General features: G+C 45.3%; 3 protein-coding genes across 7 annotated transcripts; 1 reads left to right on the top strand and 2 right to left on the bottom strand.

Annotated features, from left to right (window-relative positions):
- The first annotated feature begins 6,209 nt into the window (after positions 1-6,209).
- On the top strand, positions 6,210-10,441 carry Spag4 (sperm associated antigen 4). Of its 2 annotated transcripts, none has more exons than XM_021156770.2 (12): positions 6,210-6,655; positions 7,124-7,228; positions 7,555-7,621; positions 7,791-7,852; positions 8,059-8,102; positions 8,262-8,287; positions 8,404-8,512; positions 8,711-8,786; positions 8,898-9,013; positions 9,318-9,485; positions 10,083-10,172; positions 10,260-10,441. In XM_021156770.2, exons 1-12 carry the CDS (start codon positions 6,346-6,348, stop codon positions 10,416-10,418), a joined length of 1,332 nt encoding a protein of 443 aa, XP_021012429.1. In that variant the 5' UTR covers positions 6,210-6,345; the 3' UTR covers positions 10,419-10,441. The 2 variants fall into 2 exon arrangements, with proteins under 2 accessions (XP_021012429.1, XP_021012430.1); XM_021156771.3 differs by having other exon boundaries at positions 6,451-6,636.
- A 1,998-nt stretch (positions 10,442-12,439) lies between these two features.
- On the bottom strand, positions 12,440-53,568 carry Cpne1 (copine 1). 4 transcript variants are annotated; one of them, XM_021183183.3, is made up of 17 exons: positions 53,449-53,562; positions 45,011-45,060; positions 20,522-20,647; positions 20,247-20,426; positions 20,084-20,158; positions 19,937-20,008; positions 19,759-19,839; positions 19,516-19,605; positions 19,330-19,416; positions 19,112-19,198; positions 18,960-19,019; positions 18,741-18,874; positions 18,583-18,637; positions 17,232-17,283; positions 14,987-15,120; positions 14,614-14,850; positions 12,440-14,473 (listed from the first exon to the last, which is right to left on the bottom strand). In XM_021183183.3, exons 3-17 carry the CDS (start codon positions 20,645-20,647, stop codon positions 14,333-14,335), a joined length of 1,611 nt encoding a protein of 536 aa, XP_021038842.1. In that variant the 5' UTR covers positions 45,011-45,060; positions 53,449-53,562; the 3' UTR covers positions 12,440-14,332. The 4 variants fall into 4 exon arrangements, with proteins under 4 accessions (XP_021038842.1, XP_021038823.1, XP_021038832.1 ...); XM_021183164.3 differs by having other exon boundaries at positions 45,011-45,092; positions 53,449-53,480; XM_021183173.3 differs by lacking the exon at positions 45,011-45,060 and having other exon boundaries at positions 53,449-53,568.
- Positions 25,784-39,649, bottom strand: Rbm12 (RNA binding motif protein 12). Its single transcript, XM_085832958.1, has one exon. It carries the CDS (start codon positions 39,647-39,649, stop codon positions 36,626-36,628), a length of 3,024 nt encoding a protein of 1,007 aa, XP_085689084.1. The 3' UTR covers positions 25,784-36,625.
- Positions 53,569-54,208: the final 640 nt, after the last annotated feature.

Genomic DNA, 54,208 nt, shown 5'->3' with positions numbered 1-54,208 from the left:
ACTTGTCTTTTGTGTTTCTTAGCCAGAAGCCAGACATCTTTAACTCAGTGTAAGAGGACTCTAGTGTAGCTGTAAATAGGCTTTGGGGAGTCTGCAAACCTTTGAATTAAACTACAACTTTACTATGTGTGCATTTTTCTGTATATAATTGAACTATTTAATTGTTAAAGATTTTTTTTTTACTATTGTTTTATTGATGTGTATGTATGTACATAGGTTCAGATCCCCTGGAGCCGGAATTATAGGCAGGTGTGAACTTTCCAGATGTGAATACTGAGAGCCAAGCTCTGGTCCTCTGGAAGAGCAGCCCTCCTCACCCCTAAGACATTTCTCCAGCCCCCCTAGATTAGCTTTTAATTTTTGAATTACATTTCTTCATGTGTTTGTTTCGGAGGGTATGTGCACATGTCACAGCGCGTATATGGAGGTCAGAAGACAACTTTGTAGGAGTGAGTCCTCTTTGCCCATGAGGTGGGTCCTGGGAATCAAAGTCAGGTCAGCCGACTTGGCAACAAGGTTTTCTTTTTTGTTTCTCAAGACAAGTGTCCTGAAACTAGCTCTGTAGACCAGGTTGGCCTTGAACTCACAAGAGATCTGCCTGCTTCTAACAAAGTTTTACATCTGACAAGAAAGATAGGTTGCTTTTTAAGGTTTTTTTTTGTTGTTGATAATTTCATAGGTGGCATTTATAGGTGAAATTTATATCATTTCTAACACCTTCCCCCTCCAATTCCTCCCATGTTCTCTTTCTCTCTCTCAAATTCATTACCTCTTCTGTAATCATTATTTCAACACACACACACACCAAGCCCATTTAGTGTTGTTATTATGTATACATGCTTAGAGTCAACCCCTATTGGCACATTTGTCTCTGGTGAAAACTGATTCTCCCTCCCTCGGCAGCCAGCCATTGTTTGCCGGGAGCTCTTCATCTAGCGGTGGAGCCTTATGAAGTCCCCCATCCTGGTTAGCATGCCTGGCGTTGTTATGCCACCCATGTTTAGTTGACCATATTGGTTTTTTGGTTTTGGGGGGGGGGGTTGGTTTTGTTTTGTTTTTCGAGACAGGGTTTTTCTGTGTAGCCCTGGCTGTCCTGGGGAACTCACTCTGTAGACCAGGCTGGCCTTGAACTCAGAAATTTGCCTGTCTCTGCCTCCCAAGTGCTGGGATTAAAGGCATGAGCCACTACACCTGGCAAGTTGACCATATTGTTGACGTTCCATGGATGAAGCCTCCCCAGCTCCTCCAATCCTCCCGCTCCTTCTTCCCAATACTTCCTAAGGTATTGGAGGTTGCACTGTAGCTATTTGGAGGTCTCTGCGACCACCAGAGCCAGCACAGTGTGGATCTGAGGGAGGCAAGAAAGAAGTCTGGTTCAACACTACTTTAACCAATGTTGGCCCAAACTGTAGGGTCTGACACAGGGAAGTTTATATTAGACATATTTAAGTATAGCGTAATCTTGGAAAAAATATTTCTGTTGATAATTAACCCAACCCCATGCATACACTAAAGCTTAAGGCATGACTACATTGAACCTCTTTGAAAGTACTAGTGACCTCTTTCATAAAGATGGGTCCTGTAGGTTGACTCCATGTGTCATCATAAGGGTCTGAGAGAGATGTAGTATGGTCTTGGTCATAGAGATAGTGCAAAGGACACTGGAAAGTGCATGTTGCCTCTTCCATAAAGATAGGTTCTATTAACTGAGGAACAGTGCTCAATACAGGTCTAGGGAGAGTGACTGAGATAAATACAAGGGTCTGGGGGAGTCAGGCGGGATCAGGCCACACAGAGTGCAGAGGTTACCAGGGTATAAACTACATCCTTTCCCAGCCTTCTGGGTGGAAAACAGGCTGTACATCACCTTCTTTGAAAGAAGACACTGTGTTCAACTTTCTGCAGTGCTTAGCTGTGAGCACGAGGACCTCATGCCCTCTACACAAATGAGCCAAATGGGAGGACAACTGTCACTTAATCTCTGCATTTTAGCCAGTCTGGAGTCTTTGTAGTATAGTCTCTGTGTGCTGCAAAAACAGGCTCTTTTGATGAGAGACAAGAGCTATCCTTCCCTACGGACAAAAGAACGAGTATTTAGAATACAATTAGAAATCATATCGATGGGGCTGGTGAGATGGCTCAGCGGGTAAGAGCACAGACTGCTCTTCCAAAGGTCCTGAGTTCAAATCCCAGCAACCATATGGTGGCTCACAACCATCTGTAACGAGATCTGATGCCCTCTAGACAGCTACAGTGTACACACATATAATAAATAAATAAATCTTTAAAAAAAAGAAAGAAAGAAAAAAATCATATCAATTTAGGAAGATGGTAGTAGCAGATTCTCCTCCAGGGTCTAGGGCCACTTCGGCCACAGAGAGTTGGCCAGGTCTACCATCCCAGGCATGAATTTCCTATTGAGCAGGTCTTCAGTCCAATTAGACAGCTGCTGGTAACTCTTGAGATGATAATGCCACACTGTACCATGGGGATGTCTTGCCAGATTGGTCATTATTGTGGTTCACAGGCTTTAGAGCTGGATAGAAGTATTGATTGCTTTCCCCACTGTTCTTGTATAGTGGTTGTGATGCTATGAGAGCTAGCCCTCAGGGAGGAGGCTTCTTGGAAAGCTACAGTGCGATTCCTCCAAGTTCTGTGTCCTAAGCGTACGGTCTTACCTTCATGTTCAGGGAGGCAACCTAGGACAAAGGCAATAGCTTATGGCAGTGGCCTGAATGAGAAATGTCCCCACTCTCCAGCTTTAAACAATTGATACCCAGTTGGTAACACTGTTTGGGGGAGGCTTAAGAGGTGTGGCCTTGTTGGAAGAAGGGCGTCATTGAAGGCAACCTTTGAGAGTTTGAAGGCTTGAGCCATTGTTTCCAGTTTGCTCCACTTTGTGTTTGCTGTTGAAGGTAAGAGCTTTCCGTTGGCTGCTCCAGCTGCCTTGCTTGCTGCTTGCTGACAATCATGCCTCATTGCCATGAGATGCCTCTTATCTCTCTGGAACCATAAGACCAAATGAACTCATTTTCTGGAAGTATCCTTGACCATGGAGTCTTATCACAGAACAGAAATGTAACGAATGTGTCTATATTGAGTGTATAGCCTGAAGTCCCACAGAAGCAGGAAGGTAGAAAGGAGCAGCTCTAATAGGACATGGGTGCTCTAAAGTAGAAAAGGAGAAAAACAGGAGGGCATTCTAACTGGGGGGGCGAGGGTAACACAGCAGGAGGAAAGAGAGAAATTACACTAATGAAGCTTGAAAACGTCATAGGGAAACATATTTTATAAGCTTACTTAATAACATATATTAATAACACAGCATTATATTAAGACATTATAATAACCATATAATAATAACACATATATTAATAACACTGCATTTGAGAAGCAGAGGCAGGTAGATCTGTCTGAGTTCAAGGCCAACCTGGTCTACATAGCAGGTTCCAGCCCAGTCAGAGCTACACAGAGAAAATCTTGTCTTCAACCCATCCCCCCCTCAAAAAGAAGTGTGCTATACATGTGAATGTTGTGTGTGTGTGTGACATGGGTGATAATGCTCCTCTCAAGAGCCAAAGACTCCCAAAATCTCTAGTGCCAGGCATGGAAAAACCTCCCTTTGTACTGTTGGTTAAGGAGGTCCAAGGTTGCTTTTTTTTTTTTTTACTTTGAGATTTCTTTCTTTTTATGTGCATTGGTGTTCTGCCTGCCTGCCTGTGAGAGGAGCCAGATCCTCAGCAACTGGAGTTACAGACAGCTGTGAGCTGCCATGTGGGTGCTGGGAACCGAACTCAGTCCTCAAGGACAGTGCACTGAACCACTGGGCCATCTCTCCTGCCAGGTTGCTCTCTTTTCAAGTAAGATCCAGGTTAGGTGACAATGACAAGGTACTTAAGTGCTGAGGAGGCTTCACCTTCCTCTGTCAGAGAAACTGCAATCCAGTGGAATTTTCGAACAGGACCCAGGGCAGGGTCAGATGGGCTTCCTGCTTTGCTTGCCTCCCGGGCTCTGTGGAATCTAATGAAACATAATAATGTCAACCCTCTAGAGCCTGGTACAATACAAGAGCCTCCTCTGGACTGGAGCACAGCTTAGCAGAACAGACTGTCTTTATACCTCAGCCTCTAAGAATTGCCACTTCCCCAAGCTGATTAGCATTCTAAGTAAGATGTGATGTGACAAGAAAAACACCGGGTGGGTGCAGGATTTTGGAATTCTGTTTTTGTCATTGTGGTTTTATATAGCTCTAGCTGTCCTGGAACTCTTTATAGAGACTAGACTGGCCTTGAATTCAGAACTCAGAGATCCTCCTACTTTGGCCTCCATAGTGTTAGGATTAAAGAAGTGTGCTACCACCTTGCTGGGTCAGGATTCCCAAATTCAAACCTGTGGTGCAACATGATCTCGGAGAAGTAAGTCCTTTTCCCTCTGGAGCTGACAGACTCCCTGTGTAAATCTTGCAGGTTGCACTACATTGTTGCTGTTCCTAGTACAGACATTAATCTCTCTCTCTCTCTCTCTCTCTCTCTCTCTCTCTCTCTCTCTCTCTCTCTCTCTCTCTCTCTTTCTCTCTCTCTCTCTCTCTTCTCTCTTCTCTTCTCTTCTCTTCTCTTTCTCTCAGCTGGGAGTTGTGGTACATGCCTTTACCCCAGAGCTTGGGAGGTGGAGGAGGCAGGCAGATCTGAGCTCCAGGCTGGCTTTGGCTGCATAGTGAGACTCTGTTTTAAAAGTGAATAGGAGGGGCCATAATAAATGCTTTAGTGTGTTGGATGATGCTCTGTTTCTTCCTAATATTTACTGCTTCCCTAAATACTAGGGCACTTACCAGGCTAGACCTGTCTGGGTACTGCAGGATACAGAAGTGAACAAAACCTAGTGGCCATTGTAGCTGGTCATGATGGACATAATGACATGCCCGTAGTCTCAGGCTTGGGAAACTGTACCAGGAGTATGGTCCTGACTCGGGACCATCCTGGGCTACATATCCAGTACCAGGCTAGCAAAAGAATCAAAGCAAAACCTCTTGCCTAAACTACATAGGAGATTGGGGCAATGTCATAATCAATAAAATGTGCGGAAGCCTGAGGACCCATGTGCAGATACCCAGTACTGTAGGTAAAAAGCTACAGACCAGAGCTCAGTGGACTGTGATCCGGACTCTGAACAGCAGAATCCCGAGGACCCATTGGTTAGCTCTCTAGTCAAACTTGTAAGAGACCATGACTCAGAAGAGAGGGAAGGAGTTGAGATGGCCCAGTGGATAAACCTCACACTTGCTGCCTAAGCATGAGGACCTGGTTGTAAACCCCGAATTCACATAAACAGAGGGTGCTGTGGTACGTGCCTGTCACTGAAGCTCTGTGGGAGCAGGGACAAGTGGAACCATGGAGTCTTCCCGGCCCTAGTTCACTGGTTCTCAAACTGTGGGTCGGGACCTCCTTTGCAAACCTCTATCTCCAAAAGTTTATTCATAACAGTAGCAAAATTACAGGTTTTCTATTAAAGACTTATTTATTTTATGTATATGAGTACACAGTTGCTGTCTTCAGATACACCAGAAGAGGGCATCGGATCTCATTAAAGATGGTTGTAGCCGGGCGTGGTGGCGCACGCCTTTAATCCCAGCACTCGGGAGGCAGAGGCAGGCGGATTTCTGAGTTCGAGGCCAGCCTGGTCTACAAAGTGAGTGCCAGGACAGCCAGGGCTACACAGAGAAACCCTGTCTCGAAAAACCAAAAAAAAAAAAAAAAAAAAAAGATGGTTGTGAGCCACCATGTGGTTGCTGGAAATTGAACTCAGGACCACTGGAAGAGCAGTGAGTGCTCTTAACCGCTGAGCCACCTCTCCAGTCCAACAAAAATATAGTTATGAAATAACAATGAGAATAATTTTATGGTTGGAGGTCACCCAACATGAGGAACTGTATTAAAAGGTCGCAGCATTAGGAAGGTTGAGAACCACTAGGGCCTAGTTGAAAAAACAAAACAAAACAGTGAACCCCAGGTTCAGAGAGAATCTATCTCAAAAGCTAAGGTGGGGAGCAGGAGAAGACAACAGCAGAGATCAACTTCTGGATGGACGGACACACACACACAGACACACTCAAGCCAGGAACAAAAATGTATCAGGAAAGGGGGATGGGCTGCTGGCTCCCAGTGACGTCACGGGCGCTCTGTGACGTGGCTCCTCTGTGACGGTGACAACAGCACAGCAGCGGGAGGGTCGGCCGAGCCGCCCCGGGGCTCACGCAGGGTGCTACCCTGCGGCGCGAGGCAGCTGAGGGAGGGCCGAGGGCTTTGGCTGCGGCGACTTCGGCTTCCCAGAGGGGTAGCCCAGGTCAGGATGCGGCGGAGCCCCCGCTCAGGCTCGGCCGCATCCTCTCACAATCACACACCCAACTTCTACAGCGAGAACAGCAATAGTTCCCACAGCGCGACTTCGGGGGACAGCAATGGGCGCCGGTCCGCTGGGCCGGAGCTCGGGGAGCCCGAGGGCAGAAGGGCCCGGGGCTCGAGCTGTGGTGAGCCCGCCTTAAGCCCAGGAATGCCCGGAGGAGACACATGGGCAGGAAGCTCTCGGCCGAAGCTGGCGCCTCGGAGCCACAATGGGCAGACCGCCTGTGGCGCGGCAACCGTGAGGGGCGGGGCCTCGGGTGCGGGCGGGGTCGAACCCGGGGGCGAGAGGGCGGGGCGGGGCGGGCTCGGGGGCGGGGCCCGGCGCGGACCTGGTTGCAGAAGCCCCGACCTGGCGCACGAGGGGACGTGCTCGACACGTGTCCTTCGTGGGCGAGCTCGGTGCCATGGCTGGTCCTGGGAGGGGGCGGAGGAAATCCTGTGACTGGGCATGGCTGAGGAGGTGCCGCAGGACCGGCGTGAGTGTGACCCTAGTCGGGCTGCACGGGGACTCAGACTGGGGGGCGGTTTCCACTGATTGAGACTCTCCAGCTCCGGCTCTGGGCATGTGCAGGGAGTGTGACCTGGGGGCAAAGGCCTGGACCAAAGGCCTGTTTGAGAGGCTGCCCAGCTGTTTGGCACTAGGGTCAGGAGCCTGCGCCCGGGCCCCGAGGGGAAGAGCGGGCCTGTGGTGCACAAAACCTCAATGGAGCCCTGGGCTCTTGCAGAACCGTCTGGATCTTCTGTAGTCTTGGAGGAACAACTCAACCTTCTCCCGATCCTGGATCTGAGGCAGGAGATGCCTACCCCGCGAGTGTCCAAGAGCTTCCTGAGTATGAGCCAGGCCAGCCCCATCCCCTCTGACCTTGGCACTCAACCCCATTTCTGCTGAGTCTGAGTTCGAGAAACCAGCCCAGATGCCCTTTGACCTCTGATCTCGGATCCCCGCCCCTGTTCCCAGTTCTCCTCCTCGAGACTGAGCCCTAGTGTCCAGCCTCAGCTCATTTCCCCAAACTACCCTTGCCTCCTGAACCCCAGGCCCTTGTCCTCCGCACCACCCCATTCCCCACCCCGGCTTCTCTTGAGCCCTTCTGAACCTGCACTACCTCACCTTCATGAATCGCCCTCTCTGAGCTGCTTCTCCGGTCTCCGTCCCTAGGCCTCCTCTTTCAGGTGCTGAACATGGTGTTATCCCTGGCAGTCGATGGGCTGGTCTGTGTGTGCAGGTCAGAGGCAATGGCAGGGCTCAGGGAAGGGCAGCAGGGCTGGCCCCACCCAGGCTAGAGCAGATCCAGATCTGCTTGAGTTCCCAGAACCTGGGCGGGTCTAGGACCCCGCAGTCAAGGATGAGTGGATCAGGGCCTCTAGGCAGCAGCTTCCACTCCTGTTCTTTAGGGAAATCTGCTCCATCCGCTTCCTGTTCACTGCTGTGTCACTCCTGAGCATCTTTCTGGCAGGTGAGGAGCATTGATTCCCTGGGACCCAGCTTGGTGTGCAGCCAAGTCCACCCCCCCAACTCTGTCTCGGTGGCCTTCAGCCCATTCTAGTGACCCCCAACTTGGTCTCCCGCATGCTCCGGCAGCCCTAGCTTTCACCCCAACTCCTTGCTTTCTTCCTTGTTCTCTTACATCAGAGGACACCTTTCCCCTTTTTCTTTCTCCAGCACTCTGGTGGGGGCTCCTGTACCTGATCCCTCCTTTGGAGAATGTGAGTTGGGGAGACCTATGTCTCCAGGTGGGGGGCATCCCTGGGCTGCTGGGATATGGGGGCAGTGTAGGAAGCACTGAGTATAATCCCCATGGGCCAACCAAGAATGGTAGGGCAATGTTGACAGAGAAGGGTGCTTACTGGTCCCTTCCTCCATAGGAACCTCCGGAGATGCTGACTCTAAGGTGAAAGGGCAGCTGGGGCAGTCCTGGGCAACACCGGCAATGCCTCTGTGGGTGCTTTCTGAGAGGAATGCACAGGGACAGGTAGCTAACCGCATGGTACCACCTCCCAACTACAGCCAATACCACCACCGCGTGCATTCCCAGGGCCAGCAACTGCAGCAGCTCCAGGCAGAACTGAATAAACTCCACAAGGAGGTGTCCAGCGTTCGTGCAGCCCACAGTGAGGTGAGCCCCACGCACAGGGGCTCCGGCCCAGCTGGGAGGTTCAGGGGCCTAGCTGTGTTCACTTGGAAGACTGGGTCCCAGTGTGGGGAATCTTTCTCAAGGCCCTTAAGTTCCTACCTCAGAGCATCGAGTTACTGAGAAGCAGGCCTACCTATAAGCTAGCTCACAGTCCTCCTGGCTCACCCTCTGCCTTTCTAGAGAGTGGCCAAGCTCGTGTTCCAGAGGCTGAATGAGGACTTCGTACGCAAACCTGACTATGCACTGAGCTCTGTGGGTAAGACACGGATATGTGGAAAGAGCTGGAGTGATGGTCCCAGACAGCCATTCTACTGCGCTGTTGAGAAGTCCCGTAGGAGCCCCTGAAATTGACTTGTGCCTGTTCCAGGAGCCTCCATCGACCTGGAGAAGACATCCAGTGACTACGAGGACCAGAACACTGCCTACTTCTGGAACCGCTTGAGCTTCTGGAACTATGCCCGCCCACCTTCTGTCATATTGGAGGTGGGTCTGGAGCCAGAGGGCTTGGGGACAGTACCAAGGGGCAAGAGCTGGGGACAGGAGTCAGCCTGGTGCAGGGAGGAGTGGAGCTCCAGGAGGCACCCTCCCCCCCCCCCCCCCCCCCCACTGGAAGAAGACTGCCAACCAGGCAGAATCTGGACTGACACTGAAGAGACCCAGCACTGATTGCTTCGTCTGGCTAGGCAGAAACCAGGGCAGCCGGCAGAGCTCTGGGCTGAGCAGCGACCCTAAGATTGGTCTTGTGGGTTTGTCTTAACGTTCTGACGGTCTGCCCAAACCCCTGCAGCCAGATGTGTTCCCTGGAAATTGCTGGGCTTTTGAAGGTGATAAAGGCCAGGTGGTGATCCGACTGCCAGGTCACGTGCAGTTAAGCGACATCACCCTGCAGCATCCTCCCCCCACTGTGGCACACACCGGAGGGGCCAGCAGTGCGCCTCGGGACTTTGCAGTCTATGTGAGTGGGGCTGAGGCGGGGAGGTGGGGGAACTCTGACCAGGAACACCAGGCAGTGCTGTGTGTTGGTTGCTCTAGGTTTATAAATGAGCATAACCACATCCAGATATTAGGTATGGTTTGCCAAACTCATATTATTCCATTGCATCTGTAAGACCTATGAAGCACAATGAGCGATTACAAGCTCAGTCATACAACTTAACCACATGGTATGCTCAGTACCCTAGGAAGTCAGGTGTTGGACCCTCTGGAACTGGAGTTAAGAACAGTTGTGAGCCACCATGAGGGTGGGGGCACTGGGAACCCAACCAGGGTCCTCTGTAAGAGCAGTCTTTCTAGCCCTGCTAACATCTAATAGCCTGTTTTTTTTGCTTATGACAGGCTCACTCTATGTGGCTCAGGTTGACTTTAACAGTCTTGGCTTAGCATCGCTGGTTCTAGGACATCCTGGCTATCACTGGTTTCTTTAAGCCTCTGTTCCAAACTACACACCCTACCATGAGAACCTAAGCCCGAGCACGTGTAGCTGTGGAAGAGTTGGCTTTCTCCCCCCCCCCCCTCTGGGCCTCACTGTTCTTCCACACACTTCATCCCCCAGGGGCTCCAAGCTGATGACGAGACTGAAGTGTTCTTGGGGAAATTCATCTTTGATGTGCAGAAATCTGAAATTCAGACTTTCCACCTCCAGGTGTGTTTCTCTCTGGGGGCGGGCGACAAGGCTGAGATGTCCCGGCAGGATGGGGCAGTCACTGGCATGATCCATTTGTCTCCCCAGAATGATCCTCCTTCTGCCTTCCCCAAGGTGAAGATTCAGATTCTAAGCAACTGGGGCCATCCCCGCTTCACGTGCTTATATCGCGTCCGCGCCCATGGTGTGCGGACCTCAGAGTGGGCAGACGATAATGCCACAGGGGTCACAGGGGGACCTCATTAAAAATGCCAATGGTTGGAGTAGAATCGAGGTTTGTGCTAAAGAAAAGTGCGTTGGTGCGGGGAGCGCCCCTGCTGCCTTGTAGTATAGCAGTGTGACAGGACGCAACACATCCCCTTTGCTTGGGAAAGTCCAGAGTCATACAGTACAGTAGTTGTTTAGTGTCTACATATGCAAGAGAAGGTGCTTTGGACATTCTACACTGGAAACCACACAACACGATCCTCCGCACAGAGAAGGAAACTTGCCTCAGTCAAGTTCGAGTGAAAAGTACCAGACTGGGCCTTCCTCAAGAGGCGTCCCGTTCAACTGGAGAACCGAAGGCATATTTGTGCTCACTTCTTGCCCCCAGTTCCTGGAAATGCCCTCAGTTCCTGCTAGGTACAGAGTTCCCAAGGGCAGAAAGGAGGGACAGAGCAGGTGGCTCAGCAGTTAAGAGCACTCACTGGCTGCTCTTCCAGGGGACCTGAGTTTACTTCACAGCACGCACATGGTGGCTCCCAGCCACCTCTCTAGTTCCAGTTCTAGGGAATCCGATGCCCCCTCTCGCCTCTCAGGCAGTAGGCATACATGTGGTAGGTGAAAAAAAAGACAAAACATCCAAACACATACAAATCTAACAGCAAAACCTGAGGTTTGGGCTGGTGAGAAGTCCTGTCTCAGCAGGGAAAAGCCACTAAACTGACAATCAGAATTTAATCCCTGGAACCCACATGGTGGAAGAAGAGAACCAACTCCATAAAAGTTATCCTCTGACCTCCACACACCGTGGCACTTATACCAAATAATTTAAATGTTACCAAAAAAAAATCAAAAAACAAAAACTAAGGGCTCATTAAGATGACTCAAGTGGGTTAAAGGGGCTTGCCACCAAGTCTTAAATGTCCTGAGTTCAATCTCTGGGACCCATACAACAGCTAGCTAACTCCCATAGGTTGTCTTTTGACCTCCATGTGTACGGTGGAACATACATGTGCACACTTACAAAATAAATGTGGGAACATGCTTAAACTAAGATTTAAAAAACAACAAAAGTCTGGCATGGTGGTGCCGAGATGCCTGTATGCTGGCACTCAGGAAGCAGACTACATGGAGCCTGACTCCAAAAACAGATGAAATAGAACTAAAGGCTGGACATGGTAGGACATACCATGAACCTCAGCACTTGGGAGGCAGAGGCAGGTGGATCTCTCAGTACGAGGCCAGCCTGGTCTACAGAGTAAAACTGTCTCCAAAAAATAGAGATGAAAAAAAATAATAAAAAGGACTTGCTGGCAGTGTAGCCTAGTGATGGAGCTGGCAAAGCACAAGTTTGCCTAGTATGTAAGGGTCCACGGTTCTTTAGCTGGAGAGATGACTCAGTGGTTAAGAGCTCAGGCTACTCTTTCAGAGGACCAGGATACAATGCCCAGCCCCCACACGGCAGCTCCCACCGTAACTCCAGTTCCAAGGGATCTGACACCCTCACACAGAGACGCATGCACACAAAACACCAACGCCCAGAAAATACAAACAAACAAACACCTCCACGGTCTTGGTTTCAGTCCTCAGTACACATACACAAAGGGCAGTTCAGCCATAGGAAACAAAATCTTGAAAACTTTTCCTGCATCATTTTCTGCTCCCTCTAAGGCTGGCCTGGAATTCACTGTAGCCCGGGGTTAGTAAGCTAACGGTGGTACTCCTGCCTCAGCCGCTGTATTGCTAGGACTGCAGACAGAGACCTTAAATGCATGTATGTGCATACCAGTGCTAGAGTGGCGACCGGAGGACAGCTCTGCGGAGCTAATTCTCTCCTCCTGCCTTTACATGGCTCCTACGAGTAGAACTCAGGTTGTTAGGTTTACACAGCAAACATTGTACCCAGTGAGCAACTTGCAATGTCCCCTCTGTGCTTCTGCAGCTCTGGCTACCCTCAAACTCCAGGTGTGGTAGAAGATGCCCCTAAATACATGCAAAGCTAAGCTGTGTGGGAAAGCCCGACACACAACCCCCAGCATCAAACACAGAACAAGAGCGGCCACTGAGGAGGTGGATATATTAATTTTATTGATACATAGATATATTTTTTAAAAGGTTAGCATATATAAAAATAATTTTACATATGGAATATAAAAACATGAAACAGTAACACATGAGGGAGAAATACTTTCAACATGTCAAGAACAAAATAAAAGCTCTAGCACATACAGCTTGTGAACAGGTTACTGAGAAACAAGGAAATAATATAGAGAAATAAATGGAAACTAGAAATGAGATCTGGGGAAGGAAGGTGACCCACAGGTTATCAGAGGGGATGCGTCAGACCACCCCTCTACAGAAGGCAGCCTGTAATAACTGCTAACACTACAAATATCACCTGCAATCTCTCATTTCCATACTGAAAAACCAATTCTTCAAAAATGTGTGTAATCACGGTAAAACGAATCTCTGTTGGGAAGGGAATTGCTAAACTCTGGTATATTCTTACAAAAGAATAGATATGAAAAAGGAGAGGAGGCAGTAAGTTCTGGTGGATAAGGCACCCAGTATAAATGCAAACCAGATACAAACAGCACACATGTTAGCTTTTAAAGTTGTTCTGTCTGACCTGAAACTCATCGTGTACCTCAAGTTCACAACAAACTCAGAGCAACCCTCCTACCTCAGACTTCTGAGTGTTGGGACTATAACCATGAGCCACCAATCTTTGTTCCCATTTTCTTTTTTTTTTTTTTTTTGGTTTTTCGAGACAGGGTTTCTCTGTGTACCCCTGGCTGTCCTGGAACTCACTTTGTAGACCAGGATGGCCTCAAACTCGGAAATCCGCCCGCCTCTGCCTCCCGAGTGCTGGGATTAAAGGCGTGCGCCACCACGCCCGGCTCCATTTTCTATTTTTATATAAACTGATATCTGCATTTAGGAGCTCCCCTCCCCCCACTCTGCAAACAAAACCAGTTTTGCTAAACCAGACCCTGAACTGTAGTTCCAGCTACTCCAGGACCTTGAGTTGTAAAATGTCTAAAGGCAGTCTGGGCAAAGTGGTTATGATGTGTCCTATAAAGTTTTCCCAAAATGAAAATGCATTAAATCATTCATTCTATAAAAAAAAAAAAAAAAAGCTATCAAACTGTTGAGCTGGTAAAGGGCAACTGATGAGGCAAGCTAATAATCCTAGCATTTGGGAAGCTCAAATAGGAAGGAGCAGGAATTCAGTTATCCTTGGCAACAAAATGTAAGGCCAGCCTGGGCTATATGAGAGCATATATTAAAAAAGCAAAAAAATCTGGACTATACTCCAGGTACGGTAGCATACACCTGTAATTCTAACATCTCTAAGGCTGCCACAGGATGGTAAACTGCAGGCCAGCCTGGGCTACACAAATGTCCCCAAGAAACAGAGGGACAGAGCTAGCACAGGCAGTCTAACAGCCCTGACTCTGTTCTCAAACATCGTCTTCTCTCATTTGCTACCTCTAACACTGTAGCACCTTCCATCGTGTTCACAGTCAGTCCCAGCTCAGCTCGCCCCGGAGGAAAGGACAACCACAAGTTTACTTAATATTCAAACTTTGTCTTTTCAAAGTATGTGACTGAAGTGAATAGACATAAACATAATAATGCTTGAATGGGGTTATTAGACCAAAGGGCTCTTTTACTCAGCAAGCCCAAGGTCAAAGCAAGTGTGGCTCTCTCTAGCAGTCTATAATTTTGAGAGAAAGGAGTGATATCTTTACTAGTCTTTCTTTCCTGAATGAAAAGGTGCCTGCCTGCCTGGCAGCAAAGAGCAAAGAGCAAAGAGCAGCAGCAGCAGCAGCAGCAGCACATATAAAAGTATCAACTATGAAATGGAAAGAATGTGCACACTTGGTCCCTGTCCAGAGGATGGAGCAGGCTGCAGGCTGAGGACTGATTGGAGCCTACTCTTCCATGGGTGCCTATGCCTGTGGGGCCTGTGCGGGGCCCTTGGCTGGGGTTGGAGGTGCCTTTAACGGGGCCCAGCCTTGGGCTCTGAAGTAGGAAACCATCTGAGTGGGCACTTCGGCGAGTACGGTCTGTGCGAGTGTCTCCCGGGGAGCCTGCCAGGAGAAGAGAGGCGAGATAAGGGAAGGAGGGCCTGTAAATCTCCCTTGTTTACTCCTTTCCCAGACATTGATTGAAAAAGCTTTATCTCCTGGCCCTCAAACCCATACTACCCTGCCACCTCCTGCCCACTCACATTCTGAAATCGTCGATAAGGCACGAACTGCACTATGTCTCGGGCTGCTGCTTCTCCAGAGCGCGTGCGGAGAGGGCCGCCATCTGCATCCAGCTGTTCCATGACCTCAAAATCTGCACCGCCCACACCCACGATGATCACGGACATGGGTAGCTTTGAGGCGTCCACCACAGCCTTACATGTGGCCTCCACATCTGTCACAGCGCCGTCAGTCAAAAGCAACAGCACGAAGTATTGCTAGAGGCAAGTCCATTCACATACTTAGGCAGACTGTCTTTCCTTCCTGCCAACCAACCAGGTGCACACTCCCACTGCCAAGATGCCCTCTACACGGTCCTGCCAGCTCGGCACCACTGCCATCCACAGCTCTTACCGAGGCCGACCTCTGCTGTGCAGCTTGGGCTGCAAACCTGGCCACGTGATTGATGATGGGCGCAAAGTTGGTGGGGCCATAGAGACGAACTTGGGGCAGGGCTTGACGGTAGGCATCTACGATACCCTGGATGCCTACAGAGAAAAGCAGAAAATACTTAGACCTTAGACCTTATGGGCTTAAGTTAGACCTAAAATCAGCCCATCTTAGCTCAAAAATTTTAGAAACCTGGAAATGTCTCACACTTGTTCCTCAGGATACAACTTTATCCAACAAATGAAACTAAGGGGCAGATGAGATAGGACTTGCTATAAATAACGTCTTGAATTAAACTCAGAATAAGAGCTAGCTTCTGAGCTGGGGAGTAGTTAAGCCTGGTTATCTCAGTCCTTTGGAAGCTAAAGAGGATTGCTGTGAGTGTCCAGAGAGCCCGGCATACAGTAAGCAAATCGGCCAGTGAGATGGCTCAGCAGGCAAGGCTCTTGCTGCACAAGCCCAGAGACCCGAGCTACATCCACAAACCTTGTAAAGATGGAGGGAGTGAACTGACCCCCAAGATCCACCTGCCTTGGCCTCCCAAATGTTGGGATTAAAGGAGTGAACCACCATGCTAGGCCTGTCTCACAAGTTTAAGACTAACCCACAAAGTTCTAGGCCATCCTAGCCAGGGTACATAGACTGTTTCAAAAAGGGGAAAAGGAGCCGGGCGTGGTGGCGCACGCCTTTAACCCCAGCACTCGGGAGGCAGAGGTAGGCGGATTTCTGAGTTCGAGGCCAGCCTGGTCTACAAAGTGAGTTCCAGGGCTATACAGAGAAACCCTGTCTCAAAAAAAAAAAGGGGGGGGGGAAGGTTTGGCAGACTAAGGTAAGGACACAGAATTTGGTTTAAATATATATGTATATATATGTGTGTGTGTGTGTAATGTATGTGGAGGTTATAAAAGAAAGGGGATCATGTGGGACAGAAAAGGTCTTAAAGAGAGGGGCCCACAGGTAAGTTCATGGAACATGTGATATGAAGCAGATTGGGATACTACTAGGCAAGGGGATGAGCAACAAGGCCCGATGAGGAGAGGCTAGAGGTGAAATAAGCACAAAGTAGAGTGATATACATGTATGCAAACAGAACACACACACACACACACACACACACACACACACACGAGGTTATAGAACCTCGACAGCGGGAGATGGAGACAGGAGGTATAACAGTTTGCTAGAGTGAGCTTCAAGACTGACTCAAAACATATGCAAAAGAAAGGAAGTCATAATAAAATCATGCGGACCACAAATGAATCAAAGTACTAAGGGGCTGGGGTAAAGCTCTGTGGAAAAGCCAAGCGCCTCCCATACCCAATCTCCGGCAACAAGAGAATCAATGTCCTGGATTTTAGGAAATACACTTAAAGTGTTTAAGGTAAGGGGCAATGTGAATGATACTGGGTACAACACTGATGGAGGCCAACCTAGTCACTATAATAATTAATTCAGGGAAAAAATCCCAGCCAGCCATGGCTCTATAGTTAATGCAATTGCCACCAAGCCTGCTTTAGGCAGGAAGGGATACTTGGTGTTCAAAGCCAGCTTTGGTTAGTTAAACAGTGAGTCCTAAAACAGTCTGGCCAAGAGTGAGATCTACCTAAACCTGAAAGGAGATGGAAACCATGGTTACGAGCCTGAGCTGCTGTCGCAGAGGACCCGAATTCGGTTCCCAGCACTCATGCAGGCGGCTCTCGACCATCTGTAACTCAGTTCCAGGGGTCTGATGCCTCTGGCCTCATACACATACTAAGACACACATACTAATTAAAAAGAATAAAACAAAGAGCAAGGTCAGGTGAGGTCAGTTTTCACTTTCACTTGGCGTCACGTGGAAGTGCTAGGAAGCCACAAATCTCGGGTCTTTACAAAAAAGGCCTGGGAAGCTCACACAGAACATCGTGCACTGTGCTGGGGACTCGGCTCAGGCAGGCAGTGCTTACTCACGTTATGTAAAGCTCTCGATTCCATCCTTAGCACAAGGGTCACCCGCCCAGCCCATGTTGTTATTTTGAGACCAATCTGCCCCGGCAGGCCTTGAACTTTTGACTCCCTTGCCTCAGCCTGCTGAGTACCTCTGCCACACTAAGCCCAGGAGATTTTAGCTTTATTTTGAAACCAAAGTATACAGAGGTAAGGAATTTGCCCCAAGACATTTCAGAAATCAGGTGTGGAAGTGTTCCATACTGGAGAGGGAAGCATTTACCTGCACAATACGGATTACTGGGATTGAAGTTCAAGGCAAACTCATGTGAGACCTGAGGGCAAGATGAAAAACAATCAACCAAGTTGGCACACAGGGACCAAGACTGGAAGACTGCAAGTTTAAACCTAGCCTGAGTTATACAGTGAGCCAAACATGGCTGGGCAGAGAAGTATACATATTTAATCCCAGTACAGAGGGGCATTAGGATCACTGCATACCAAGGTCAGCTTTACCAACAAATATACAAACAAACCAAAAAAGAAAAAATGAGATCCTTCCTACATTCCCTACCCCCTTTAGCCTCTTGAACCCTCCCCCCAACACACAACTCCTGCCCCCACAAGCCCTGAAAAACATGGTCTCTGTAGACCAGGCTGGTCTTGAACTCAGAGAGATTCACTTGTGCTGCTTCCCAAGTGCTGGGATGCAGACACGCACCAGCGCATTCACCAAAGAGTTTGGGTTTGTCTGTTCGTCTGTCTGTTTGCTTTGTTGTTCTGAGACAGGGTCTCATTATGTAGCTCTGGCTGTCCTAGAATTCACTACATAGACCAGGCTGGCATCAAACTCATTGATATTGGCCTGCCTCTGCCTTCTGAGTGCTGGGATTAAAGGTGTGCATCACCAGGCCTGGCTGAGGTCAACTTTTTTTTTTTTTAGATTTTAAAGATTTATTTATTTATTATATGTAAATACACTGTAGCTGTCTTCAGACACTCCAGAAGGAGTCAGATCTTGTTAGGGATGGTTATGAGCCACCATGTGGTTGCTGGGATTTGAACTCCGGACCTTCGGAAGAGCAGTCGGGTGCTCTTACCCACTGAGCCATCTCACCAGCCCCTGAGGTTAACTTTTTATTTATGTTGATGTCTGTGTGTGTGCACACCCAAAAAGATCAGAGGAATGCACTGGGTTCTCGTTAGAGCAGGAGTTATAGGGAGCTAACCTTCCTATGTGGGTACTGGGAACTAAACTTTGGTTATTTAGAAAAGAAGCAACTGCTAATTCAACTGCTGAGACGTCTGTTTAGGAACACCCCAGCCCTGTATAGGCCAAGGAAAAGGGCACTCTCAGGATCCATATGCAGCTCAGCAGAGTGCATGCTTCGCATGTTTAGGGCCCTGTGTTCAAGCCCCAAAAATACAAAATACAAACATGGGCATTCTGAGATAGGCCAGGATTCCAACAGGAGCTATTTAGCCCTGAGCTTGCAGTGTAGCTGTTTGCAAGAATGGATCCCTGCATCTCTCCTTGAAGCTGGATGCCAAGTAATGAAGACATTTACCACAGACTCTGGACTTAGGACCCTGACACCAAAAAGAGAACAGAGGAAGGGAAGAAGAGCGTTTACCTGCCAATCGGGGGGCACCTGGGCTCCAAAACCAAATGCAGGAAATAGCTTGTCTCTGTGGGGGGACAATGAATTGTAAAAGAGGCAGCAGGAGGATTTTCCCGGTCTAGAAGCTGAAGTGTATACAGGGAGTGGAGTGGCCTGAACCAGGGACTCACGAGTCATAGTCTTGAACCACGCTGCCCACGCTCCACAGAGCTGTCAGATACTCGTTGACTCCTGTAGGGCTCAGATAATGCAGGGAGTCAGGTGAGGATGGGTCGCCATTGGAGCCAGTGAAGTCCACACCCACCTGGGGAAAGAGCAAGAATGGAGGTGAAGGCTGTTCAGTCTAAGGCCGGTTCACTTGCCCCAGCCAGGCACTCCCATTTACTTACAGTAAAGTTGATCTGGCAGCCTCCCATCACATAGTCCAGGAAGGAATACTCTGTCTCCACCTGCAGATGAAACCAGGTTAGGACAGGGCTAACATAACAGGGGGCTGGCATCACAGAGCTCAGAGCCTGGGTCACATGGGTCACCATCTTACCCGGCAAGTCTTGACACGGACGGTTCCAGAGTTCCTGTAGTTTTTCTTTCTCTGCTGCTTTTCAGGGTGGACACATTCAAACTCAGCCTAGTGGGGAGACAAATTAAAGTAAGACACCCGCCACAGCACTAGCCGAGTACCTAAGCCTCACTCTCCAGACCTCCCTCTGGGCAGCAGCCTTGCAGGCCACCAAAGCACTACCAACAGTCAACACTTACCGGGACTGCTTGCAGTTGGGCCAAGGTAGTATGGAAGGTACCAATGAGATCATGTGAGCCGTCACTGTCATAGTCTGAGCAGCGCACCTGAGAGGGGGCGTGTGTGTGGATAAAGGAGATGCATGGCAGGCACGGAGCCTCTTCCCAGGACCCCTTCCTTCGCTCCTTGGCGGGGAAACTCCTCACCTGAATGGGCGTGCTGAGGTCCCCACCGCAGAAATGCTGCAGAGAGACTGAGAAGCGTTTCCAGGTAGGGTTCAGGTTGTTCTTGACTACCTGGGGGTGGAGAGTAGAGACCTCTGGTCTGGCCCATGAAGAGCTCCCACCAGCTCTACCCACTAACAGGCTTTTTCTCTCAGTTCCCAAACTTGCTAATCCCAACCCCTGCAGTCTCTCTTCTCTGCCAAGCCACCCGACGCCAGGAGTCACCTCGGTTCTGTATGCCAGCTGCCACTTCCCATCGCCTTGCCGGAAGAACTCCAAGAATGGATCAGATTTCCCTAGGAAGTCCTACAGATGCCAGAGACCAGAGTTATGAGACTAACGAGACAGCCATGCATCAGCCCTCTGTAATTCTTGGCTCCTCTGGGTCTCCTTCCAGACACACCTTCTTATCTAGGTTTCTAGCTTCCACCTCCATGGTTACTACACGGTTGTCCTTTAGCTCCTGAGCTGAAACCTAGGTAGAGACATTGCATCACCTCATGAACTTTTACTCCTGGGACGGCTTCCCCGCCCAGGGTTTAGTTCCTACCGTGATGGTTCCCCGCCCTGCAGGCTTCCCGGGCTTCAACATCAAGGGTAAGGTCAGCGTCTGGCTGGATACAATCTGGGGAAAGCGCAGTAGGAGAGCTGTTAGCACCTGTCTCAGGCAGGGTGGGGCCCTGCTTGTCCGGGACATCCCCAACACCACTTACCTGACCTAGGGAACATTCAGCTCCCCCCAGGAAGTCATCATCCCCCAGCTCCGGTGTCTTGTTGTCTATGTCATAGATTCCAAAGCGCAGCTTCTGGACAGTCTCAAAGTGGTATTCTATCTGCAGAGTCTTGGAGAACTCAGGGCTTGAGCAGTTGCGAACACGTTCAGTCCGGCAAAGCTGCGGCAACAGGTGACTCAGCATCAGTGACAAACCTTCTACCTCAAACATAATGCTACCTCCCTCAATGTCTTAACCTTTGAGGCCCATCTCACCTCAGCCCAGGCCCCACCCACATCCTGTAAAAGGACGCAGAGTGGGTCAGACTTGGAGCCAATGTCCTTGTCAATGAGATGTTCACAGGACACGGAGAGCTGGACCAAGGTAACGCAATGAGCCATCTGTGGGGGAAAGAATGGGGTCAGGCATCAGGGCATCTCCACCACCTTTCACTGACTACAGTTCCCAGCCTGGGAAAGCTGCATACTGCACACCCCTGAATTCCAAGTAAGCTCAATAGCACAGGACGCAGTTGTGACACCAAACTCTGGCTCAAAAATCAATCCTTACTCTGAAAGTGGCCTGAACCTCAGCAATGCCGTCCGGCCCTGGGGCTCTAGCTTAGCCACTGCAGACGGTAACTGACCTCACTCCCATCACTCACTGCTCCCCAACAGCCAATAACGATGCTCCCCAGACCCTGGGGCCTGAACCTTGCACTTGGGCTCTGCCCCCTCCACGGGTGCTTTGAATCTCTGCTCTGCTGCTCAAGTGCACTCCCGCACCATTTCCGTGTCATCAAGTCCAAGCCACTATTTATGTTGCCTAGAAACAGCAATAGCCTCTCCAGCTGGTCTCTTAACCTGTGCCATCCCTACCTCCACTTCCCACCTCCACCCCACCAGGCTATTAATATAGCAACCAAATTAATCCTGGCAAAAATATCCATGCCAGGCATGGTGGCCCAGCCTGAAATCACAGTACACAGGAGGCAGAAGCAGGACTGATGTAAATGCAAGGCCACCCTAGGTAGCATACAGAGTTGCAGGTTACCCATGGCTACAAAGTGAGATCTTGCCTCAAAAAACAGAAAATGCACTGTGGCTCACACCTGTAATTCTAGCTCTCGGGGAACACAGGGAAGGGACACGAGTTCAAGGCCAGCCTGAGTACAAAGTGAGTATGAAGCCAGCCTGGGTTACATGAGATCCCAACTCAAAAGCAAACAAACTGGCTTGAGAGATGGCGAGGCAGCTAAGAGAATGTTTTGCTCTTGCAGAGGACCCGAGTACAGTTCCCAGCACCTACGCTGGTGGCTTCCAACAGTCTGCAGCTCTGGCTCCAGGAGATCTGCTGCTCCAGCTCATGCCGTTAGTCCACAGACATATATACATTAATTAAACATAAGACAACAGAACTTCCCTGAAGAACCTCACACTCTGGACCACCACTTGTAGAAACGGCCTAAGCCGCACAGTGAGCTGATGTACGACCTGAATTTCCAGGTCCTCCTAATACCACCTCCCGTCAGTTCTCTCAAGAACTCATTCTGGCCTTCATCATTCTTCAAGCCCACCAGATTCCTATTCCAAAGACCTGCAGCATCGGGTACCATTGTTTTCATCACCCACAGGCCCGCCGCCGTCTCCTCTCTCATGAAGCTCATTCATCATCACGTGGGTTACACCGGCTAAGTCTTGCCTGCCAGTCTGAAGTTCAAACCCTAGCACCACTGACACATCACAGACTCGACTGTGGCTCTCACACCAGTATCTAGCTTACTACATATGTTGGTTACTGTCTCTAGCACTAGGAGGAAAACCTCATGTGTGAGGAAGAATGTATCTGTGCACTGCTCTATCCCAAGCATGCAGAAACGCATGTTACATGAAATCCAAAAGGCTATCTCTAGCCCAAACTCTCAGACAGAGTAGCCTCCTGTCTCCAAATCCAAGCAGCAACGAACCTCTCCAATTCACCTGCTTCCTCGGTCAGAAACATCATCACCATTTATGAGTCACCAGAGTGACAACAATGTAGTTCCTCCTACAGCCCACAATGATGTGCAGGTGACATGGTCCATCTACATCAAGTGCACACAGAGATTCCTTGCTTGCCTCAGGAGCTCAGCTTCCCAGCAGTACTTCCGGGGATGCCTCCCAGCCTCGCGATCCCTAGCCCTCAGTCAATCCCTTCTCCTCCCAGCCTGCACTGACTTGCTTTGGACCCTACAGTTCCTGTTGGTTGTTGGCTTCGTGGAATGGGAACTGAACCTAGAGCCTTGAGCGTGCCAGGCGACCATCTGGCACTAAGCCTCATCCCCGGCTCTAGTCTCCCACCCAGATCAGTACCCACAGTATTTCTAGAGTCACCCTCAGTACTTGAACCCACTGGACAAACGAAAAGGGAAACCCTCACTTCTCTTTATCCCAGAGTCCGTAGCCAAACTAAGCCAGATGCGTGTATTCCCACTGCCACCCAGAAAGCCTCCTGCTTTCCCAGGATCCAATTCCATCTGTGCGTGAGAGCTCATGGTCTGGAGGCAGTCAACAACCCCAAGTGAACTGTGACTGGCAGACGCAGTGTTCTAAGGTGAGTCTACAAGAGGCATGCAGACTTTCAACCCTCAGACGGCTGGTTCTCTTAGAGGTTCAACAGTCCACAGCTTTTGCCCCATAACCGAATTCCATGTCTGTCATCCCCTCATGTTCTCTGGGGCAGTGTTTGTTACTCTTTTTACTATGCTTTAACAACAGAGAGCCCCAAAAAACTCAGTGCAACTCAAAGGTCCATCAGCTAGGTGGGGCTGGGCTCCCTAGCAAACATACAAAGGGGTACTGCACCTGCTCAACAGGTAGAACCGTGTGTCCTCCACATTGCCTGCCTGAAAGCACTAGATTATAAGCGAGCAAAAGAGTAACCCAGTTTTAAACGTGTTACTTAGGTAAGTATATATGCAACAGATCTGAATGCACACATGTACAAGTAATACTCAGAGGACAGAAACATGTCAATATTGCTTTTAGGGGTGTTGGAGAAATGAGATAAAATCAAGAATTTCTTATGTTCTATATTAGCCCCCTTTTATATTTTGAGACTTTGCATCATCACTTTGCAGATGAGGATGACATTTGACCTTAGATTCTGGATACTCTGACCTCTCTCCCTACTAAGTGCTGGAGTTAGGTCTATGCAGCACCATGCCTAGACTATTACAATCTGTACACTTCATTGTTTTCAACATTATACATCTGCAGAGTCTTGTTAGCTGCCTACTCAGCGCTAGCCCACACATTTAAGTATCTATCGACTACTCAGCTGGAGAACCATCAAGCTGTAACATCTCTGACCCTTAGGGGTTTCCTCCTCTCAGTACTGCCTACCTACCTAGCCAGTGTCCAGTCTCTCATTTAAAATCCCATAACTGCCCAATGACCCTTACATTTAATACCAAACTCTCTAGCAAGCTTCTTTGATCTCTCCGAGGGAGAATTTCTGCAGCATTCAGTAGTGGCATGTTGTGGTTAACCCTGAATTCTCTAGCTCAAACTGTTAAGACCTTTCTTAGTCTGCCACCTTCCTTAGCTCCTTCAGTTGGGATGGGCAGAACCAATATCCTCCCTAGTGACTATCTTGTCATCCACAGCTCTGCTCTGACAAGATTCCCCTTAGGAATTCTTGCCCAGCAGGATATCTCACTGTCTTCGGATAACTGCAGTGGTTTCCTGTATCAGGCTTTTGTAACTACATAGCCATTTCTGTGTTTATTAGCTGAATGAAGAGCAGATCATGTCATTTCTCTGTTTAGAACCCTGGGATAGCTTCCCAGTGCATTCAATATAGCACCCCAAGTTTGAGAGCTGGATAGATGGAGGGGCAAGAGCTCAGCTTCCAGCACCCACGTCAGGCAACTCCAGCTCCAAGGACTCCAGTGCCCCTTTCTGGTATCCACAGGCACCGTAACCACGCGTACAAACCAACACACAGACATGCACAGGTACACAAACACACACACCAATCACCCCCCCCCCAAAAAAGAAAAAAATATCCCACCAAAGTTCTGTGGCTGTAAGCTGGCTTAGTGGATAAAAAGTCACTTGCCACCACACCAGAGCTTGATCCCTGGGGCCCAGACAGTGGAAGGAGACACCCACAAATTATCAGATTGTCACATGTACTCCACAGCTCCTCAATGTCACCAACACTAAATAGAACTTTAAAAAGCCACTCCAATCCACAGCTCTTACAATGGTCTATAAAATCTAACCCATGTGTAAAGAGTCACCCAGCCACCCAAGTGTGTTCCCACTGGGCTGTTCTTTCTGATTCACACCCACAGTATCAAGCCCATTCTCCAGCTCAGGGTGTTTGTACCATGTCTTTTCCCATGGATAGCAAGCTATGTGAAGAACAGGAACCCTGTCTAGTTTGTCTGTATCTCTGGTACCTACTTATAACAGACACTCAGTAAATACTCAGTAACTGAGTCAATGCGGAAATTACAAATGTCTCCCCCTCCTCTTCCATTTAAATGTGGGTTCCTTAGAACTAGCACTAAGTACTCTCTAAATGCACAGTACTAGTACTCAGTGTGGGAAGCTGGTGCTCATAGCTATTTGATGAACTATTGGAATGAATAACATCAGGCCCTTTCCATTTGAATGAATGCATACTAATAAACCTTCTATATCTCACATCCTTTAACAATTGTGCTGATAATTGACAGTGAGTATTTGCCTAGTTACACACAGCCCTGGGTCCAATCCTCAACCATAGAAATAAATGAAAACAAAAATCAAACCATAAAATTTCAATGCAAGACTCCTATAATTCCTTATCAATGGTAACCAATTTAATTAAATAGGCAAAAGATTCAAAGACACCCCGTAAACATGAGTAAGAAATAAGCTAATGAAATGACCCACGGCATAAGTGACCAGAAAGGCAAAATAAAACGAAATATAAAAGACTACCAAGGCCAAATTTTGGCAAAGGATATAAGAATCCTAAGAATTAATAAAACACTGAATGTGCCACCTTGGTAAACAGAATGGCCAAGTTGTCAAGAAGCCAAATATACCCAGAGCCAAGTGTAATCCCCTGGCAAACTGTAATCTAAAGGAAAACCTTAGAGCCCGAACACTCCTAGAGTCCATCAATAGAATGGACAGTTATTTTTTTATAGAAAATCAATCAGCAACTAAAAAGATTAATACCTGAAATCCAGATGAATATTAAGGATAAAAATATCGATTCAATTTATTCATTTTACAATTGACAAAAACTAATCTCTGGTGTCCTCTCCCCCAGGGAGCGGTTGGTATTGACTGAGGAAGGCCAGAACTCTATGGAAGGATGACCAGGTTCCTTGCTGTTGTAGGACTTTGCCTCAGAGGGTCTACTCTTATTTCCAACCGTACAACTGTGGGCCCACTGTGTGCAAAGTAGCATACAGGGTTCAACTCTCAGTGATATTATGAAGTTGGCCTGACTTCTAGTCTAAATGTTACTGGTTCCTGTTCGAAAAGGTTCCTATGTTTTGTTTTGGTTTTTTTTTTTTCGGCTCAGATTTCCTTTATTTATTTGCAGTTTCACTGGCCACTAGGAATCAAGTCTACAATCCCAGCATTTGGGGAGTAAAAGCTGGAAGAGCTCACCCCAGCTTGAGCCACAAGACTGTGACTCAAGTGGTCCACCTCTAAGCAACCTCCCTAGCCCCACCCTGACATGACTCATGGGAGGCCCTGCTGTCCTGATCGTCTTCAAGGGCTGGGATTGCAGCTGAAAACCATCATACCTACCTACAGCTATACATTTCCTTTAGATCACCTGTAATCTGTAGCTTACGTTTCCAAGTCTTCCTTACAATCTACTTCTAAGTGTATCCTCGCTTGGAAACCCACGACTGAAACTCTTGGTGCACTTTATTATTTCTCAGCAGCTACATGCCACCTGTTCTGAGACAGCTCTTCAGATGGCTTAGGCTGTCCTTCTGCCTTGGGCTTCCGAGTGCTGAGATTACAGCCTGTGCCCACCATGCACCGCCAACAGCTACAGACTTTACCCAGATGCACTGCTCGTATAGTGCTATTACTGCCGTGAGGCTTTCATTTCAACTTCCCTGAATATCACAGCAAGGTGATTTACTGAGAGAAAATAAACTTTCTCATTTAAGAGGTCTGGCTTATACATATTAGATTTCTGTGTACAGAAGAATCCCTGTTCAATCAATTACAGGACCTTCAAAATGACTCAAGAAATGACTTCAGGATGACCTGGACTAATGCTAAACCCATCATGGGAAAGTTGAGCTTTCTGGCATATTCTATTATCTCTTTTTTTCCATCTGGGACGAGTACAGTTTCAGATGATAATGTCTAAGTTGAGTTCTAACCGCTTCTGTCTTGTTCACGATCACATCGGGCTGGGAGGCTCATTTCCATTTTCCTTGTTTTTTGCCTCTCCTCTCACAGCCAACCTCAGAGCTTTCTAATGTCATATATATTATATATATATATACATACATACATACACACACACACACACATATATATATATATATCTTCTCTTAAAGCAGAGACTCACAGCTCGGCATGGTAGTGAAGGTTTCCAGTGCCAGCTGAGGCAGGATTGAAGGTTTGAGTCAACCAAGAGTTTACATAATGAAAATGTGTCTTAGAACAAATGAAAAACCCCATCTCAGTTTCATAGTCTGCAATATCATATATGGAATGGGACTGAGTAATTATCTAACCCACATTCTGTGACCCCAGGCAGAGCAAAGGCAGGATTTGGATGTGGCCATCCGGCAAGAATACAAATATCTAGACTCCTAAATCCTCCATATTACTTTGTTTTTTGAGACATCCATGTGGCACTGGCTGGCCTGCAACTTGCTATATGGAACAGACTGGCCTAAAACTTGCAGAGAGCCACCTACCTCTGCTTCCCAAGGGCTAGGATTAAAAGTATGCGCCTTCATGCCTGGCCTAGAACTTTCTGAATTACAAACTCTCTTCTCCTCTGGAAAAAAAATGATATCCACTATTTTATCTGAAGAAGGCAAAAGGATGGACTTCCTAACAGTGAGCAGACACCAAGACTACTACTTCTTCCCAGCCACAAGACGCTACTGTACCAGATGGTGTCCCGCCTATGTGTGCAAAATAATTGTCTCAGATTCCTTGGCTCCCGGAGGGATATGATTAGCTCCGAAGACTGATGTAACAAATATGTGCAGGACTCTTAGGTACCTAGGACCTGTGCTGGAATTAAGAGCATGTTAGCCATCACCGTCTTTCCAAGCCTCATACAAGCTCCCCCACAGCAGCACTCAACTTCTTTGGAGGCACCGCATTCAATCTACAATGGACAACTGTATTCTTTCTATGTTTTCCCCCACCTTGCTAATTGAGAAACTCTTTGTAGCAGGATCTCATAGAGCACGCAATGCTCTCCAACTTTCAAGAAAGCCAAAGTTGGTCCTCATCTTCCTACCTCTACCTCCCAAATGCTTGATTGTAGGTCACAAACTCAGCCAACACATCCTAGCTATATACCACAGACCTATACACACACCACAGACCTATATACAATAAAAACTTCAGGAAAGCTGGCGTCATTGTACTTAATGATGGACCAGACTTAAATGAATCTAAAGGGTCATGTGAACAAGTAGCCTTGGTACATTCAAGATGAAGGAAAGATTAAATGCTGCCCTCCCTGGTTTTCCCTGGAAGGTTTCCAGCAACCACTGTTGATAGGGACTCTCTTCAGTAATAGGAAAATTATGTGCCCTTCATTTTTTTATGTCCTTTTCCCAGCATTAGCAGGCTCTAATTGGTCTTCATAAGTCCAAGGGCAGATTTTCTTTTTTTTCCTTGTGGGTTCGGTTGCCAGTGGCCTAAAATTCACTTATTGGTCCTTCAGGCTCATGAGTTATATGAACCTCTTCATACTCAAGAGCTTAATCAGGTAACCATGCAATTCCTACCTCCCTTTATCTATCCAAAGTCATGGTACAGAAGTAGCAGGGCCCACAAGTAGGTCAGTCTCTGTATAGCAGCATCATTCCTTCAGACAACACAGTCATGCTTACACCTGTTGTTGCCTACCTTGGCAAAATGGAGCAGCTCACAGATGCTGGAACAAGTCTTGGAGGCCAATCAGGAAATCCTCCAGAGGCTCCCAAGTGAAGCCCAGCCACCCACAGAACAGCCCTTCTCTCATACCCGCCAGTAGCAGCACTGCTCGTCCCTTCTCATGTCTGCATGGGCCACGGGGAAGGCAGCTGCTCTTCTTACCCCTGCATCTCCCTCTAACTTTAGAATTCTCCAATCAGCAGCTCCAAAGACATCCCTCACAGGTCACAAACTGACCCAAATAATTCTTTTAGACAATCTATAAAGCAGGCTGGCCTATTACTCTAGATCCCCCTTGCCTCAATCTCTCAAGAGCTGTTATTAAAGGTCCAATTACAGCATGACCAAGTCCAAGTTCTTCTATTCCAAGTGACAGTCTTTATTCATACATGACTCGCATCTAATAAAAGTTATGCACATAAATTAAAATTTCAAACAATTAACTTTATTTAGACCCATGTACTTCTAAGCCTATGAGTCACAGAGAATCTGGCAACACTGCAAAGCCTAAAGTGTGCACACAAGAACGTTAAGTGGGAAGGAAATACAGCAGGTTCCTAACTTTTGGAGATGGTCAGAAAAATCTGAAAACCACTCATTCAATTCCAGCATCTCCATAGATCTTCCCAAAGCCAAACACATCTCACCCGTCCTTGAACCTTCACAGTAGAAAACCTAGCCCAGAGAGAACTGGATATGGAGTTGCTCCCCACCCAGAGACTCTGAACACATCCTGTATCAAACTTCATCTGATCACTACCACACCTTGGTGGGCAGTGCTGGTTACTCCATGTTTACCTTAGTTGGAGAACTAAAAGCATGGACCATTAGGAAGGCTCTTCCCTAATAGACTGGGGATCAATCATATGACCACTATTAGTGAATTCAGCCTCACCTGACACCCTTCAGTCGAGGGAGAAACAGGAGGCACTTGCTACCTTATGAAGTATGAGAGCATCCATGAAGACTGTAGTTGTGTAGGTTCACAGCTCATACCTGAAGTCCCAACACTGTAGACTTCTCTATCAATAAAATGGGAGCACCGATGGCAACCCTGGGGGCTCAGGTTACACTGAGTGATCAACAAGGGCCTCTTATTTGGCATGATGCCTAGTATATACCAACTGCTCTCCTTTAGTGCTCACAGGTTAAGTAAATGTGCCTTTGGGTATTGGTGTAGCACCCCTTCTGATCCTTATGCTTGGGGGACACGTAGGACTTAAATGGCAGGATGGGCACAGGCTAGGAAACAGTGACTGATCCTCTCTTCTGAGTAGCAATGTGGGATTTCTATTCTACTGCACCCAAGCGGGAGGGGAAGACACCAAAGTAGCCAAGTCAAACACTCTTTTAAGTTTCTCCTCAGGGCCAAACTCATACCAATTCCCAAAAGAAATGGAATAGCTGGGGTCTTAGAACCATAGACACTTACCACTGAATAATCTGAATCCTCTTCTACAGAACAAAGCCATGGGTCACAAGAACTAATGGAACCAAAAGGAACTTCTCTGTCCCATTGTCATTAGCTCCCATTTTATAGTTCAGTCCAGTCTCAGAGCTAGGTCACCACTTAAGATAGGCCCCTACTATGTGACCTCTCCATGGCCTACATATAAAAACTAGCCTTATATACAGATGCAACAGAAGTCTATATCTATCAAAATCTCCTTATCATTGAAACAGCAATGAAGGACTTGCAGGACTCCAAACTAAACGGGATTTCATCAAACACGTGTATGGTAAAATTCATCTCAGAAAGCAGCTAGCTTCAAGGACAGTGAGCTTCTGCTTTCATCTTAACCTGTTACAACACACACATCTGGTGCCTGTTAAACATGGAGGATGAGAAGAAATACCAGAACATCTCCCTGAGCATCACCAGGGAAAGAACATTGTCAAAAAAGCATTACTTCTCCAGTGTGCATGCTGCTCGGTCAGCACAGTGGACCAGAGCCTCTGCTCGTGATGCAGGTCACCGGCTTCCTAACTCACTTGGTTGGGATATGTGGAGGATGATTTTAAGCACCAGCCTTTAAAAGTTCTGTCTGGAAAAACTAATAAAATTTCAACAGGGAAACTACTCTATAGCCACAAATGTATTTCCACACGAGTTAACTGACCATCAACTGGCCAGGAAAGTCTTTACTCAGATCCTGTGGCATTTTTATTTGCTTTCCCACCATTAAGTCCTGTTGTGCCCTGCACATAAGATTGCCCAAAAATGCCGGGTGTGGTGGCGCATGCCTTTAATCCCAACACTTGGGAGGCAGAGGCAGGCGGATTTCTGAGTTCAAGGCCAGGCTGGTCTACAGAGTGAGTTCCAGGACAGCCAGGGTTACACTGAGATACCCTGTCTTGAAAAACCAAAAGGAAAATGAAAAAAAAAAAAAACTGTCCAAAAATTTGTTAGCATGGCATATAGCTATGGCTGAGTTATAATTACAGGAAAACGTAAGTGTATGAAGATGAACAAAGTTGAGTTCCAAAGAAGCAAAGTGGTAAAATAGCCACCTGAGCAAGTTTATAGCCACTGGTCTCAGACAGATCACATGGCTAAAGGGAATTACAGATGCAATGCCTCCATTTGCAACCTACCATGTGGAGGGAGTAGGGGACAGAGGCCCAACTCAGAGTGCAAGAAGGCATGAGAAACTCAGCAGCAGCACAGGCTGGTATTCCGGCTGTATAAGCGGCTCAGGTCCATCAGCCTTTCTTTTCCCTCTTGAGACAAGGTCTCACTCATTAGCCTTGGCTGGCCTGGAACTCACCAATCAGACCAGACTGATCCAGATTGCTGGAATTAGGCTGTACCACAGCCAGTGTGTAGCAGCACAATGTGGCTACTGTTTGCTGTGAATCATATTAACTATTCTTTGCAATCAAACCTTAAATGGTCTTTGTCAGGGGGCTACAGTTCACCAAGACATATTTATCATCCTGGTTTCCAGCAGATTTATTTACATGTGAGAAGGCAAAAGGAGAAAACTGGTGGTGGCGGCAGCAGAAACTGAAACATGAAGGAGCTGGCAGAAACTCCTGGGATGAGCTATGCCAACATCTGTATTTATGTCTTTCCTCCTTCCAAAATAAAATAGGTTGTCAGATTATTGAAAAAAAAAACTTAATTGTTCCCTAGGCCAGAGTCTAGATGTCTGACACGGGGATGTCAATATTAATACTCTATCCCATCCACCACTTCTCTGCAACTATTTGCTGAGTTTTATGTCCTAACCTTTAACAAAGCCCCGAGTCCCAACAGATATCAAAGGCCATGGTTCATGTGATTTCTCCCCTACTATACAGCCTCAGTGCTTTTGAAGTTGTTGCCCTGTACCTGAGGCTGAAATGTTTACATCAGGGTCACTTCTCCTGGATTCAGCAGCAGCAGAATGGTACGTAGAAAGCATGGTATGCTGCACTGGTGCTGATTGTTACATGTTGATCCGGAAAAGGAGCCATACTTAAGGATGCTTCTGACTCTCAGACACATATAACGTAGCTCAAAACATCACAATTCAGTCCAGAAGAGCACATTAAGAATTAGCGTTTAATAGGAGATGCACTCGCTTATGTTGTTGGGCATAGGGCTTTTCCACAGAACTGTCCCCACTGCCAACGTGCTAGCACAGCACTCTTCAAACTATTATACAGGAACCTTTCATGCCCTATCAGATTTTATACTAAAAAATAACATTTTTTTAACATGAAAAGGCAAAGCTTTATAAATTCAGATCCTACCATATCCCCTGAAGGAAAAAAAAATACTCTGGGGAGGATGGTGACATATGTATCTGATATACTTTCTTATATAAAATGCTAGAGAGCAGAAAAGAACAAACTCCAGAAGGGATCTCGAGTATGATCTCACCCCTGTCTGTGTGTGCAGAGCTGCTGATGTCACTCCATCATTTTGCAAATGCTGACTCAACACTGTCAGTTTTTAAAAAACTTAGACAAGGTAGCCTGTGTCTGTTGTCCAGTTAATCCACAAGCCAAGGTGGGAAGAATGCCTGAGTCCAGTTCTAAGTAGCCTGGGCAATACAATCAATGAAGTCACTCAGTCTAAGCTCTTCTAAAGCTGGACATGCAGCTAGCTCAGTAGCAGACTGCCTGCTTGGACTTGCTAACACAATAGGATATTCAAATACAAGCTAAACTCTTACATGATAACGATAAAAATGACAAGCATTTCCCAACAACTATGGTTGTAAGAAACAGCCCACAAATCCTAGCAACTCTAACCCGGCCTTTAAAACCAGCAGTCTAGGACAACTTCGTTTACTAATAGTTCATTAAGTTGAACAAATGTGAAAGGGACAAAACCCAAAACACCAATGTCACAAAGCAGCAATTGTTTTGGCTACCTTTTCCTCCCCGCCTCAAACCCAGCACACAGGAATACAAACACCAAGCTTCAGTGAGTGAAATTAAAAACCTACTCCAAGCTTTTGCCCCTTTCCACTGCAACCAGCATTTGAAAATGAGAGTCCACAGACCCTTGGAGACCCCTGGTGAGGAGGAGTATCTGGTCCTCAAGTTCTTTCCAAATCCACATTAACAAAGCCATTAGCTAACAAAAGACACACAATAAAATGAAGTTCTGGAAACGAAGATACCACAGATTTGACCAAGAATCAAGTTTCCTCCCTGCCGTCCCAAGGCATCCTCTTCTTTCCACACTTCAGCATTAGAAGTCAAGGATAAGCAACGAGGGTTACCTCTAAGATAACCACATCCACATTTCCAAAGGCACAAGATATTTTGAGTTAAAAACAAAAACCCAAAATGTGGTATTATACCTCAAAGAAGTACTGTGCAGTTAAAGCATTAAAGCATCAGCCTTTATTTTGTGACAAGTTTATTGAACAGTATCCAAGACTTCTTCTTTATAAACAAAAACTGCTAAGTGATGCCAAAGTAGGATGTGCTGGCAAAGTTGTGGTCACACTGTCAACAGCCTTTTGGCTGTACTTGATTTCAAAAGTTTGGACTACAGAACTGCCAGTAAAACAGCTGAAGTAAAATAACTTACACATGGCAATTGTGAGTGGGAAAGGTACTCAGTGAGCACCGCCAGAAACATCCCCAGAGCCCGGACTGGGAGTCACTGGACAGATTACGGTCTTCACTCATTTTCCAACGCTTTCAAACTGAGTGCATTTTATTTTACACACGTCATCAATCACAGAGTTCAGGAAAATGGAGTTTGAGTTAGCTTTTGTTTCCTCATTTTTGTGCAAGGTGAGCATTTCCACCTAAAAACCACGCGTGCTTGCTTACTTCCATATATGTACGAACGCCTAGATTTTCATCAAGCAGATCAAGACTGACCTTAGCTACACTGAGTATTACTCTCTGTAAGGTTGACATTTCCTAGTGCAGCTTTAATTGTCAATGCTTTAGCAAGTCAGGAACTACGTTTCGCGTAACACTGCTGCATTAAGACAGAGCCTACAGCAGCCACTGTACAGAACTGTACATCCAGACAGTATAAACACAGGCAATACCTCCAAGTTATGCTTATGAGCTAAGTCGGGCACTCGTTTTAAAAATTTACAATTTGCTTATTTTACAATACATTTGTAGGTTTCTCTACTCCTATAAAACCAAAAGAAAAATAAACACTAATAAAAACTCAGGAGAAACAAATTAAGCCTAGTGAAATATTCTTTTCCATAAATGTCAGTCACCGAAAACAGACAATAAAATTTACACATGAAATTGAGAATACCTTGACAGTGTTTACAAACACACTTTGAGCAAAGCTTTACAAAGCCTTCATACCATACAAATGGAAAAATTACGTAAATTCAAATCTATATCAAGACTAGTTCTGGAAAAAAATTGTCTGACGAGAGGTATGAATAGTTCGATAGAACACATTTCCATGGTTATTAAAACAAAAACTAAAACTTCAATGCCCAAACAAGATAAAACAATAACTTAGCAAGTAGGTCTGTCTCGCACATACAAGCTCAAGTTCCAGAGGGCAGAGCCTTTAATTACATCTCACAACAAGCTCTGTTGTGATTAAAGGGAATGCGGATCACAATTCTCTCTGATTTCTACACCAACACTATTTTCTTAATTTATTTAATGAACAGTGAGAACCAGGTTTTTCTTTTTAGCATTTATCTAAGATGTAGAAATAACAAAATAGTTGCAATTGAGTGTATGAAATATTTAATAAGCATGTACGTAGATACAACCAAAATAAATTGTGAGAAAGGATAAAAGATTTTCACCTTCCAACAATCAGTTTTTCTAAAATATAGTCAGTTTCCAATGGGGAAAATAAACCTGCAGTTGAAATAAGATGCCCAAAATAGTTCTGAAGTGTTCACATTCTGTCTTCGAACGAGAAATGATTACTTAACAAAGAACATCACATATAAACATATTGCTTTTTGAGGCAGTAGCTATCTTTCAAGCAAATTGTGTTTGTGAGTTATCAAGTGATTCAAAATGCAGCCACTTTTCAAAGTCTGCACAACCCTTTCCCTGAACAGACCACCACCATACTGTCTCTCCTCCAAGACCATCGCAGTAGTGGAGAGGCTTTCCAAACTTTCCACACACGAGACTGTTGCCACTCTTAACTCTAAAACTACACGACGAAACCTCAGGGTACCACTCCCTCAGAACACAAAAAAGGCACTACATAGACACACATACATACATTTGTGTGTGCATGTGTGTATACACGCATACATACATGTATATATATATATATATATATATATATGTAAAATATATATAATGTATGTGAGAAATGCTTCTTTTAAAAATAAATGCAGACTTCTCAATATTGGTGTTTCAAACCAGAGCAACATTATGTGAAAGATACTGTTTATTTCCCGTTATTATTCATCAATCTCCAATTCTGTATGTCATGTGAAATGTGAAACAGCTTTCAAGCATCTTAAATTTAGAAAAAGAGCCGTAAGGTGTCAGTGAACAAGATGTGAAAAACCAAATGCTTTTAAGGGAAAGGACATTTAGCCAACCGAAGATTCTATCTTAGTGTTCTGATTGCCAAAAGGAAAGAATATAAAATGCACGGAGTGACCTCAATTCTCTCTTCTGACATCGGTACTTAAGACTCTGCATAAAGAATTTTTGTGAACAGGCTCATGATCAAACAACTACACCAAAAAGCCTCCAAATTAACAGAATTAAACACACATCAACCTATGATCCAACTTAAGGATCTTTCATTCTGCACTACTACTGCTAACAAAACTACCACTTTCAATTTCAGTTTTATACTCCAAGATACAATGCTCTTTCCTATGAATCTCTTTGTTCCAAAATTCACATATATTGGGACAAAAACAATTTGCTAAATTAGTCCATCACAGTAAAGGATTTCAAATCAAATACCTAAACACTGATTACTAAGTGGTTTCTGATTTTCATTGTCATCCAAACAATATGAACAAATTTTAAACTCCCTAAGCTAAATAAAACTTGGCGGTCAAACCAAATAATGTCAGTAGAGGACTCCATAGTTTATTTTTATGGTCAAAGTCATTTCACACAATCATAAGTGTGACATTAGTCACAAAGTTCAGGGTTATTTAGCACAAACCACAAGTGTGGAGTTTTTATATTAGAAATTAATTAAAACTAACAAAATGGTTGTACTTATTACAAGTGGTCAATTAGGTAGATGAAGCAGCAACACTGAAGCAGGGCCGTCTATACAGCAAGAACCCTCCAGAAGCAATAAAGGTCCATACAATCAATCTGGATACAGAGACTTTATTCAATTTTGAAAGAAAATGAAGGTTTCAGACAAAGCTTTGACCCTATAACAAAGCAAGTATGTCCAGCTTTAAAACAAATGGCAAAAGTAGCCAACTTCCAATGCCATCACTGGCATGAGCCCCCTCCACGAGCTCTACTCACATTTCTATTTATACGTTTCAATTTTCTTCATCCCATGTGGTATAAAAGAAAACCAATCTAGATTCCTTGATCATCGAGAATTACAAATGGTCTCTACTGTATGCCAAAATTATTTTTGTGTTCTCTCCAGATAGCTTTACTGTAACAAATTGCAATGTTTATTCTGTGAGTTGTAAAACAGCCAACCAATACTCTGTGTTATAGTAACCAATCTATCTGCAATTGAAACAATCCGCAGGTTCTAACCTGGAACTACTAGGAAAACAATCTGGATGCATTAATCACAGCAAAATAAAGATATACCCAACAAGGAACTGATGTGAACGGCTACCCTAAAACAAGTTTTACCTTTCTTGAACCTATAGGCCTATCATTTAAGTCAATGACAGCAGCTGTGGCTTCATCCCGAGATTCAAAGGCCACCATGGCTTCACCTGTAGGCATACCTTTTTCATTGTATTTTAAACATACTGAACCTGGAATTACTTGATAACCATAAAAGAAATCTAAAATTTCATCAATAGATACAGTAAAAGGCATGTTCTGCACCTTAATTATTGTAGGTCCTGGTTTTCCAGAGCTAGCTCCAAAGCCAGGGGGACCCCCAATATGGATCGGGCCAGGCCCAGGCCCAGGCCCAAAGGCTGGAGGCCCACTCAAATGCCCAGGAACACTTCCAAGACCAGGGGGTCCACTTCCAAAACCAGGAGGAGCATTTAAACTACCTGGGCCATTTCCAAAGTTCTGAGGGATCCCTCCAAATCCTGATGGCCCACTTATATTATTTGGTGCACCTCCAAAACCTGGAACTTCTAGTCCTAGGCCAGGTAAACCACTATTTCCAACCGAAGGCATAACAGGCCTAACATCACCAAAGGCACCCCCTAATCCTGGAGGGGGTAGTGGTGGCCCAAAGGCATTGGGCCCACCAAAATTACCAGGGAAGTTAAATGGTGGCCCATTATTGGCCTCCTTTGACCCTACAGTCAAGAAGACATGCTCTTCTCCTCCTGCACTGGGGATGCCAGCACCAGGTATTGCGGGACCAGGTATTGCGGGACCGGGTATTGCGGGACCAGGTATTGCAGGACCAGGCATTGCGGGACCAGGCATTGCGGGACCAGGCATTGCGGGACCAGGCATTGCGGGACCAGGCATTGCGGGACCAGGCATTGCAGGACCAGGTATTCCAGCACCAGGTATTCCAGCACCGGGTATTCCTGCACTGGGTATTCCAGGACCGGGTATTCCGGGACCGGGTATTCCAGGACCGGGCATTCCAGAGCTGGGCATCCCAGCACCGGGCATTCCAGCACTAGGCAATCCAGCCCCTGGTATTCCAGCCCCTGGTATTCCGGCAGTGGGAATTCCAGCACCAGGCATCCCTGCACTAGGTATCACTGGTACTGCAGGATTACCTGGAACAGATATCTTTAGACCCTTTTTTCCTTGGGCTGGGGGGTTTTTCTCAATCTCTCTCATATCTTCTAGGGTAACTATATGAACAAAAGCTTCTCTCCCATTCAGCTTTTTACGGTGTAAGTGTTCAGATTTATGTGCATCATCTTCAGTTTTAAACTGAACCAATGCTTGCCCTAGACCTTGCCCATTGTTATCAACAAGAACATGTACGGCGTTCTCATCCACTGGGATTCCTTCGAGGAACTGGAGAACATCCATCTTGGTAATGCTGAATGGAATGTTTGTTATATGGGCACAGACTTTGGCAGAACTGACTTCCCCCTCTGGATTTAACCCCATTTCCCTCTGGTCATAGCTGAAGTTCTGAAGTCGTTTTCGAATCATATCTATCTTTTCAAGCATACCTTTCTTAGTTATTGGATGAACTTGAATAAAGCGATTGCCCATGTATTGTTTATGACGACAGAGAGCAGCCTTATAGTCAGCATCATTCCTAAATTCTACAAAGCCTTCACCAGTTGCTTTCCCATTGGGTCCATAAGCTATATAAATACTATCTTCCACAATATCCAACTTCTTAAAAAAATCAATGACATGTTTGTTTTCTGCTTCAAATGGTAGCCCTTTTAAGTAAACACAAAAGCCAGCCTCATGTGGTGATCTTGATCTTGACCTTTTCTGCCCACTGGGCGACTTTGACCTTGGAAGTGTCTGTGGAGGAGGGTGGGCTTGTCCAGAAGGCCCCATACTTTGCTTAAAAGTGATATGACCTCCAGCAGCTACCCACTGTCTCTCTGTGGCAGGACTGACTTCCACATAGCGTTGAATCATTAGCATTCTGTTCCGTTTCAGAGCTTCAAATGTATCTTGAGGGGAGAGGAACTTAACCAATCCATTCCCATTATTTCGACCTACATGATCTTTTAACAAATGCACTGCATCAACTCGGAGACCATGGAAAAATTCTCTGACATCATTTTCCATTGCAGAAAAGGGCATTCCATGCACACTCACATACAGATCATCAGGGTTGATGGTAAGAGACTTCACGCTGCTTTGAGAATTCATCTGTATCGAGTTAACAGGATTTAATGGACCCAGAAACACAGGGTTCATATTATTGTTCAGACCGATAGGTGCTCCAGAGCCATTCATTCCAGCAGGTAGAGGTGCCACAGGTGGTGGATTCAAGGGTGGCATGCCTGACATAGGAGGCAGTGTGGTCATAGGTGGCACCGAAGGGACTGGGGGAATGGGAGGAACAGGTGGCACAGGAGGCAATGTTGGTACCGGAGGAGGAACCGGTATTGGGGGAATGGATGGCAGCGGTGGCAAAGATGGCATCGCTGGGATTGGAGGAATTGGTGGTGGTGGGACTGTGTTCATTGGAGAAGCTGTACTCGGAATGGTTGAGCTGAATGTTGGGCTCCCAAAAGAAGTCCCCATGTTTGGAGGAGCAGTTCCTACGCTGGCTGTGGAAAATGTCTGTATGTTTTTGTTGCTCTCATGAACAGAAGTGGTAGCAGTTACTACACTTGGAGAAGGATTATTAAAGTTGGGTACTGTTGCTGGCAAGTTCACCCTGCTGCTCATCCCTGAGCTAGGTGGTGGTCCTGATCTACTAGCATTTGCTGGTGGAATATCTAAGTTGGCAGTTTCAAAACGCCTACGACTCAGTTCAATCATATTTTGCATTTCTGTTTTACTACTCAATAATAGTGTTACTTTTGACCCTTTAATAGTACCACCTGTGCGCATCATACCAAGCCTTGCATCTTCATCAGTGGCAAAAACGATGAAAGCCTCACCCAGTTCACCCCCTACAATATGCACGCCCCCATCGGGGATGGTTAATCCAGAGAAGAAGTGGCGAATGTCCATGGTCCCCGCCACAATTGGGAGACCTTGCAAACGGATGACCACAGCCATGCTGCGCTGAAAGCACACACACCTGCAGATGAGAAAAGGCAACGGCCATGTCAGACTCCTTATATGAAACCAAGGTCTTAGTCGCAAGAGTGACCAGCTACCACATGAACCCACACAGTCCCTCACACACACTAACCCACACAGTCCCTCACACACACTAACCCACACAGTCCCTCAAGCTGCCACAATGTCTTTAATTTACACAGTTAAAAGATCTGAACAATTTCAATCTCTAAAGGCTTTCATTTTGGCAATAGTTATAAAGAGGTTCAGTCTAATACTCCAAAGATCCAGGAAAAACTAAGGACAGAAAAGTCATAATACACATCATTTAGATCACTAAGCCTTCAGGAAGATATAAAATAAATGTGCAAAAATTCCATAGGGGACTCATGTAAATGATGCATCAAGATTACTATTTAAAACTGATTTAGCATCTTCCATATAAACTTTATAATTTCATAGGTATCAGAGTGATACCTTTTTAAGACTCAATCTCAAAAGCCAGAAGAAACAAAAAACTGGCATGTTCCTGGATTACAAATACCAAACGATAAAGTAGGTTCCTATTCCCAAAGGAAGAGTGGTAGGTGTTTGACTAGCATTCAAACACTCATTCTTAGCACAAAAAAGCTCAAATGATAACAGATTCCATATTTCATAGTACAACTTTTAATATGTTTTATAGTTTTAGTAAAGAAAGACCTATCTGAGGCTGCAGAGCTGACGCAGGGTAAGAACGTCCTGTATGGACGTACAATCCCAAGAACTTGAGTTCTATTCCCAGCATCTACATGGGTATGGCTATATATGTCTGAAATCCTAGCTAGAAGCCCCAGCTCAAAGTCTAGTTCCAAGTATAATGAAAGGTACTCAAGATAACAAGACACAGAATGACAGAAGAATTAGCATCCTCTTCCAGCCTTTGCCTGTACACACAGGCTCACATGCACACACACACACTCTTCTTTTCTCTCTTTCTGAATTTACCCCCCCAAAAAAAAAAAAAAGACAACTGGGGCCAGGCACGGTGAAATAGTCTTTAATTCCAATACTTAGGAGGCCAATTTCTGTGAGTTTGAAGCCATTTGCTCCAGGCCAGTGAGGGCTTCATAGTGAGACTCAGTCTCAAACAAATGAACAAAACAGGAGTCAGGAACATAAATCAGTTGGTAGAATGTTTGCCTAGCACTCATAAAGCTCAAAAATCCATCCCCAACACCACAGATGCTCAGCGAGTACCAATTATCCCAGTATTTGAGCAGTTGAGGCAGGAGGAATTCAAGACCAAGACCACAAATTATACAGATTAATGCATAATTCACTATTAGGGCCTCCAACCCAACTTAATTCCTGTTGAATCTGGTTGCTATCTCTTTACATAGCAAAATCTGTCTCAAAAAAATAAATAAAAGGGGGAGAGGAAGGGAGCCTCAATGAGATGGCTTAACTTGCTAATAAATGCTTAAGAGTTCCATCCCCAGGGCCCCCAATGGAGGAGCTAGAGAAAGTACCCAAGGAGCTAAAGGGAACTGCAACCCTATAGGTGGAACAACATTATGAACTAACCAGTACCCCGGAGCTCTTGTCTCTAGCTGCATATGTATCAAAAGATGGCCTAGTAGGCCATCACTGGAAAGAGAGGCCCATTGGACTTGCCAACTTTATATGCCCCAGTACAGGGGAATGCCAGGGCCAAGGGGTGGGGGTGGGTGGGTGGGGGACTGGGGGGGGGGGAGTGTATTGGGGACTTTTTGGATAGCATTGGAAATGTAATTGAGGAAATTACCTAATTAAAAAAAAAAAAAAAAGAGTTCCATCCCTAGGACCTATACACTAAAGAGAATCCTACCCTCTCCCTCCCTCCCTCTCTCTCTCTCTCTCTCACACACACACAAACAACATACAAATAAATAATTATAAAATTACAATAGCATTCAGCTGGAAAAAAACAGCTGAGCAGTTAAGAGAACATCAGTTTGAGGCTGAGCTCACAACCACTTCTCAGCTCCAGGGAAAAAAGGAGCACCCTTTCCTGTCCTCCTTAGGCACCAAGGCACATACAGTACACTTATATACATAGCAAAATACTCATGTATGTAAAATAATTATTATTATTATTAGCAACACTCAGGAGGCAGACAAATCTGGCTGTGGTGATATTCACCTTTAATCCCAGCACCCAGGAGGCAGAGGCAAGCAGACATCTGTGAGTCTGAAGACAGCCTTGTCTACAGTGAATTCCAGGCCAGCAAAAGCTACATAGTGAGACACTGTCTCAAAACACAAAAAGTAGTAACATGGGCTGGAAATGTAGCTTAGTTGATGCTTGATGGTATCCATGAGGCTGATAAACTGGGCATGGAGGCATATACTTGTAAGCCTATCATTATTAGTTAAAGGATGATCAATTCAAAGTCATCCTTGGCTACATAAGGCCAACCTGAGATACATGAGACTGTTTCAAAAATAATAAGAGGGCCTGGAGCGATGGTTCACTTGTTTCTGCAGTGAACCCAGGTTAAGTTTCCAACATCCATGTAGTGGCTCACCACCTATTACTCCACTTCCAGGGGCTCCGACACCTTCTTCTGGCCTTGCCAGGTACATATATACATATATACATACATACATATATACATATATACATGCATGCATGCATGCAACCACTCATACACATGAAATGAAGATGAGATAGCTCCACAGTTAAGAGCTCAAACTGCTCATCTCGGGAGTTTAGTTCCAAGCACCATGTCAGAAGGCTTAAAGGTGCTTTTTAATTCCAGCTCCAGGGGATCTAACTCCTCTGGCTTGCACAAGTACTGCACTCATGTGCATATTACTAACACAAAGACACGCCAACACTCATAATTAAATCTTTATTTTTTAAAAATAGTTTTAAGGGGGCTGGAGAGGTGGCTCAGTGGGTAAGAGCACCCGACTGCTCTTCCGAAGGTCCAGAGTTTTAATCCCAGCAACCACATGGTGGCTCACAACCATCCGTAACGAGATCTGGCGCCCTCTTCTGGAGTGTCTGAGGGCAGCTACAGTGTACTTACATATAATAAATAAATAAATCTTTAAAAAAAATAGTTTTAATATTTTAAAAGAAATCTTAAAGAAGTTTCTCCCAGGTCCAATTTTGATTTCAAGATTTCCATTTATTTGTTTGCTTGTGTGTTGTTCCTGTTGCCATTCTAGTACCTGGCAGGATTTCCATTTCAATTTTAATTGCATCTACAACTTTTAAAAGAATGGGAATTAAAATTTGGGGATTGGAAAAATGATCATTTGGAACTAATGTGATCAATCAAGTTTTAAATATAAATCTATTAACCTGGTTCTGAGTGCTCAGGGATATGTTAATTCCTTGAGATCTGGTTTAATAATTTCTCAAGTAAGAACATTAGAAGGAACAAGGTTTCCTGCTACAAGCTCTAAGACTTAACACAATAAATGGAAGAAATTCTTCAATGTCAAATACTGTATGAACTCCAGTTTACTGTAATAAAATCTAATTGTATCAACAATATTATAATTACTATATACAAAATAGAAATATATTGGCAGTTGTTTTGGTTTCCCTTTTTCTTTTTCAACCCAGATTCCCCTTCTCTCTCCTTAATTCTGAAATGTTCTTACGTTGTAGCACTGGACTCCCTAAGGAAAGTAGCCTGTCCTCCAACTCCCAGAGATCCACCTGCCTCTGCCTCTGCCTCCACCTCTTGAGTGCTGGGATTAAAAGGTGTGCACCACCACTCTTGGCAGCCTAAAACAACAAAACTCATCGCATTGTTTATACACCTGAAAAAAGTTCATAAATCAAATACAGCCACATTATATATTTAGAATCTTCCTTCCTTCCTTCCTTCCTTTCTTCCTTCCTTCCTTCCTCCCTCCCTCCCTCCCTCCCTCCCTCCCTCCCTCCCTCCGTCCCTAGCACTGGGATGTGCTACCCCATATCCAATTTATATTACACTGCAGACTGAACCAGAGCTTTGTTCTTGTTAAGCAAACTCTAACCACTGATTCCATATTCTAACAATGATATACAAAGATAAAAGCAATTTTCAAATGTAAGCAAGAGAAACTGGCGCTAGAAACGGAGGTGGGGTGGGTGAGTAAAGCCTTTTTAGGTATGGTCTGTAAGAGTCAACAAGAGGACTGGGAAGAAGGCTCAAGTAACCTGAGTTTGATCCCTGGAGTCCACCTGGAAGAAACAACTGACTTCTGCGAACTTCCCTATGACCTTCACATGGGTGTCACTGCAAGTGCCAGTTCCTACATACACACACACACACACACACATACACACAACTATTAAAAAAAAAACATACACAACAAAGATCATCACCAACAGACCTTTTCTATTTTCTATTTAGCATTGTAATATGGAAGAATATCTGCACATTTCCAAATAACTGAGTCAAATGCACATCCCTTACTGAATCTGAAACATGTTTATGTACAAATCATAATGGCACTATGGCCAACTTCAAAAAAATATTTCATCACTTTCTATGGGGGGTAAGTAATATCATAGGTAAGCCAAGTGTTCAAAACCTAAGGAAAAAAATGCTTTGTTTATAAGTTAAGAATAAGATGAGAGCCAGGCAGTGGTGGTGCACACCTTTAAACCCAGCACTTGGGAGGCAGAGGCAGGCAGATTTCTGAGTTTGAGGCCAGCCTTGTCTACATAGTGAGTTCCAGAGAAACCCTGTCTTGAAAAACAAACAAACAAAAAAACCCCAAAACAAGAAAAAAACCTTAAAATGGTCCCCAGAACACAGGCCTAAAATACATTCATGTAAGTTTCTAAGCCATATTGCTAAGAGATTTGCTGAAAGTTGGTACAATGAACCCAATGAAAACATCCCGATTATTAATAACCTAAAAGTGCCAGCTAGGAAAGGCTAGAGTACAGGATCTACTCCTAAACCATCTTAGGTTCTGAAAAATACAAAGAAATATCTGCTATTCTGCTACTAAGAAATGGTTGAAAGCAAATCTTAAACCTTGGTCCCTCCAACAAAAGGTCTAAAATTTGTGCTGTACAAACTATTACCTAGCATGTACACCTGTATTTCTAGGACTGTAAGTAACCATGCCAAGAAGCAATGGAGTCTGTCACCATCACAATGCTATGGGGGTGGCACAGGAGCTCACTACCTAAAAGTAAGAAACATACATAAATAAAACAGACTCTCAGGAAACAACTATTCCTCCCATGCTCATGGCTCAGTAAGCACACGCGCACACGCACACACGCACCAGCACACAGGGTTTACTACACCTATTTTCATACTGCTTAAGGTACCGCATTTATTTTGTATACAAGTGAACCTATTCAAAATCTCTTACCTTGTAAAACAAGAGATGTATTTTCTTAAGAAGCAGAGGCCAAGTCAATCCTGTGGGCAACCAATTAAAACCAACTTTTAGACTGCAATAGAGAATAAATGGAGGCAAAAATCAATGCAGGAAACAACACGCACAGGCCACACTGAACTGTACTTTATGAAGAAGAGTCAGAAACCAGCAGAGTATTTCGAAGAATGTATAGTTTTGTTTTGTTTTTAAGGAAAGAGACACCAAAATCCCAAACATATTCTTAATTTGATGTTGCTTTCGAGTCTGAAAACCATTCTATCAAGAAAACGCCATCAGGTAGTTTTATCAAGAATATGCCATAAAATAGCCAAAAATTAATTTAAAACAGTACTAAAGTTCCACTTCAGGTAGTAATTGCTTTATCACTTAACATTTGTACAATCCAAACAAGTCTATCAACAAGTCTCACCAAACTTCTGAAAAAGAAGCACAATAACAATTCCTGGACAACTGTCATCAATGTGGGACACTCACAGACATCACTGCAATGACTCTTTCAAATAGATTACCTCTGCATCATAATATTATAAATCACAAAACAACTGAAATGCAAGTTCAAAGTCTAAGAACTAATTCTACTGACACTCAACACATTAAGGGAGATTTATTTGAACGTAATTCCCCCCAAAAAACTTGTTTCATAAGTATCTAAAGCACAACTGTAACCCCAGTACTCTAGAAGCAGAAGCTGAAATACTTACATAGTCGAAGACTAGCCTGGGCTACATACTAAGTTCTAAGTCCAACCTAGGCCAACAACAAATCCCTGTCTCACAAAGTATTTTTCCAGCAAATGTCTTAATATATAATAATGACACTTTCCAAAGCACACACAGGTAATAGGGTACTTCTCTCTCAGGGTAATTATTTCCAAACTAGTTGTTAACAATTCACAAGTAACATATATACCAAACAATTAACCAAATTCTTTTAACTTTAATCTCTGTGTACAGGTTTTTGCTTGTGTTTATATCTGTGCACCATGTCCATGCCTGGTGTCCAGAGGCCAGAGAGAGCTTCAGATCCCCTGGGACTGCAACTGCAGACAGTTGTAGGCTACCAAGTAGGTGCAGAGAAACAAACTCGGATCCTCGAGAAAAGCAGCCAATGCTCTTAACTGCTGAGTCCTCTCTCTAGCCCTATAATCATTCTTAAAAAGTCATTTTAAAATGTACTTTTACTTTTTAACCTTTTCGGGGGCTGACTGAACGAAAAACCTAACACATTTTAGGCAAACCTACTATTGAGCAGAACCCTCTGCTCAATATTGTATTTTTAATTTATTGTATGTACATGTTTTGTGTATGTTAAGTACACTGTGCCACAGAATGCATGTGGAGGTCAGAAGACAACTGTTAAAAGTTGCTTCTCATCCTCTGCCATGTGGGTCGGAGAGTTAAAACTCAGACCATTATGGTTGGCACCAAGTAGAGTCATCTTATCAGCCCTATTCTACTTTTTAAATCAGGCTGGTGATCCTCCTAGCTCAACTACACCAGTTTGTTTTTGTTTTAGAGACAAGTCTCAGGCAGCCCAACCTAGCTGCAAACTCAGTAAGTAGCTGAGACTGGCCTTTATTGATCCTCCTGTCTCCATCCCTCAAGTGCTAGAGTATGGTATGTGCTACCATGATCCACTGAAAGGTGTTGTTTTGGGGAAGGTCTCACATGCTGGCATTATAGGCATGTGCCACCATTTTTAAAAATAGCCATTTAAGGGCTGGTGAGATATCTCAGTGGTTAAGTGCACACTGACCGTTCCTCCACAAGTCCTGAGCCCAATTCCCAGCAACCACATGGTGGCTCACAACCATCCATAATGGGATCTGATGCCCTCTTCTGGTGTGTCTGAAGAGAGCAATGGTGTTTCATATACATAAAATAAATCTTAAAAAAAAAATAGTGATTTTGAAAAAAAAAAAAACAACTCTTGGGTGCTTGCAGACGTCCAGGAGACTCTTGGGTCTTAGAACTTGAACCTTCAAAGCACCTTAAGAAAGGGCTTCTTTTTTTGTTTTTTGGCTGCAATACACCAGGTTGGCTGGCCCGTGAACTTCCCATGAGCTATCTCCCAGCTCATGCCCCATTAAACCATTGCCTCAGACAGGTTATTTCTAAATTCAGAGAAAGAGAAAAAAACTCTGCCCCTCTCTGGTACAAAGATTAGCAACAAAACTACTTATCTGATTGATACTCACTTTGTTAATATTCTCTGAGATCAAGTAAGCCACAGTAATAATTTTTATCACCAAAAGGTGAAACGATTTAAAAAAAATCCCAAGTATTATTCTGAACTTGTCTAATGGACAAAGGAAAAATATTCTAACAACTTAAAATATTACACAAAAGTGAGTTTTGCAACAAAAACCCAAGCTTTTAAAAGGCCAGAGCACTACATTAATCCTTAACATGGTGTGTACAAATCTATCCTAATACAGATTTTTGTCAATTATTGTCTACATGTATATGCTGTATAGGTATGCACATGTGCCAGACAGACAACACTGTGGCGGTAAGAGGCAACTCTGTGGGGGTCAATCTTCCTCCTTCCTTCATGTGGGATCCAGGGAGCAAACTGGGGTCACCCAGATTTTGGCCTTTACCTTCTGAACAACCTAGCCAGCTGTTTTCTTATAACTCTCCATTTAATTACATTTAGTTAGTTAGTATATCTGTGGGTCACAGAAGCCACAGCATATGTGTGAGGAAGTCAGAGGACAACTTGGAGACTCAGTCCTCTCCTTCCGCCATGTGGGTCCTAGAGAAGGAAACAAGATGGTCAAGCTTTATGGCAAGTTCCTTCACTCCCATGCAGCATCTCACAGCCTAACCTAAGTCTTGGTTCTCTGAGCCAGGAGTGGTGGCACTCACCTTCAATCCCAGCACTCGGCCAGAGGCACACAGATCTCAGTCTGAGGCCAGCCTGGACTATAATGAGCTCCAGGACAACTACAGAGAGAAACTCTGTTTTGAAAACAAAAACAAAACCTGTATCTAGCAGTTTCCATAACTAGTTATAAAGGGAAATACAAAACAAAAGGTTTGCTTTAAATAAAGTAACAAAAATAATTATTGCAATACTTATCTCTAACTGCATAAAAGGTCAGCACTAGGAGCTAAGTAAGAGCCAGGGTAATTTTCTAGTTAATATTTGTGCTAAACATCTGACACCTATTAGAGATTCTAATTTGAAAGGTCTGGCATAACAGGGTGTAGTACTATATTCCTGTAACCTCACTGCTTCAGGAGCAAGAGGCAGGAGAATCCTGGGTTCAAAATCAGAATGGACTACTACATAGTGAATTCAAGTCCAGCCAGGATGTAACGTAATGAGAGCAGAAAAACCAAGTAAGAACAAACACAAGGTATGGGCCTGGGCACGTCTCCCACATATTAGAGAACTGAGTTTCCTAACTCTTTTTTTCCCTTTCAGACACAAGAAGATACCCCACGGCCATCCTGAGAAGGTCAAATTTAAGCTAGCCAGTCATACTCAAGGTTCCAAAACCATTAACAATAAGGAAAAGTCTTACTACATTAAGAAATGTTGAGGGCTGGAGAGATGGCTCAGTGATTAAAGAGCACTGACTGCTCTTCCAGAGGTCCTGAGTACAATCCCCACCAACCATATGATGGCTCACAACCATCTGCCCTGGCTGTTCTGAAACTCACTCTGTAGACCAGGCTGGCCTTGAACTCAGAAATCTGCCTGCCTCTGCCTCCCCAGTGCTGGGATTAAAGGTGTGCGCCACTACGCCCAGCACAATAAATAAATCTTTAAAAAAAAAAAAAGGAAAAAAAAGAAATGTTGAAAGCCCAGCTGATCTGCATAAACGTGTAGTTTAACTTTTGTGTTCAACTTACAGAACAGAGTCAATCTACATACAAGAAACACCATCAGAAGCATCCCCACACCAAGGAAAATGTACACATCAAGGCTAATACCAGCACCTTTTTTAAACTATAGCTCTTCCTTCACAAATAAGTCAGATGGAAACTAAAAACTGTAGCATTTTTGTCTCAAATCTCACTTTGGAAAGACCAGTAATTTTTATTAGCTCAAAAAAAAAAAAATATGTACAGGTATAGATGTTCTGCCTAGATACTGCATATCTGTGTATCACACGCACACAGTACTAACAGAGGCCAGAAAGAGGGTATCATATCACGTGGAACTGGTGTTAACAATGGCTATGGCTTGCCGTTTAAGTTCTGGGATTGAACCTTGGTTGTTTGAAAAGAGTACCCAGTGTTCTTAATTCCTGAGCCATTTCTCCAGCCCCAAGATCACAAATTAACAGAGGCAGCACTATTTTCCCAGAGCCTGTTTATTCCTATGTGTTAAAATGTGAGCTAGACCCTAATTGAACACAGGATCCCAAATTTAAAAATCTATTCCGCTCACCTGAGTTCTGGTGGCCTTTGGAAAAACATAATTAAAATAATTCTATTAAAAAAAAAAAAAAGGTGATAGAAGGCTACACACCTTTAATTCCAGGACTCAAGGAAGGCAGAGGCTCGCAGATCTCTGAATTCAAGGCCAGCCTGAACTACAGAGCACCAGCATATCCAGGGCTACCCAGAGAAATCCTATCTCAAAAAAAAAAAAAAAAAAAAAAAAAAAAAAAAAAAACACAAAACAAAACAAAAAAGTATTGACCCAAATGTGTCTGTGTCTTTAAGTCCAAAGCAAGCACGGAGGCAAGGGCAGGCAATGAGACCCTTTCTTAAAATATATAAATAGGCACTGTAGCTAGATATGCTGCACCTGCAATGCTAGCACTGAAGAGGCAGAGGAACAAAGAGTAAGAGTTTGAGGCTGGCCCAGGCGTGGTGGCGCACGCCTTTAATCCCAGCACTTGGGAGGCAGAGGCAGGCAGATTTCTGAGTTCAAGGCCAGCCTGGTCTACAGAGTGAGTTCCAGGACAGTCAGGGCTACACAGAGAAACCCTGTCTCAGAAAAAAAAAAAAAAAAAAGTTTGAGGTCTGGACTACAACAGAGAGTGTCTTATAAACATTTAATCTACATATAAAATATAGGGACAGACAAGGAGAAAATCAGCCACTAGTCCATATAGTTCAGAAGACCTAAAACAACAAGCTTGCATTTACTGCATTTTTCACTTCATTTCCTAACAGATGTTTCTTCAGCACAACAGAAACCAGGGAAACATAGTACTTGCATATTAACAAGATAAATTTATTTTACTAGCCATTCCAAGTGTTTGAAACTTCAAAGTAAAATGTTCATCAACAAACCTTTTAGTTACAAAGAAAAGGAACAAACTAAAACTCCAGTATTTCCACGCTCTCTGGCAATCAACACGAGAAAGTAAATTTCATCTTGTAAAGTCGTCAACCTTTACCTGACAGCAATCAGGGCAAAGCAGAACCACACACTTAAGATCCAAAAGACACAAAAATCCCAACAACCTCTTAATGTCCGCCTCAAAGTTCAGCAACAAAGCCTCTATTTACAATGGGCACAATGTTATCAGCAGTGTAATCCCATCATCAAAGAAATCAGGAAACCACAGCTTCAGCCCTTTAAATTTGCCCCCTCCCCCCATTATCAGATAAAACACACTTCAGATCCTGGAACCATCCTTATTTATAAATACATTTTTCAGACACTGATAAAATGTAAAATGTTGAATGTTCATGTTAATTTCTCATCTAGTGCTCAGGCAGCAAATCAAGACATTTGTAAATAAGATGTTCCTCCTGCCAAAAAAATTTAATACTGTTATTAATGATACCAACAAAAATATCCTTTTTAGCCGGGCAGTGGTGGTGCAGGTCTTTAATCCCAGCACTTGGGAGGCAGAGGCAGGCGGATTTCTGAATTCAAGGCCAGCCTGGTCTACAGAGTGATTCCCAGGACTACACAGAGAAACCCTGTCTTGAAATAAATAAATAAATTTTTTATTCATTTATACTTCAAAATAAAAATATTACTTCTAGCTTAAGTAACCACATTTTCTTTCACTATGGCTTTTAGCCTTAAAAGCTGGCTTTAAACTTAAAACTCTGCCAAGCAAAGGTACGTAGGTGCTTGGCAGTAAAGCTGCTGGAACTACAAGTGAAATTATTTTTCTGTTTAGTCTGCCTACAACTTTTAGTGAGCATTCATTTTAATTAGTATTTATTACGAATATGTAGAGGAGAGGGCTGGAGAATCTGCCCAGTGGCTGCTCTTCCAGAGGCTCCATGACTCCCTGCATCCACAGGGCAGGCAGCTCACAACCTTCTGTAACTCTAGTTGCAGCAGATTTGACCCCCTCTCCTGGCCTCTGAGAACACCAGGCATGAAGGCTGGCAAATACCTACTCACTCAAAAACTGTAGGCTAGGTTTTAGATTTTAAGGTGGACTCTGCATTTTAGGGGGAGATTTAGAAATTAGTATAGAATGTACAACTAATTACAACATTTTCAGGGGGAAAAAAAATCACATATTCAAACTAAGTATCAAAAGTCAACTGTTACTAGTGACTCCACCAGCTTAAGAGTTCAATGTGAGCCTAAGCTACAAGATCCTATGGCCAATGAGGAACAAACAAGCCAACCTCCAAGAACCAAGCAGCACAGCAGCTCTCTACAAACTCAAGTGGGACTTTCTGACTGGCAGTAGGGTCTAGCATCTGGCACCCAGTATAAAGCAGAAGTATAATGATATAATAAGTTTTACACCTAAGAACTGTACCAACAACTCCCAAATGTTCAATATGCAACCAATCAAAACATTCAACATGCCACAAAATTGTAAAAGAAACCTAAAGTATATTGCTAGTAGCCTAGAGCAGTAACCACCACAGTGGTTTGATGGTCTCAGATCTGAACATAAAATTATACATTACAATCCACGCTGACCAACATTTAATCAAACACAAGGTGATATAAAAATGTAACCCGTTTTGATAAACTATCCAATACGCACTATGTACAGCCTTGTGAAATCACCTAAACACAAACATTTCATTTCCTTCCAAAATTATATTCGAAGTTATGTGAACAGTTCTTCCACAATCACTTTCTACGAATCCAAAAGTCTCCATCTCATCAAAAGCAACAAGTTTCAAAAACAAGTACATCAGTTTTATATATCTATTTTTTTAAATAAAAAAATTTTTGTAGGATTTTTTTCCAACTGCAAACGCTCTTTAACACTTTAACAGTATACAATGGTTAACAAGGCCTTGGACAATTTTTGTTTCTAAGACTGAAGTTCACCAAAAATTACACCTCAAACTATCTAAAAAGCCCTGAAAGAAATAGTCTCTCCCTTGAGTTGCCATCCATCCTAGTTTTTCCCCACCAAGTCATATAATAAGATTCGCATCAACTTAAATCTTAACGTACACAATAAAATGGTTTCTACCAACTGCACACACACTCAGTCATCTCGGAATCTAGGAGCCAAGAAGGCTTTAGGACCCAGAATACTTCTGCAACACAGCCTGTAACTCGCAACTTTATCTACCAGAATGAATGGATCTTTAGCACAGGGGACTCCTTATAACTTCCAATAAAACACACACTTAGGTCCACTCGCTTACTAACACGGGCACTCCAACCCGCTACATGAGTCCATACCCCAATACTAACCTGTAGATCTTTAAAATGCGTTCCCTTCTATTTTACGCGGCTGCAAAGTGGCGCCGCCAACCTTCAGACAGTAAGTAAGCTATCTAAAGACACCCACCCTCCTTCCTCCAACTCCCAAAGGTGCTGCAGATAGCAGCCCCTCCCCTAGGTGGGAATCAAGGACCAGCCATCCTAGCTACAATTCTCCAAGCCTTCCAGCCTCTCCGACCTACAGGGCGGTTCCAATCACCTACACTTAGGACGCCCCTCCTCAACGCTGGACCTAGGAAGCTATACACTGCAACTCCCTGCACCTCCAGGCCCTAAAAGCGACCGGTTCCCAGCCTCCCAGGACACCTTTCCTCCCCTTAGGAGTGTCCCTAGTGTAGTCCCCTTTTGCAGGTCATAGGCCACTGGGACCTCTTCACTTCGGGGCAGAGGTGAGAGTTAAAACCTCGTTCCCGCTTAAAGCCAACGAAGCCTTCCCCACTAAGCGTGCAGGCGTTTTCATCGCAATACCCCCCGACCCGGTAGTTCGCAGGCCGCGAGGCCACCCGATGCTGGCCGCTTCCCCTCTCAGGACCACCGGGGCGTCCCCGCTAAAGCCTTGCTCCCACTTCGGCACGCAGACTCCACCTTTCGCATCCTCGGAGGCCCCGGAGCGTGAGCGGCGCCCCAGGACCCCCGCAGCCCCGCCGCGACCCTTTGTGTAGGGCGCTCGCGGCCGCGGGCTCCGAGGCCTGGGAAGGCCCCGCCCCGAGGCACCAAGGAGGCGGCTCGAGCCCCGCACAGCCCCGCCCGTTCCGGGGCTGCGGGAGTCTTACCAGGGAGAGCTTGCGCGGCACCAGAACCCAGACCCGAGTTACCCCCCGCGCGAGTGCCTCAGCCCTGCGGCCGACAGCCCCAGCCCGAACGGCTTTCCCGGAGCCCACTGCAGTCAACACCTCCGCAGCCGCTTCACAAAATGGCCGCCCGCCCGCTCCGGCGCTCTGCGTTCCCGGAGTAGGCGGGGCGCCGCTGTCGACGTCACCCGATGGGAGACGCAGGCGCGCTGAGGATTTGGGGTGGGGGCAAAAGCTCAGAAGTTGCAGGTATTTGTGGTGAACCCGGTATATCAGTAGCTGTTTGCAAAGTCAGACCTGAAGCTGTTGTCCAAGGTTCCTTGCAGAGCTTTTGTACAGGTTCCTTTGGCTCTTGGAGACCCCCGTGAAGGGAGAAAAACAATGCCTTCACTGCAGAACTGTATTGAGGATTAAACGCACCAAGAAGCAAAAGCTTGATGCTTCTTTTTGACTATTGAAAAAAAATAAAATGGGAGGTAGAGGCAGGCGAATTTCTGAGTTCGAGGCCAGCCTGGGCTACCCAGTGAGTTCCAGGACAGCCAGGACTATACAGAGAAACCCTGTCTCGAAAAACCAAAAAAAGCCGGGCGTGGTGGCGCACGCCTTTAATCCCAGCACTCGGGAGGCAGAGGCAGGCGGATTTCTGAGTTCGAGGCCAGCCTGGTCTACAAAGTGAGTTCCAGGACAGCCAGGGCTACACAGAGAAATCCTGTCTCGAAAAAGCCAAAAAAAAAGAAAAAAG

Source organism: Mus caroli, unplaced genomic scaffold (genome assembly GCF_978045245.1).
Source record: "Mus caroli unplaced genomic scaffold, Mus_caroli_1 scaffold_2, whole genome shotgun sequence".
In the NCBI taxonomy this organism is placed as follows: domain Eukaryota; kingdom Metazoa; phylum Chordata; class Mammalia; order Rodentia; family Muridae; genus Mus; species Mus caroli.
The sequence above is the reverse complement of the archived record's forward strand: the minus strand, read 5'-3'. Positions and strand labels throughout refer to the sequence as shown.

Excerpts from the sequence above, each read along its gene's own strand:
- Spag4 (XM_021156770.2), top strand. The coding sequence starts at position 6,346 with ATGCGGCGGAGCCCCCGCTCAGGCTCGGCCGCATCCTCTCACAATCAC. Across the intron at positions 8,288-8,403 it reads CCGGAGATGCTGACTCTAAG|CCAATACCACCACCGCGTGC; the intron begins GTGAAAGGGCAG and ends TCCCAACTACAG. Across the intron at positions 8,513-8,710 it reads TTCGTGCAGCCCACAGTGAG|AGAGTGGCCAAGCTCGTGTT; the intron begins GTGAGCCCCACG and ends CTGCCTTTCTAG.
- Cpne1 (XM_021183173.3), bottom strand. The coding sequence starts at position 20,647 with ATGGCTCATTGCGTTACCTTGGTCCAGCTCTCCGTGTCCTGTGAACAT. Across the intron at positions 14,851-14,986 it reads CACAGCAGAGGTCGGCCTCG|CAATACTTCGTGCTGTTGCT; the intron begins GTAAGAGCTGTG and ends ACTTGCCTCTAG. Across the intron at positions 14,474-14,613 it reads CTTATCGACGATTTCAGAAT|GCTCCCCGGGAGACACTCGC; the intron begins GTGAGTGGGCAG and ends TTCTCCTGGCAG.
- Rbm12 (XM_085832958.1), bottom strand. The coding sequence starts at position 39,649 with ATGGCTGTGGTCATCCGTTTGCAAGGTCTCCCAATTGTGGCGGGGACC.